Below are 60,948 nucleotides of genomic sequence, written 5' to 3'. Positions count from 1 at the left end.
TTGAGGTTTGATTGGTGGACGTGGTCACATCAGAGTCACGTTGATTTGACTTGAATAAGGGTGCTCCGATGGATCGGCCACCGATCGTTATCGGCCAATATTCGTTCTAAATAGTTTGATCGTGGTCTCTACAGATGCAGCCACCTAGAATTTCTCCTCCCAGCTGACTTCCAACCGACTGCCAGCCAGTTCCCAGCCAACCTCCAACTGCCGGGAGTCTCCCCCCTCCTCCTGTTTCCTGACAGGACTCGTCTAGATTCGACTGTAAACACCAAGCCCTCCAGGAAGAGCGCCGGTCATTGATTCCAACTTTTGTAGTAGCCAAACGGCGGTACTGCAACTTCCGTGTCTGTCACGTGATGCCATTGGGCCCAAAAATTACTTTTTCCCATAGACTTACATTGGGAAAGAGACGTCTGTAACTCAGCGGATAATTTTTTTTTTTAGGTAAATCAACTTCCCAGTAAGAACACTGTAATGGTCCTTATTTAAATCATTAGGTCCTAAAAGTTGTAAAATGCACTAATAGCTGAATCCAGAGTTATTTCCCTTCCTCCGTTCATGTGAATGAGACCCAGACCGTGACGACAGCACAAGCCAGCCGTGACAACGGCGTGACGTTGGGACCCCTTGACCGAGTCATGTGACCGAGCGGACGCTACTGCGCATGTTCCATGTGCCCAAGATCCGGGTACTTTTCCAGACGGAAGTCAAGCCATTTAGGCTTCATGCTCCACTGAGCGACTTTCATAGTAATGAACGGGGCCCCGCCTCCAACGCTGTATCCAGTTATTTTAATAGTGTACATCAATGGTAAACATGCCCATTCATTCAGGGTGCTTTCACACCAGGGACTTGGGCCCGGATCCGAGTCCACTTGTCCCCAAAGTCCATTTGATTAGGGTGAACGCTCCGTACCGTAATCGGTCGTCACATATTGTCGCTAAAGGGTGCCTCCGTATGTCGGTCTCCGATGCCGAGGGGCGCCGACCAAACGGCGGTATTTAATGAGTTGGGAGTGAGAACGGGTTGGCCAATTTCAACACGGGAGGTGCTACTGATTTACATTATGATGTGTTCAAGCTCTATTCAATAAAAATGAGTACTGGGTTTTTACATCAATATAAAATAGATATTAGAGAGGGATCATGACCTGTTTAACTTCCTAACAAAAACCAGAATGCAAACAATAATAAAGGAGTGGAAGTTGAAGTACATGATGGGATTTATTGTTTTACTTTTGTTGTTTTACCGTGGTATTGAATTGGTATCGAGAATCGTGGAATTTCACTGGTATTGGTATCGACTACGAAATTTCTGGTATCGTGCCATCACTAGTTGGATGTTCATTTTTGCACACACACACACACACACACACACACACACACACACACACACACAGTATCTAAATATACATACTGTACGCACACCCCAGCCAACCTAACCACATATAAAGTCTTAGCTTTTCTAAAGCAGCATTGTTGGTGTCCTGGTCTATGTGGTGTCCTGGCCTATGTGGTGTCCTGGTCTAGATGCATGAACTGAGGTAAGTACTGGCACTGTAGGAATGAATGGAGGTTTGATACCACATGAATTACGTGTTTATCAGTTCATTCATGTTCCTTTGAACTGTTCTGTACTTGGTACTGTGGTCTGACACTACTGACATATAAACTGTATATAACCATGTTGGTTGGTTGTGTATTGTCCCTGAGAGATTTACCAACGCAGGCCTGTTTGTGGTGAAGTTTACAGGTGTATTTCATGTTTAATTTGACGCTTTTTTTAATGTTACAGGACATTTTATACTTTGAATTCTCTCATCCCGATTGCCAGAACACAGATCTGAGTCTGCTGGATGAAGCAATAGATCAAATCAAATCAAATCAATTTATTTTTGTATAGCGTCAAATCACAACAGAAGTTATCTCAAGACGCTTTATATATAGAGCAGGTCTATGACCATACACCATAGTTTAGAGACCCAACAGGATCCACCAAGCGCACTGTGGCCAGGAAAAACTCCCCGATTACTGGGAAGAAACCTGGAGCAGAACCGGGCGCAGGGCGGGCGGCCATCTGCCGAGACCGGCTGGGGGGATAGATAGATAGAGAGAGAGAGAGAGAGAGAGAGAGGGAGATAGAGAGAGAGAGAGAGAGAGAGATAGAGAAGCAGCCACAATAGTAGCCTAGCAGCTGTAATAGCTAATACAAGTAGGACTGATAACACAAAACCAATAGTGGTGGATGGAAAGAGTGATAATACAACTATCGGAATTGATGTCATTGGGTCGTCCCCAGACGGGCTTTCAAGTGGAGCTTCCAGCTGTCTCAGTCCACCATACATCTGGCTAGCTCGCCAGCACTGTCCAGCATCTCTCCTCAGTACGTCCATGTGATAAGAAGATAAGACAAGTTTGGTTAAAAACTCTATACAGAATAGACTATTTGAGAAGACATGACAGACTAATTCTACAAAAATGATTGATAGCAAAACAATGAATGCATCTGCTGTTTAAAGGACATTGAATGTCACAACTATGACCAAATTTAAACATCTAATTAACTGATTAATTTCTTACCAAATATAGATATACAGTATATGCCATAATTTTTAAATTCTTAAAAATGATTAAATGAGTTCACCTCATGTTCTGTTGGATCCTACATATTAACTTCTACATTTCAAATTTATTCACTTCAATTTGAAATAACAACACATTGATTTTCATCTTTCAAGTTGACGCCCTGAACCTGAGATGAGCTTCTTTTTCTTACTATTGGACAAAAATTACTGTTCACAACAACAATGTCCAACTGTTGCTTCAGATATTTTGGTCGTAAAAATATAAAATTTGATTATCTATGATTAATACAGGTAGAATTACTGTAGATGAGTAAAAACTAGTACTGTGGAAATTGTCATGATCCAGTTTAAATAGTGTAAGTCTCGGAATCTCTACCGCATCATAATTTAATGTGAAGTGATGCTGTTATAGAATAGAATCATGATTTCAAACATAAGTGTGTATGTTGTACTTGCATTTTAGAACATATTCTAACAATGCTTCCCTATTTATCAGGAAGTCATTCAACTAAAACTTTTTCCTCAAACGTTATGTGTTGATTTTAATCATAATAATGTTTATAATAGTAAACAACACATAAAACTATCATATTAATAATTTAAAGAATAGTTAGTATATAATAATACGTTTTTTTGGGGGAATCTGTGGTTTTAAATCTGAGGACTGTGCATGTTGTTGTGATTGTCTCACATGTGGATTAATAATGCATTTCCTTTAAATCATTGTCCATATTTACTATCCTGTTTTCTCCTTTGTTAGAGATGGGCGAGTCATCTGTCAATATGACCGTGGTTATAGAGTATCGAGACTCTTTTACTAAAGCTGTGATCAAGAATGTGATTGTTGTGGTTCTCGGCATCTCCATCAACTACATCAATGCAAGCCTCATCCACACCTTTCGTAAACACCAGGTAGGACATTCCTTTCATTACATGAAAACACTGATGATAGATCAATACGTTCTCATCCCAACTCGTCACATACCGCCGCTTTTTCACGCCGCTTGGCGTTACGCCGCTTGGCGTCACTTTAGGATTAGGCAACAAAAGCACTATAGTTAGGTTTAGGAAAGAAATACATGGTTGTGCTTAAAACTACTACGTTTGTACGGTGAAAATATCACTGGGACACAACATGGGGCACGAACAGACGTCTTGTGTTTGTTGGACCCCCCACCTCGCTCTTTAAACTACTTCACCACACTCCTGGCATATTATCCCTGAGCGTTTACTGTTGCCGCGGATAGGTTTACATTATAGTTAATGGAAAGCCTGCTGCGTTTCATACCGACGCTGGAGGGTGCTGTGTGTGGCGGTACCGAACGCCGACGGCCATAACAGAACCTCAGTATTTAATGCGGGCTGGATAGATTTACTGAAGAAATATGCTAAGAAAACATATTTAAATTAATGAGTCAATGTCTGTTACTAACAGCAGAACATATTTAATGTCAATTAAATAAATACCTGACACATTTAAATAACATGTGTAGCCTTCTACATTTTTATTTTTACTATCTATTTAATCTTCATACAGGAGGTTCTGTTTCATAATTATTATATTGATCACAATATTGATAATTTTCTACCACAGTATATAATCATATCACACAATAGCACTATATAGTAGGACTGGGACAATTCATCTATCTCCTGATTCAATACTATCACCATGCTTGAGCGCTGATTCAATATGTGTTGCGTTTTTCAAGTATTCTGATTTATTGTGATTGTTGTTGACTTGTTTACCACTAGACCATGGGAAAAAGTTGAATCATACACTTCTAGGGACTTTTAGTTTGGAAAACCTCTAAATGAATCCAGTAAAAATGTTTGATTTTCAACATGTATGTAGTCAGAGATGTCCTGAAGTCAAATCTATCAGTCATTGTCAGGAATTAATTATTAAATCTTTTCTCACAAATTAGTGGTATTTTCTTAATAAGACATGTAATGTTTTATACTTCTGGTGAATATAATCCAATCAATCTTATTTCCATAGATGTATTTTGTATATACAGTTCCAACACCTTATTTTGAAAGTGGACGTAGTCCCACGTGTCTACTTCCTCTAACTTCTCAAAGATGGTCTCTAGCTCTCCCATCAGCTCCGTTCTCTTTATCCATCCATGGTCAGCTCCATCTGGGCCGTTTGAATGCAGAGAACATAAATGTCAGTATATGGGTGCTCTACAGTTGTAGCGTCGGCCCATTTGACCACAGAGATGAGAGCGACGGCCGGCTGGACCGCACGTTACCGCGATACGATAACGTTTCCTGTCCATGACAGAGTTTGTTTTCTTGGTAATGTGTGAAACCCAAAGTGTTTCCATCCTTTACTGCAGCCATTCTCAACCAGTGTGCCGCGGCCCACCGGTGTGCTGCAGAGCGCCATCTAGTGTGCCCGGAGACAGTGGTACTAGATTATTTTTTTATTATTATTTAGCAAAGTGAACAGGTAAAACCTAAAGGAGGTAAGATGCCAGCTGCTGTAAAACCAAAGCCTATTGAAGGAGGCTGAGACACGGGCGGACACGGGTCTTGTATTGGGTATAACACATGCGCAGTATAACTGGAGCTGCGGTCGTGCGTTGCGATCGGCTCAATTTCGGCGAGTGCAGAGCAGATATTACTGCGCATGTGCGGTACCCCGAAGGCGCGTTGATTAAGTGTGACCTAACCTCCTTTAATAGGCCTCGTGTAAAAACACCAAACATCATCAGGTAGAGACAAACGTGTTTGCCACTGTTAGCTAGCTAACGTTCTCGGATGCAGTGAGACAAAATGGATCGTTTTTTAAAGCGAAAAAGTGATGTGGGAGACAACCCTGCGCCAGTAAAAGCGCCGAAGCATGTGGTGAGGAAATATGACCCTGAATACATTAAATTAGGATTCGTGCTTTTTGAACTGAGAGAAGAAGTGCACATATTTCTGGAAGAGCAGCACTCCCCTCTTGCTGAGCATTACACTGATGGTAACTTTTGTGCAAAACTGGCCTACTTATCAGATATATTTGACCAGTTAAATCAGCTCAATATATCAATGCAAGGCAGAAACAGCAGTGTTTTTGGTTTCAGACAAAATTGAGGGCTTCAAGAAAAAACTTATTCTGTGGAACAGAAGAGTCAAGTAGGGACGATTTGACGTGTTTTCACTCCTAAGTGAAACTTTGGAAGCCACTCCTCATGTCAACATATCCAGTGTTATAACCCAGCATTTGACTCAGTTGTCAGGAAAGTTTACAGACTACTTCCCAGAAGATGCACGAGATGGAAACCTTTGGATTTTGGACCCTTTCGCTGTGGATCCTGCTTCAGAAGACATAGCTTTCTCCACTGTGTTGGAAAATGAACTGATGGAACTATCAGCAGACAGCAGCCTGAAGCTTCAGCTCACACAAGTAGACCTTGCTTCAATCTGGATACTGGCTGCCAGTCAATATCCCTCTCTGTCAAAACGGGCAATCAAATTTCTGTTGCCTTTCACCACCACCTATTTATGTGAGTCAGGGTTGTGACTATCACAAAATCAAAGGCAAGGAACAAACTGAAAGCAACCTTGAATGCTACTCTGCGTGTCAGCCTCTCACCCATCCCACCACGACTTGATCTCATTATTTCCCAGAGGCAAGCCTAAGTGTCTCACTGAGGGTAAGCAGAATATGTATTTTGGTCATTACAGCTGACAGTGGCATAACACATATCTACAGCCCAGTTTATTATTTGTTGTATAAACATGTTAAGTTTTTTACTCATTTATTTGGGAAGGTGGTCCTCGGAAATGTTTTGACAATCACAAGTGGGCCTTCAGTTGCAAAAGGTTGAGAACCCCTGCTTTACTGGATGTGTAGTGTTTACCATGCTGGATTTAACATGGGAGGAAATTTATAGATTTAAACAAAACAATGGTAATATGTGCTTTTGTTAATTAAATCCTGCCAAAGTACAGAGAAAAGTTTTTATTGTCTCTTGGTATATGTTGTCATGTCCAACCCTAATCTGTGCTGGATTTAAAAGTATTCATAGTTTAATGATTTCACAGCAGATTGTCAGAAATGGAACAAACATCAAGTTAATGTTAGTGTTGCTATTCGTTCTACTTGTACAGTTGAACAATGGGTTTCAAAGTGGGGACTGGGGACCCCCAGGGGTCTTGAGGGGTTCCAGGGGGGTTCACAGCAAAAAGGGGGATCATTTATTTTCACTATAATCCCATCCATAAGTAACACAATAAAAGAAAGTATGACTATTTTGGTCATAGGTTTCATACATTTTCTGTAAAGGCAAAAAGCATGTCAGATGGGAGACCCTCGGACTGAATCAAATGGTAGTCAGTGGTCTAATTTGTGTCAGTTTACAGGTCCTTGACCTGAAAGGTTTAAAAAACCACTGCTCTAAAACAAATCTTCACTCTTTTTTCCAACCGTCAGATCTTCTACATGAATCCACGCTACATCCTTTTTATTCACCTGGTGATCAACGACATGATCCAAGTGACGCTGACGGTCCTGCTGTTCATCATCAGCTACATCCTCTACAAAATAAATGTCTCCATCTGTTGCGCCTTCATCCTGCTTGTTGTTTTCACCTCTGAAAACACCCCTCTGAACCTGGCTTGCATGGCGGTGGAGTGCTACATCGCCATCTGCATCCCCCTTCGCCACATGCAGATCTGTACCATCAAGAGAACGTTAATGCTGATTGGTTTAATCTGGGCGATGAGCTTATTGTCTGGTCTTCCTGATCTGTTCTTCACTTTGGCCACGGAGCCGCTGGACTTCTTTCACTCCCGAGTCTTCTGTCTCAGAGAAACTGTCTTCCCAAATCCCCTCATCATCAAGAAGAGAGATATGACCTATATTGTGTATCTGGTTATAGTTTGGGTTGTTATCGTTTACACTTACTTCAGAATTCTGTTCACAGCACAAACAGCTAGCAAAGATGCTAAAAAGGCCAGAAACACAATCCTCCTCCATGGGTTTCAGGTGCTGCTTTGTATGGCAGGATACACAACACCCCTGTTAAAAGAGGCTCTGCTGCAATGGTTCCCAAAGAATTACCCAGACTCCCTGTTCGCTTGTTACATTATTGTACAGGTCCTTCCACGATCCATTAGTCCAATCATCTATGGCTTACGAGACAAGACTTTCAGGATGTACCTGAAAAGGTATCTGTTATGTAAAATGAGCCCGCAGTAAGAATCAGTTCATGGATTATAATACCGAGGGCATTCAGAAACGTCAGATCCTAAAACTTGACTTTAATGTGTTCAAGTTAGAAACTACGTGTTTGGTCAAAGTTGAGTTACTGAGACTTCATATGTTCATTATTGTGAAGTTTATTAAATTGTGGAAGAAATAGTTTAAGCAAAAGTGTGTTAAAATAAGGGCTGAGCATCAAACCTCAATACTTTTTTGGTACCGAGTATCATATCTACCGATACAGTAGGTGGCATTGAACACTTATTCATATTCTTAATCTTTTTTTTATTTAACTTAACAGCTTCTGGTTTAGCAGGCTGGTTTGTGATGCATTTTTCACTTACATTTTAAAGATTGTTCAATGATTTTCCTTCCAACCTTTTATATTTTTCTCTCCGACTCCTAGAAAAGTGTTTTAAATCCGAAAAAAGGTTCCTGTAGATAAATATGTTCTACTATATCTCAACGCAAAGTAACTCGGATATTGTATTGTCATTCGGCAGCAGTAAAAACACATTAAACTGTAAAGAGAGGAATCTCTGTCTGTATGTGGGTATGTCCCTCGTATATCTCGAGAACCGCTCATCTGCCTTAATGCTATTGCACCACATTGGGTAGATATGTGTAGATAGGATGTCGGAGTGACCATGGCAAATTTGGTGCCATTTGGCCAATATGGGGTGCTGTAGCAGTATCATGGAATTATGAATGAATGAATCTCTGTAATCCAATTCACACTTGGTGGGTACAAGCAGCCACACCGGGGTTCTCAACATCGTGCAAGCAGCACTACTGGGGGCCGATCAATCGGCCCGTTCTGGACGGGCATGCACTCCGAACAGGCACTGCACTAGTCTATCTAGAAAGAAAGGAATCTCTGTCTGTACGTGGGTATGTCCCTCGCATATCTCGAGAACCGCTCATCTGATCTACTTCACACTTGGCAGGTGTATTACTCTCTCACAAAAAGTGCAATAACAAGTGCAATACTTCAATCAATACAATATGTGCAATATTAAAAATAAATGCCTTTGCAATTTTTTATAGTATCCAACTCTGCTTCTATATTTATCTCACTGCCTCTTATACTGTATATATATATGTTCTAATATGTCTTTGTAAAAAGTATTTCCTTTTATTATTGTAGGTATTATCAGGACAATGTACTTAAATATACATAATGTCTGTTCAAGGTGGAACTTTCAATTCTAATATGATGCTGGATAGATGAATGAATAATAAGTAAAAGATAATGTACAGCATGCCGGTTGTTGTTGTGAAATAATCCCTGACAGGGCAATGCTGCATTCATCGCCCTGTCGGGGTTTATTTCACAACAATGACCTACTAGCTGTACATTATCCCGCTTAATACACAGCTATTTACTGAAGAAATCTATAATTTGACACAAAAACGGTCCACCAGAGTCGATCATCAGAACTGCGCCCGTAGCAACGGTCTGTTATACATAGCAACGGTCTGTTATACGTAGCAATAGTCTGTTATATGTAGCAACGGTCTGTTATACATAGCAATTGTGTGTTACAGTCTGCTATACACAGTAGCACAACTCTTTGATTATTTATTTGTGCAGGTTTAGCGGCCGAAACAGCGGCACAATCTTTTTCTGAATTTGCCACTCACACACACACACACACACACACACACACACACACACACACACACACTTCTCTTAGCTGTCCATTGTGTCCGATGATGACGGTTGCTCCGGGGGGGGGGATCAGCGCCGTTGGCACTGGTGCCACTTCATGTGGCTGTGGAGGCCGATGCGTGAGCCACACACTCGCCCGCAAATGGGGCAAAGGAGCCCAGATGTTGATGTAATGCCGGCTGCCCGCTGGAGTCGTTGGGCATGCCTTTCGGTCCTCCTCTGTTGGGTGGTGTGGTGTATTTGTTCGGTCGCTCTGGCACAGGTGACCTGCCAGGCTGACCTATCAAGTGCCAGATGTTCCAGATGGGTGGGGTTTATGTTGCAGAGCTTGAGGAGGTCTTTAGTGTAGTCCTTGTAGCGCCTCTTTTATCCGCCAGCAGCCCGTTTTGCGTTGCTGAGTTGCCCATAGAGGGCTTGGCGGGGCAAGCGGTGGTCGGGCATGCAGATAATATGCCCTATCCAGCGGAGATGTTTTTTTGCTAGTGATGCTTCCATGCAGATGGAGTTGGTCATGGAAAGGATCTCTGTTTGAGGCAACCGATCTTCCCAAGAGAGGCCAAGGTTTTTTTGGAGGCATCGAATGTGGAAGGCCTCCAAGCTTTTAATATGCCGTCTGTATGTGGTCCATGTTTCTGCTCCATAGAGCAGAGTGGAGGCACATACCGCGTTGTAAACAGCCACCTTGGTACTGATCCTTAGGTTTTTGTTTTCGAATACCCTTCTATGGAGTCGCCCAAAGGCTGATGAGGCTTTTGTTGATGCAACTGTTTATTTCAGTGTCAAGGGAGCAGTCTGAGGAGAGTGTGGAGCCAAGATAGATGAACTGGTGAACTACTGTGAGTGGAAGACCACCTATTTGAAAGCTAGGGGGCGAAGGAGGTTGGGTAGTGAGTTGTGCCATGACTTCGGTTATTTGAACATTGACCTGGAGACCAAAGGACTGGTATAGGCTGGAGATTGTGTTAAGGGCATGCTGCATGGACTCTGGGCTATGTGCAAAGACAGCGCAGTCATCTGCATAATGGAATTCACGGATTTGGCATGTCTTTGTCTTTGTGTAGGCCTGGAGCCGTCGGATGTTGAATAGACTTCCATCAAAGCGGTACTCCAGGTGAATTCCATCTCTGTATCCCAGGGTATGGTAGAAGAGGTGGGTAATGGCTGAGAGGAGGAGATTGAACAGGACCGGTGCCAAAACACAGCCCTGTTTCACCCCAGTGTTGACCTTGAAGGGCTCTGACTGGAGTTCTCCTGTGAGAACTCTGGCTTGCATCCCATCATGCAGTTGCTGCAGGATGAAAAGAAACTTGGGTGGTGCCCCAAGTTTGGAGAGCTGTTTCCAGAGCATCTCACGGTTTTCGGTCATAAGGCTTTGTTGAGGTCGATGAAGGCTATGTACAGGTCGTTGCGTTGATCTCTGCTCTTCTCTAGTAGCTGCTGTAAAACAAAGATCATGTCGGTAGTGGATCTGGACTTCCGAAAACCACATTGTGTTTCTGGGAGAGCACTTTCCGTAATGTACTCCACCAGCCTATTGAGCATGATTTTTGCCAGCACTTTCCCTGCGGTGGAGAAGAGAGAGATTCCGCGGCTGTTCCCACTGATGGCTCTGTCGCCCTTCTGTCTGTAAATGACCACAATGTCAGCGTCCTTCCAATCCTGAGGGACTATCTCGGACTTCCAGATGTCAATGATCAGGAGATGTAGGTGGCGTGTGAGGAGGAACCCCCCATGTTTGAGGATCTCTGCTGGGATGCCATCAGGTCCAGCACTTTTGCTGTTCTTTAGGCTTTCAATGGCTTTACGGGTTTCAGAAAACTGTGGTGGAGTGTCAAGAAGGAGGATTGGTGGAAGGTCTGGGAGTTTATTGAGGATATGGAGATCAACGGGGTTGGTGTGGTTGAGGAGGGTCTCAAAATGATCCGCCCAGTGGCCAAGAATATCATGGCGGTCCTTGAGGAGAGTGTTCCCGTTTGCTGATCAGACAGGTTTGCTTCCTGGGGCCATATATGGCTTTGCTGGCATCTTCGAACTTTTGGATTCTTGTGCCCTCTGCATCCACCATGCGCCTTCCATGGTCCGGAGCGCATGCTGGGTTGTAGCTCTTGCTTTGGCAAAAGTGGCTTTCAGAGTGGAGGATCCAGGGTTGGCCAGGAGAGCTTGCAGGGGTGATTTGATTTCTGTAGAGTTGTTGTCGAACCAGTCCTGATGACGTTTCCTTGACAGGCCAAGTGCTTCCGAGGCTGCAGCGTGATCAGTGGGTTCCTCTAGAACTTGGTTGAGGTTTCTTGCAAGGACTGGTCGGTAGTTGCCTATGGTGGCGGGGTTGTTGAGTGCTGTGCAGTTTAGTTTTCTGATTGGGCGACGTGGTTGAATATCCATACGGAGTTTGGATCTGACCATAAGGTGGTCAGTCCAGCATTCAGCCCCGCGCTTGACGCGGGTATTGAGAACGTCCTGTCTGTCCTTTTGGCGGACGATGATGTAATCCAGGAGGTGCCAGTGTTTTGAGCAGGGGTGTTGCCAGGTGGTTTTAAGCCTGCTCTTCATCTGGAAGGTGGTGTTGGTAATGACCAGGGGTCTCATTTATAACCGTTGCGTACGCACAAAACGGGGCCTGAAATGTGCGTACGCCACTTCCCACGTAATAGTTGTGATCTATAAAAACAAACTTGACGGGAGAATAAGTAGAGGAAGAGGAAGGTAGAGGAAACTGGAGACGCAGATGGTGAGGTGGTGAATTGAAGCCAGGCTGTAGACATTAAATGTCATTATACGTATAATGATGCCTCTCACACATTTAACTTCACTTCATACTTATAGGCCCTATCCACTTTATCATAAACATTTAAAAGCAGTGTTATTTGTGCTATTGAGCCATAACTATTCTACAAGCACCTTACAAATGTAAAATATATCAGCCAACTCAAATCAAATTCTGCTCAATATCTCATCAGCGCTGTCTCACCATCACTGTCCCTCCACCTCCAGAGCGCAGAGGAGAGGATCGGACTACCGACACTCGCAGTCAGCTGTGGAGCAGCTGATGAAATCATCATCATCGGTTGTAGAAATCCAAGATTATATCAAATAGCATTAAAGAATGGCAGAACAGAGCGCCAATAGTTTTAATAATATCTTCTAATAGTGTGCAGATATCACCAAGTACCATATTCGTTTTCATAAAGTTGTTGTGTAAAATCGCTGCAGTGAACATGACGTGACTTATTAATTTATTTATGGTTTATTAGATAAGGACAGATACAGTATACATATAGACAAAATGAAAACGGCTATCCGATGCAACTATCAGACTGTCTCCAGTGTGCCACCGCGGTGCGCCACTCTGTCTCCTCCAGTCACCTCCACCCGGCACATCTCCACCAGTCACCTCCACCCGGCACATCTTCACCAGTATGGATTGTGTAAATTAATAAAGTGTGGAAATAAAGCCAGTGACAGCTCTCACACAATCGTTACTCTCCATATCCTCATTATCATTATCAGTCCTAATCATAATACAGGACAAGTTCACTATAAAAACTTAAATAATAAATAAATTGTGTTCACCTGTTAAACTTCTTTTTTCTAATGATATCCAGCGTGGTGGATTTTACTGATTGTCTTGATCATTTTGGCAAGTTGTGAATCGATGAAATCGATTGCTGTAAAGATATAAACACTGCAGTGACACTGGTAACATGCTGCATGGTGCTGGTGGATATACCGGCACTGAGGACTAAATGACGTGTATAACAGAATTAAGAGGGAACGAGTGTTCAGAGACCTCCTCAACTACAAGCACCTTGATCTCTTTGTCAGAAAAAGTCCTTTTCTCTGTCTTCCTCTCGGTAGTTGCCGTGATTTACCGTAAAGATCAAACAGGCTCATTCACATGCAGAAACATTAATTAGGTGTTTTGCATGGACCATTTATGGTTGAATGTGGGCGTGTAGAGGGCGGAATATGAGGCGGATCCACGTGCGCACATTTCCAGGTGGAGTGTGATTTATAAAGGGAACATTGCGTGCAGATGTGCGTACGCACGGTTTATAAATCTGATTTTTTTTTGGCGTACGCCATTTTCGGCTTTTGTGCGCACGTACATTTTTAGTATGGATCCTACGCACTGTTTTATAAATGAGACCCCAGGCGATGTTCCGCGCAGAGGGAGAGGAGCTGTAGCCCGTTGGTATTAATTTTCCCCACTCCATGCTGGCCTAGGATCCTACTCCATACGTAGCCACTCTGGCTTTAAAGTCTCCCATAAGTATGAGCTTATCTGTAGCTGGGGTTTTCTGGATGATGGAGTTGAGGCTTCTGTAAAAGTCCTCTTTGACATTGTGTTCTGCATCCAAGGTCAGTGCGTAGGCACTGATGAGGGTGGCAGAGCGTCCCTTTGTAAGGGGAATGCGCCACGTCATCAGTCTTTCATTGATGCCGATGGGGGAGTCAGGGATCCATTGCAGCAGTTGGGTCTTCACTGCAAAACCCACACCATGGAGGCGATGTGTGCCTTCGGGGACCCCTTTCCAGAAGAAAGTGTAGCCTGCACCGACTTCTGTCAGGGAGTCCTCTCCATGTAGCCTGGTCTCGCTGAGTGCTGCAATGTCAATTTTATACTTCGCAAGCTCAATAGCCACAAGTGCTGTTCTGCGGTGGGGTCTGTCAGGTGTTACAGCCATATCCAGGAGCGTGCGAATGTTCCACTAAGCGACATGCAAGTTAATTTTCTTTCTTTCTTCAACGGTTGCGGTCTACCGTCCGGAGTTGAAGGAGCAGACAATTTTTAGACCACCTTTTCTAGGCCCTTCCCCATCAGGGGTGAGCAGTGTGGGGCTGCTCAGACGCAATGGAAGCTGCCGAGGAGACACGCTGCTCCATCCCGCATCTCGGCGACCATCACTCCATTGCCGCCTGCGTGCATGGTTTGGCTAGGCACTCCCAGCCACATCCTTGGCCTCTGCCTACCGCCATTCCATATTGCCACAGGGATTTAGGGGGGTTGGAGCAAGGGGCTTGCGCAGGGATAGGATTAGGCTGAGGGTGTGGGTGCGCGGTTCTCACTCCCACCATCTTGACGCCACCAGACAGACTTCCAGTGGCATGAGAAACTCATGACGACCTTCATCTGGATGGAGCCCCAGGGGACTGCCGATTGTCCTGACTACTGGACTTCGCCTGTGCCTGTCCCCAACTGCAGATTTGTGCTTAGGGTTTACTCCCCTAGCCATCGTACCTTCCAAGGTTTACCCACGTGTCAGTGGGGCAGTGGTTGGTGGAACACCTCTAGGGGCCACTGCAGCTCAGATCTCCTACTAATTCAGCCAGGGGTCGCAAAACCCCAGTTACCGTGGGCTGCCACGAGGAGGCATAGTAGGAGTCTTGGTGAGGGAGAGGCTATGTACTGACCACAGAAAGACTAACACATTACTTTCTGGAACCCAGAAACAGGGGTGGCCATCGGCAGAAACTTAAAGGAGGGTGATTTCAGGCATCCCTACATGCAATGGCTCGCTTAGTAGACTGCACTATACGCATCACAACACCCTGCTGACAGTACAGTCAACCAACCCACACACACACAAACATACACACACACACACAGCGACACACACACACACACACACACACACACACACACACATGCAGTCTATCTATGTAGTATCTAAATATACATACGTACACCCCAGCCAACCAAACCACATATAAAGTCTTAGCTTTTCTAAAGCAGCATTGTTGGTGTCCTGGTCTATGTGGTGTCCTGGTCTATCTGGTGTCCTGGTCTATATGCATGAACTGAGGTAAGTACTGTCACTGTAGAAATAAATGGAGTATTGAAACCACAGTGAATAAACTGTTTATCAGTTAATTCATGTTGCTAAGAACTGTTCTGTACTTGGTACTGTGTTCTGACACTACTGACATATAAACTGTATATAATCGTGTTGGTTGGTTGTGTATTGTCCATGAGAGATTAACCCACACAGGCCTGTTTGTGGTTACGTTTACAGGTGTATTTTATGTTTAATGTCACTTTTTTTTTATGTTACAGGACATTTTATACTTTAAATTCTCTCATCCTGATTGCCAGAACACATATCTGAGTCTGCTGGATGAAGCAATAAGAAGATACAAGTACAGAAATTAGAGTTCACAACTATTAGCTCACAACAACAATGTCCAACTGTTGCTTCAGATATTTTGGTTGTAAAAATATTAAATTTGAATATCTATATTATATTATATTATATTATATTATATTATATGAATACAGGTAGAAATATTGTAGATGAGTAAAAACTAGAACTGTGGAAATTGTCATGATCCAGTTTAAATAGTGTAAGTCTCAGACTCTCTACCGCATCATAATTTAATGTGAAGTGATGCTGTTATAGAATATAACTATGATTTCACACATAAGTGTGTATGTTATCCTTGCATTTTAGAACATATTCTAACAATACTTCCCTATTTATCAGGAAGTCATTCAACTTAAACTTTTTCCTCAGTTTAACAAACGTTATGTGTTGATTTTAATTATAATAATGTTTATAATAGTAAACAACACATAAAACTATCATATTAATAGTTTAAAGAATAGTTAGTATATAATAATACATTTTCTTCTAGGAATCTGTGGTCTTAAATCTAAGAACTGTGCATGTTGTTGTGATTATCTCACACGTGGATTAATAATGCATTTCCTTTAAATTATTGTCCATATTTACTATCCTGTTTTCTCCTTTGTTAGAGATGAGCGAGTCATCTGTCAATATGACCGTGGTTATAGAGTATCGAGACTCTTTTACTAAAGCTGTGGCCAAGAATGTGATTGTTGTGGTTCTCGGCATCTCCATCAACTACATCAATGCAAGCCTCATCCAAACCTTTCGTAAACACCAGGTAGGACATTCCTTTCATTACATTGATCACCTTAAATTATTGATATAAGTGAAAGTTTAACTGTCAGAATGACACTTCTGAAACTGTTGTTACTTGATCAGCAATAGTGATTTACTCGAGAAGACGTATTACTCCGTATAAAAACATTCCACTTGCAGTTGTTCGGTGGTGTTACAGAGTGGGACTTCTTCAGTCAGCGTATCTTTTGGTCATTTGATTTTTCCTTTCACAAAAGGATATTTCAATCAGGAAAGACTCGTATGAATTGAATGATGATTTATTACAAAGTGCACAAATTATGAATAGTAACAATCTTTGGCGATTTAGACCCGATGTGAAATAATACAGGGGAAGTGAAGCTGTAGTAGGATGTAGAAATATTCCCCCCGGGTCAAGACACTGGTGGTGGTGGTGGTGAAGACTGATGCAGATCCGATGAATGAAGTGGAGCAGGATTACTCTGATGTGATGAATCTGGAGGTGATGGGGTGGTGGAGGGTCGCGTCCGTTAGTGCTGAATGCTGACTCTGAAAACTCATGGAGGAGAATGGTTTTTAAACTTTTGACAGCAGCATGTTATTGGTTAAGGGAGATATGGCAAGCTATGATTGGTCACTGAAAAGAGAGACGCCCATAATCAGCTGACATATTAATAGCCCATGAGAGAGAGAGAACCAGAATGAATGAGAATGAATGAGCTTGCACCCCTAGTCTTCCTGTCTGAATTTACGCATAAGCTTCATTAAAATACAAAAAATGAGTGGTTATTTCATTTTCATTTTAAAAAACAAAAGTTAAAATTGAAATACAAGGCATTTTTCTTTATCAGGGTCAAAAAGGGATGAACTAAACTTAAAAAACTGGTTGATTTTAATTTTTTTTATTTCTAAAAACAAAAAATAATATCACTAAAAGACAGAAACAAAAAAATGCCTGTTTTTTGATATTCTACGACCGGAATTTGCATAAGAACGCGTATGAGGACGCTGCTGAGAGAAAATAGTACGGTGCTGCTGTGTAACTGAAGGTGATGGACATGGATCAGTATGTAGTTTTTAGAAATAATAAAAGAGTTTGTCTCAGGGAAAAAGACATGACTGAAGAAAAACTAACTTCGGTAAAGTGTAGAAGATATTGACAGATTTGAACTTCCCGGATCAATAACTCATAACTTAAACGTTGTTAAAACACCAACTAGGGCTCTTTGTAACCATAGTAAGGTAGACAACAAGCTACAAGCTAATTTATATCACAACGAGCCGTCCTCCGAGCTGGACACATCACATTGGTCTCTATGAAGCCGGCTGTGAGACGAGTAGTTAGGGACCGTCTACAAAGTGCAACGCCGAAAAAAGATGCTGTACATATTCAATAACTTCAGTATTATACAGTGTAGTACCACCAAAACTACTTTGCACATCAATGGTCTCCTCCTGGTTGTACTTTAATTTTTGTATTTGAAAATAAAAATGAAATAACCACAAATTTTTTGTATTTTAATATCCTTTTGTGAAAGGAAAATGGAATGATCAAAAGATACACTGACCTTCTTCCCTCATAAACAATCTGTGAGGAGTACAGAATCCTGCTTGCACATTAAACGGGAACAACGGCCAATTTTAAAATACAATATATAACATATAACATGATGGAAAAAATACTGCATACTGCTCATGCACACTCATATTGCAAGTGCGCGCCAGGAAACCCCGAGGTGGCTGCGTCATCACAGTAACCAGTAACTGCCTGCCAGTAGTGATATGAATGTATAGAATTTCAACAACATTTGCAATATAAATAAACATGCCGTCACTTTCTGAATCTATTTTATGTTCACAATAAACCCTTATAAGACAGGGAGATTGGTTCATATCTTTCTGACTAGTTTAAACAAGTGCTGTCCACTGGAACGGAGGAGTCCATGACAGGATATCAGCGCATGTTATGACGCCATCCCGCTCACAGGAGAATTGCGACTAGCAACAGGCACGGCATATCATTTTTTGGTAACTAGATAGTTAGATAGTAAAACAACTTGTAACTGCTACAAGCTAGCTGCTGCCCAAATCCTGTCATGGATCTCTCCGTTCCAGTGGACAGCACTTGAATAAACTCCAACTCCTGGAAGACGAAAGAAGTCAGAAAGGTGCGACAAAGTTTCCCTGTCTTATAAGAGTTTATTATTAACATAACATAAAATAGATTCAGAAGGTCGCAGTATGTATATTTATTAGGGCTGTCAATCAATTAAAATATTTAATCACGATAAATCGCATGCTTGTCCATAGTTAATCGCGATTAATCACAAATTAATCGTTATCTGTTCAAAATGTACCTTAAAGGGAGATTTGTCAAGTATTTAATACTCTTATCAACATGGACAAATATGCTGCTTTATGCAAATGTATGAATATATTTATTATTGTAAATCAATTAACAACATAAAACAATGACATATATTGTCCAGAAACCCTCACAGGTACTGCATTTAGCATAAAACAATATGCTCAAATCATAACATGGCAAACTCAAACTCAACAGGCAATAACACCAAGTAAAGGGGAGACTCGTGGGTACCCATAGAATCCATTTTCCTCGCCAAAATGTAGCGTAAGTACCAATGGATTCATTAGGTTTTCCAGTTTCCAGTTTACCAGTATCTTCACTCTAGCTTTAAAATTGAGCCCGTTGCAACCTAAAAATCACAAGTTGCGTTAATGCGTTAAAGAAATTAGTGACGTTAACATTTTTTTGCGTTAATCCGTTATCGCGTTAACTTTGACAGCCCTATTTAAAATATATGTGCAATCCTTGCTCTGTGTTATGGTTCAAGCCAGACTAACTAACAGCTCATCACAGATATATCTGTAACAGCTGCTACAAAACATTATATAGTCTGGAACTATAAAATGACCCACGAAGTACCGGTCATAACTCTTTAAACTCTCAAATATCAATACCAGTATGTTCTTCAAAAATCTAGTATCTGTCAGGCTCTAGTTTTAGTTGAGCAATATTGATTCTTTTCTACCACATTATATAATCCTGTCACACAATAGCACTATACTATATAGTACCATATAGTGAATTATATGGAAATTTATAGATTTACACAAAACAATAGAAATATGTGTTTTTGTTAAGCCACTCCATTAAATCCAGCCAAAGTAGAGATATTTTCATGTCCAACCCTAATCTGTGCTGGATTTAAAAGTATTCATAGTTGTATGATTTGACAGCAGATACTCTACTACTAAAACAGAGAAATTCCCCACTTTTATGAGGGTGTCCAATCAGTGTTGATGGTAAATGTAGGCAATAAATTCCTCAGTGCTGCTATATTGACCGACAAAGCTGCAGGTCTCCAACTGCCAAATCTATTGTATATGTATTGTATGTTCTTACGTATACCAGTGACGTGAAAGTGACATACTTGGTCAACGTATACTCAAACAACGGTTCATATAATATCTTACAAAAAATGTATTCCTCCCTTTCCGTTTGTTTTTCTACGAATGTCCTGCAACATGTGTCTGCTCGTTACATGCAAACAGTCTTCAAAATAAACTACTGTCTTCACAAGAAACTACTTCCTTAGGATTAGGCAAGAAACCTACTTAGTTAGGTTTAGGAAAACATCAACTTGGTTAAGATTAGGCAACAAAACTACACTGCTCAAAAAAATGAAGGGAACACTTAATCATCACAGTATAACACCAAGTCAGTTTAAACTTCAGGGATATCAATCTGTCCATTTAGAAAGCACAAGTGACTGTGAATCACTTTCAGCATCTTTGGTTCAAATGAAAATGACAACAGGTGCAATGAGGAGGCAACAGCAAGACACTTCCCAAAAAAGGAATGGTTCTGCATGTGGTGGCCACAGAGATCTGCTCTCTCCTTATCCTTACTGACTGATTCTTCTCTAGTTTTGTGTTCTGCTTGTGTCCTTGTCACTACTTGTAGCATGAGGCGGTACCTGCAGCCCAATCAGGTTGCACAGGTAGTCCAGCTCCTCCATGATGACACATCCATACTGAAGGAACTGGCCTTCTACCTCCGAGAGGTCAAGGCCCAGTTACGTGCTGGTTAATCTTGTGTGACAAAGAGATTTTCCAAACAGACGGGTTAAAGCATAATAATACAATTTATTCCGAACAATCAATGTTGCATAAGTAAAATAAAAGAGTTTACAGATATCTGGATCCAATCAACGTGTCCCTGACAACATACAGTGCATGGGTCAGTTCGCGAAGTCTGAACCCCGAGCTATCCCTGATCCAGCCTATTCATGGTTTACACAATATTAATATTCATGAGCTTATGGCACATGATGTTTCTGCTGCATGTCTTCTTCTTTGTTATCTCCTTCTGGCTCCTTCCTCTCTTTGACCTTGCAAAAGAAAAACAGCACCTGCCTCCTCCCTTTCCTCGCAATCACTCCATTCATAACAAATCCAACAGTCAGGTTATTGTAAGCACTTTTGTACATAATAAATCCAACAATACGTGCGGTCGCAAGAAGGTTTGTTGTGTCTCCCAGCACAGTCTCAAGAGCACAGAGGAGATACCAGGAGACCGGCCGTTACACCAGGAGGGCTGGGCGGGGCCGTAGAAGGGCATCGACCCAGCAGCAGGACTGGTATCTGCTCCTTTGTGCGAGGAGGAACAGGAGGAGCACTGCCAGAGCCCTCCAAAATGACCTCCAGCAGGCTACTGGTGTGCATGTTTCTGACCAAACTGTCGGAAACAGACTCCATGAGGGTGGCAAGAGGGCCCGACGTCCTCTAGTGGGACCTGTACTCACAGCCCAGCACAGTGCAGCTCCATTGGCATTCGCCAGAGAACACCAGAAATGGAAGATCCGCGATTGCCGCCCCGTTCTCTTCAAAGATGAGAGCAGGTTCACACTGAGCACATGTGACAGGCGTGAAAGAGTCTGGAGGCGCCGTGGTGAACGTTGTGCTGCCTGTAACATCATCCAGCATGACTGGTTTGGCAGTGGGTCAGTGATGGTCTGGGGAGGCACATCCTTGGAGGGTCGCACAGACCTCCATGTCATAGCCAACGGTATCCTGACTGCTGTTAGGTACTGGGATGAAATCCTCAGTGCGATTGTCAGACCTTACACTGGTGCAGTGGGCCCCGGGTTCCTCCTGGTGCAGTGGGCCCTGGGTTCCTCCTGTTGCAGGACAATGCCCGGCCTCATGTGGCCAGAGTGTGTAGGCGGTTCCTGGATGACGAAGGCATTGATGCCATTGACTGGCCCTCACGTTCCCCTGACCTAAATCCAATTGAAAACTTATGGGACGTTATGTATCGGTGCATCCGACGCCACCAAGTACCGCCACAGACTGTCCATGAGGTCACTGATGCCCTGATCCAGGTCTGGGAGGAGATCCCCTGGGACACCATCCGCTGACTCATCAGGAGCATGCCCAGATGCTGTCGGGCGTGCATACAGGCATATGGGGGCCGTACACACTACTTAGTCACATTATGAGATGCTGTGATGAAATTCTCGCAAGTTGGATCAGCCTGTGATTTCAATTTTTTACTTTGATTTTCGGTGTGATTTTGAATCCAGCCCTCAATGGGTTGATGATTTTGGTTTCCATTGACCATTGTTACGTCATTTTGTTCTCAACAAATTATACAATGTCAGTGAAGATTTCCAACTTGAATATCGTTCATCAAGATCTGATGTGTGATTTAAGTGTTCCCTTAATTTTTTTGAGCAGTGTATATTTACCATCAGCACTGATTGGACATCCAAATAAAAGGTGGCAGAATGTCCCTTTAAGGTAAGTGGTGCTATTCATGTTTAATAGTTTTACGTGTACTTTTGAACAAACCGTCACTCTTTTTTTCCAACCGTCAGATCTTCTACATGAATCCACGCTACATCCTTTTTATTCACCTGGTGATCAACGACATGATCCAAGTGACGCTGACGGTCCTGCTGTTCATCATCAGCTACATCCTCTACAAAATAAATGTCTCCATCTGTTGCACCTTCATCCTGCTTGCTCTATTCACCACTGAAAACACCCCTCTGAACCTGGCTTGCATGGCGGTGGAGTGCTACATCGCCATCTGCATCCCCCTTCGCCACATGCAGATCTGTACCATGAAGAGAACGTTAATGCTGATTGGTTTAATCTGGGCGACGAGCATGTTGTCTGTTCTTCCTGATCTGTTCTTCACTTTGGCCACAGAGCCGTTGGACTTCTTTCATTCCCGAGTCTTCTGTCTCAGAGAAACTGTCTTCCCAAATCCCCTCATCATCAAGAAGAGAGATATGACCTATATTGTGTATCTGGTTATAGTTTGGTTTGTTATCGTTTACACTTACTTCAGAATTCTGTTCACAGCACAAGCAGCTAGCAAAGATGCTAAAAAGGCCAGAAACACAATCCTCCTCCATGGGTTTCAGGTGCTGCTTTGTATGGCAGGATACGCAACACCCCTGTTAAAAGAGGCTCTGCTGCAATGGTTCCCAAAGAATTACCCAGACTCCCTGTTCGCTTGTTACATTATTGTACAGGTCCTTCCACGATCCATTAGTCCAATCATCTATGGCATACGAGACAAGACTTTCAGGACGTACCTGAAAAGGTATCTGTTGTGTAAAATGAGCCCGCAGTAAGAATCAGTTCATGGATTATAATACCGAGGGCTTACAGAAACATCAGAATCCTAAAACTTACCCAATGATGTCCTTGACTTTGTTGATTTCAAGTTAGAAACTACGTGTTTGGTAAATTGAGTTACTGAGACTGAATTTGTTAATTTTTGTTAAGTTAATAGTTTAGTTAATTCACACCACCCTATGAATAAGCACCGAAAGAGATGTGCAACCTCACCCAGAATAGGGAAATCGGGGCCCCCTCCTGGTGCCAGACCTGGGAGGGGAGCTCGCCGGTGAGCGTCTGGTGGCCACGCCTTGGCCCATGGGGCCCGGCCGGGCAGAGCCCGAAACAACTACATAGAGCCGCCACCCTGTGGGCCCCCCACCTGTAGGGCTAGGCATTTAGTCAGGTGCAGTTTGAGCAAGGCCGCAGGCTAAGGCGGGGATCTAGGCGTGCTGATCCCAAGCATCGCAGACTGGCTCCTGGCACGTGGAATGTCACCCCTCTTGCGGGGAAGGAACCGGAGCTGGGGTGGGAGGTGGAGCAGTATCAAGTAGATATAGTTGGGCTCACCAACACGCATAGCTCTGGTTCTGGAACCAAACTCCTGGAGAAAGGCTGGAGTCTCGCCTTTTCAGGAGTAGCCCAGGGTGAGAGGCACCGGGCAGATGTGGGCATACTGATGTGGGGGGCCCGGCTGAGTGTCGCTGTGTTGGAGTTCTCACTGGAGAACGAGAGGGTTGCCTCTCTGCGGCTGCAGGTCGCTAAGAGCAAGTCTCTGTCGTTTGCGCTTATGCACCAAACGGCAGCTCGGAGTACCCGACCTTCTTGGAATCTCTGGCTGGCGTCCTGGAAAGGGCGCCGACTGGGGACTCTATAGGACTTCAACGCCCTTGTGTAATGCCAGATGGGCTTGACACTAGACACAACTTTGTTTTTTGTTGTGCTTTTGTGGAGTTTGTGTTGGAGTCTGAGTTGTGGTGGCGGCCAGTTGTTTGTTGGCGTTAGCGGACTTCATAAACGTTAGCTATGGTTGCACACTGGTCGCCCTGTAACGGAGCTTAAAAAAAATAAAGGCCCTTGCGAGCGCAGATGACGTCACATCTAGGGTCTGAAATTAGCACCCGCCAAATGTGGGTAAATTGTTGGCAGTGGCGGGTGAAATCATCAGGACATCTGCCACTTTGGCAGGCAGGGAAAATGCTAGTGATAGGAATAGAGAACTGTACTTGTCCGCTTTCTTGGCATCTCATGTCTCCGTGACTATCGATTCCTCTTATTGATGCTTTCCCACAGTTACGCTGCACAATGACGCAAAAGCACGCCGTATCATGTTTCAGTTTGTTTGATCGGAGACACGGCAGAGAGAAAAAAAAAAGCACTCAACAGCGTGGTGCTACTAAACCTGAGGGGATGCACCCTATTTTTACCTGATAAAGCGACACTGTGAACAGCAAACCTGTGTTGAAATCAGCTGGAGTAGAGTTAGTAACGTTAGCTGTTGCCAGCCGTTAGCAGCACAGTTCTGACTGGTAAAATAGCGGAGCTACTAACGTTAACGGAGGTTCCACTGAGTTATTATTATGACACGTTCATGGTCTGCTCAGCAAAATGCTCATTGGGTGAAGGTCAATTACAACGTTATCGCGATCCTTCAAATGCAATCTCGTAAAATTACGTTTTTGGTGAGAAACTTGAATAAATCCAGTTGTTTGAAGGAGATGTTTTCACATCAATAAAAAATAGATATTAGATTAATTTTGACCTATTTAACTTCATAACAACTTGCCAAGATTTTTTTTGATCAAAACAAATATTAATAATCATAATCATTAAATTGTGTGTTTTTATGCAAATAACCATTATAAATGACAATAACAAAGTACAGTACTGTGTACATTACCCTCCTTCCACGGGGTAATTCGAACACTGTAATTTACAATGCATATAATGCTTTTTTGTGTAAAATATATCGAACATTTAATGACATCAGATCTAGAATGTTATTCCTTCATTTAGCGCAGAGATTTCAAATGTGGCAGATAAAATTTCTGAGTGGCAGACAAAAATAAATACTTGTCTGCCACAGAGGCAGGAAGTGAAACAAGTTAATTTCAGACCCTGGTCACATCTGTTGGATTTTCCCGGAAAAAACGGCCCGCATTCTTCATATTAAAAGCAGTTTACACGCTGAGAGAGGAAACATAGTCGTAGAAGGTCTCATTTTTTAGGTTAGGTTACAACCTGTTCACACATTGGCAATAAAAAACAATTCAAAAACATTTATATGTGTAAAAACGTACGTACAGTCCCTTTAAGTGTATCCGTGTATGTGAAGTCAAAGACAAATTGGACAATAAAGATGTCTATTATAACTTTTTTTTATGTGTGTTATTGCTTTTAAAATCACTAATAGACCACGAAGGGAAGAGAAGGAGGATGTTAATAACAGGATGGTGACAGCGTTTCGAGGTGTTTCAAAACAGTGAATTGTTTTCCAAAGCATGTAGGAGTTTTTTAATTTCTTCCTTCAGAGTTCATTCAGCTGTAGAACCATCCCATGTTGTCCACTGTGGTAAACTGTGTACACATAGTTAATACCAGGCTACATCTAAAAATACACATCTACTACGTCACACATGGTGGGGGTTTGTTTCATGTCAGAAGTGTGCACACGCACTTGCTGTTTAAAAAAACTCCACCAAGTACCATGATGTTAAATCCGATTCATCTCCGGATCAGACTCTGCTATCTGAGGTCAGTATGTATTTGTTTGCTCCACTTGACTTCTAATAATTTCATTAAAAATGAAAAAAGTCTGAATATATAAGCATGGAAAATGATACATGTGGTATCTTACCATCATATATGTTGTCTTCTGCTTTAACAAGTTGATCAGATGCTGCCATGAATGTGACACCAGGGGAGAGCAACGTGACAGGAGCGGCGAACTACAGGAGCACGTTCGTTATGGCTGTCAGCAAGAATGTGATCGTTGTCGTCCTCGGCATCACCATAAACTACATCAACGCCACTATGATCCACACATTCAACAAGCATCACGTGTGTGGAATTATATTTCTACTAAAGAGAAAGTTTTATTAGTTAAGCAAGGAAAGAAAGTTGGAAATATCTCTCCTCCCTTTAATTTTCTCTCTTTTCTTTTGTAGCTGCTTTTCTCCCAAACAGCTGGTTTTAAAAATATAGTGTTCTCCTTCTGGTTAATATAACAATTGTCAGATTATTTTTGCATCAACACTTCATTTTCTATCTCCTGTAACCTGCCTTATGTCAATTTTATCCTACTACAGGTTCACATGTGTAAATTGCATGTTTACTTGGTTTAATTATTTCATACTTTAATACCAAAGGCACTAAACATCAATTTAGTGGACAGGTAGCTATGTTGGAACAAAAAAAATTATAATTATTCAACTTGAAGCTTCACTACCATGTTTTATTCTATAATAGAGAGCAACATTACAAAAGTACAGTCATCTTCCAGTGACTGCACGAAGAGAGTCTTAATGCAAGAATGACAAAGGAGCACCAATATCACACAACTTGTGTTTTGGCATTTCTATGATATGTCATATTTATTTGAGTCATTTTGACAAATAATTTAAGTTTGTGCTCAAAGTTAAAAAAAAAAGAAGCTTGTTATTAAAATGTGAAAGGATGTCTGACTATAGTAGAAGCTGCAGGTCAAAGGTCATCCTCCAAGCTGCAGGCTCACTCATGCTGGTTTGAGTCTGAGCAACTTGTTCCATCAGCTAACTGAGGGTTTTCCTTTTATTTTTAGTTTAGTGTGTTTATTTTCACAGCAGTGTTTGTATGTGCGGTGAACAGGTGAAATCAGCACAGTGAAATTACACAAATCCCACCGTCAGAATGAACACAACACACTGACTGTTTATCTCACTCTCTCTCTTCTTTACCGTCTCCTCCTGCTGGAGATAAATTAACGGAAAGCAGGCGATACCGGAGGTTTGTGGGTCTCTAACAGGTCTGAACGTCGGGGAGCACAACTTTCATCCCAATAGAAAAACCAGAGCAAAGTCCCGTTGTGGGTGGCGTGCGGCGGTGCGGCTCCTCGGTGCAGCAGCCGGCCGCCTTGCCATGGGTAGACAGTGAAGAAGAGAGCCAGACAGAGAGAGAGTCGGTGTTGTTGAGATAATTCTGGTCTCATTAGTGGTCTGATGAACAGAAAATTCATCTAAACTGGGTTGAAAAATGATGCAATGATGCTATACAGTACAAATCGCATATTGTTTTTCTTCATAATTTTATAATATGTCTGAGAAAAATGTTGATATTCCCAACGCCCTCATCTTCTTCCTCTGTCATCATACCTTTACTGCATTGTTACCTACTTGCTAGCTTGCTAAATCATTAGCCTCTTTGACCGACAGCATGGTTAATATTGTCGTTGCTTAGAAGCGGTGTTCTTCACAACTTAACCACTTGAATGCAAAGAATGTCGTGTACACGACTTCCCATGTTGTAAACACGAGCTCACCAGTTTCATCTGAAGGCACCATATTAACCACACCACCATTCTCCGTTTGCAAGAATGCATTTTTTTTTTCTAAATAATTGCAATTCCTCTACTCACATAGAATTGTGCTGTAAGCAACACTTCCACATAAACTTTAACTTGACTTTGACAATATGTGAACATCATGTTATAGCCAGTTGATCCAATCTGAATAATTCTGTCACTAAATGTAATGTCACTATCACAGGGGTTTAAGATAAATGCGACTGACGCATATCAAGTGGTACAAAACGAGTGCTGATGGTAGAACAAACATTGAGGAGACAACTAGTCATTACTGTTAGAAATATTGGTGTAGGTGTAATAACGTACATTTTAACAATGTGTCTGTATAGCATGAGATGTGTAATATACGACAATCTAACCCCCAATTTTGCTGCTCAATTCAGATCTTCAAGATGAACCCTCGATTTATCCTTTTCATCCACCTGGTGGTCAACGACATGATCCAGCTGACGACCAGCATCTCCCTCTTCATCTTCACCTATACCTTCCACACCATCTACGTCCACCTCTGCTGCCTCCTCATCTTGCCAGCCATCTTCACCACACAGAACACCCCCCTCAACTTAGCTTTTATGGCAGCAGAGTGCTATATCGCAGTCTGCATTCCTCTCCGCTACAACACCATATGTACGGTCAAAAGAACATATATTGTAATTGGCGTAATCTGGACGATGAGTTCGCTGTCCGTGCTGCCGGATGTCTTCATCCTTTTGGCCACTGAACCTCTGGAGTTCTTGAATAGCAGAGTGTTCTGCCACAGGGAAACTGTATTTAGGACCACCTACAGTCAAAAGAAGAGGGGAGTATCCAACATATTGTTTCTGGTCATGGTTTGGCTCACTCTGTTCTACACGTACTTCAGGATTATGTTTGTAGCCAAAGCTGCTAATGCAGATGCTAAAAAGGCCAGAAACACTATCCTCCTTCATGGCTTCCAGGTGTTGTTGTGTATGATGGTTTATGTGCAGCCACTGTTAAATCAAGTGCTCACATACCATTTCCCAAGTTTTGTTGTCTTAATTCGCTTCGTTTCCTTTATCATATACCAAATCCTCCCTCGCTTTATTAGTCCTATTGTGTACGGGTTACGAGACACAACGTTCAGGAAGTACATCAGAAGGTATCTGTGTGTAGTAAACTGCCATCCAAAGATGGCACATCTTAGGAAATAACGTTTATCCTCATGCTGTCGGTAAATGAAGGTCATCGTTGTATCCAGATTAATTATAAGGCCGGGCTCTGAATACAGGAGTTTAAACCAAATGTGGTTGCATCACACAAACGAGGAGAGTGGTTGCAGATTATCAGATCTAGAATTGATTATAGCAAGCTGATCAGTTTACCAGTAAGATACATGACAAACTAACCTAAACAGTTGGACTACACAGCCTACTGCCAGCTTTAGTTTCAGTCTTGTGTAGCCGAGGGTTACGCTGCTCCTATACTTTATGAAGATAATAAATTAATAACACAGAGGCTCTGTAGTCTGCAGCCTCGTCAATAACAGCGCATCACAGCTTCACGTCTTCCGTTCCTTCACAATAAACTCCCGGGACACATACACTGAAACACGGCTTACTAGAGGAACTAAAGTCAGTCACAACTTAACTATATAACTTACACGTGTTTACGGTTAGCTGTTAGCCACCGAGCTAACGCGCTCTGCTTGTGTAAACAGCAGCAGAGGATGAGAGACAGCGGACAGCGCAGATTGAAACGTTGCTTTCCTCCATGTTTAACCGTTTCATCATGTTTATGCTTGTTGAACAGGTGTAATAACGTATCTTGGCTTTACACTTGCAAAGTTTTATTGCACTTACATAGTTGTCAACTCGTATCTACTATATCACTATCATCCAGCGGTCTAGCAGCGGTCTGTTATACGTAGCAACGGTCTGTTATATGTAGCAACGGTCTGTTATACGTAGCAACGGTCTGTTATACGCAAAAGCGGTCTGTTAAACGTAGCAACGGTCTGTTATACGAAGCAACGGTCTGTTATACGTAGCAACGGTCTGTTATACATAGCAGCGGTCTGTTATACGTAAAAGCGGTCTGTTAAACGTAGCAACGGTCAGTTATACGTAGCAGCGGTCTGTTATACGTAGCAACGGTCTGTTATACGTAGCAACGGTCTGTTATACATCCCAACGGTCTGTTATACATAGCAATGGTCTGTTATACATGGCAACGGTCTGTTATACGTAGCAACGGTCTGTTATACGTAGCAGCGGTCCGTTATACATCCCAACGGTCTGTTATACGTAGCAACGGTCTGTTATACAGAGCAACGGTCTGCTGTAAAGAAATAACAGACCTTAGAACCCTGTGATTGACCAATCAGAATCGAGTATTCAACACAGCGGTGTAATAATAATAATAGTTTGAATGTCAACGTTATGAATGACCTAGTTTATGACTTGTTTATTGTGACATTAATGATAACAATGATAAACAGAACATGATTATGTGATATAGTCGCACCAAGCACAGACACAGATTTTTAAAAGTAATGTTTAAATATTTTAAATAAAATGTTCACTCTTTTATGAATTGCAGCTTAAAGGTACAGTGTGTAGGATTTGGTGACATCTAGTGGTGTGTTTGCAGATTGCAACCAACTGAGTCCCCCTCCTCTCACTTCTCCCTTTACAACACTATGGTAACGTGAGCCGATGAGTGTTAAACCGTGGTAACGGTGTTGGCCATAATAACACAACTTTATGGAGCAACAGGAAGTCAGACGGCGGCGGGCGGCACCACGGTTTAAGACTTTGCGGCTCACGTTACCGCAGTTTCACCAGAGTGTCGGAGAACTACGGTGGCCTTCAGGTAAAAACGTGAAAGTCTCTCTCTAGAGCCAGGGTTTGGTTTGTCCCCTCTGGGCTAATGTAGAAACATGAAGGAGCAACATGGAGGAGCATCATGGAGGAGAGACATGGAGGAGAAACATGGAGGAGCAACATGGAGGAGAAACATGGAGGAGCAACATGGAGGAGAAACATGGTGGAGCAACATGGAGGAGAAACATGGAGGACTCTATGAAGAGGACCCGCTCCCTATGTAGATATGAAGGACTCATTAGCTAATGAAAACACAACCATTCTTAGTTTCAGCTGATTATACACTAATGAAAACATGGTTATTAATATTATATTACATTTCTGTTAATAGATCCACAGAAATGTTACACACTGGTCCTTTAAAGGTTGTATTATTTTAAAGCTCCGCCAGACGCTGAGCCACGGAGATGCTCCCTGTAGATCGGATCGCCCATCGAAATCTGGAGTAGCCACGATTGGACAATATGAAACAGTCGGCCAACCCTACTGACAGGTCCTGGTCCAATGACCTACCATTCTCTGACATGCTGCAGGTCGTCCTGCATCATCCTGCTTCATATAAAACCATGAACCTGATTTCAGACCCATTTCATAAAGTGGAGTGTACTATCTGAGGTAAGAGAGTCACACTGTATTAGTGCCGTACTTTATTACGCTGTTGTTTATAGTACTGAAACCCTTTTGAACTGTATGAAAATATTATGCTCAGACACGGCACACTTTTCTAACATACAATTTAACAACTAGATGGTAAACGTGTGTTTAAAGAAGCTGTTCATTTAAAAAAATGACAGCCTGTTTTTGTTGTTTTGAGATGATCATTCAACAACAACTTTATATTCACAATTTGTTGATCTCATTTCAAACTTGTTAGACGATTTTTACAGAAGCAAATACGATTTCCACTTTTCACTTTCACATAAATGATCTTCAGCTTGTTGGAAAAGTGTGACGGTGTCCTTCTGAAATAATACTGAACATGTGACTCTTGGTACTGAAGAAAAGACTAACATTGTGGAACATTTACGATCCATGCAAATATAAGCGTGATGTTTCTGGATGGATAATATTTAAGGATGAATGCTTTTACTATAAAAAGTAAAGATGAGCTACTTGGTTTTACATTTACTTTACTGTCCTTTGAATTATTAACTGAGGTATTCCTGCCATGGAGGGAAAATGTGAAAATAGGACATTATTGATATAAAGATGAACACATTCGGTTTAAATTTGCACTGAATTAACATTCAAATATTTTTGCTTGCAGGATCCTCAAATCAGCTCAATGAATTCCTCTTCTTATGGTTCTAATGTGACGACCGGTCCGACCTATCGAGACTCCTACACCACAGCTGTGGCCAAAAATGTGATTGTTCTGTGTCTTGGCCTTACCATCAACTACATCAATGGTACCCTGATTCACACCTTCAGAAAACACCAGGTCACAATCCTTTATCATTGTTTTTGTATTACACTGTAGTGCATTAATATGTTATACTGTTTTATTACATTTTATACAGCATTATATTTCTATTATATTTATATACCCTCTAGAGTTGTTTTAGTCTTTTTTAGGGGGTATAAGGCGTCTTAAGGGGGTCTTTAGGGGGAGATAGCAGGTCAACTGTAGATGTCACATAGAAGTGGTGTACATCATCTGAAAGCTCAAGATTCATTTGAGATGCTGCTCAGCCCTGTGTGTCAAGTTATTCTAGTCATAAATCAGAAAAAACATGAATCCATCCCCATGCTCTATTATGTCTCATAAGTTGTTCCATTAAGACACCAAGACCTTGAGGAACACCATAGAAAAAGCCATGCTGTGATTCAAAAACTTTTGAATTTTGGAGATTTCTGCAAGAATTGCATTTTTCAGTGATTGGATGGCGAGCACTTGTGTTGTGTAAACTGTTCAGAAACCCCTTTATTGTTAATGTAGCTAGGAAAGCCATCCATCCTCTGAATGCTCTAGGTCTCTGGTCTGATCCATCCATCCTCTGAATGCTCTAGGTCTCTGGTCTGATCCATCCATCCTCTGAATGCTCTAGTGCAGTGGTTCTCAAACTTTTTTCACCAAGTACCACCTAAGAAAATATTTGGCCCTCCAAGTACCACCATTATGACCGATGTTAAAATACAGTAACGTAGCTAGGCCTTCCCTATTCAGCAATGCACAGTTCACGCAGGAGGCAAATTTATTCCTAATAAGAATATTACTTATTGTTGACTTTTGTAAGCCACAGCCACACTGTACAAAAAGGTAGCACTAGAACTGGCACTTAAACTCTTCCACACAACTCTCATACTACGCAAGGGGCATCCTCTCACACTAGGCCTGCACCATATGAGGAACATCTGCCGTGTGCGATAACACTGTTCAATATTGCGATGATGATATGACTTGCGATAAATAAACAAATATTGAAGTGTGCATATTAGCTATACATATACATATACTGTATTTTATGTATAGCTAGGCTAAATGTTGTTTCTAGAGCAGCAACAGTAAAGTTTACAGCAGCAAAGCCACCATATAAACTCCTTAATATCTCACTGGAAACAATCTAGAATGTTAATAAATAAAATCATATTCCTGACACGAAAATACTAAGTGAAGTCTATAAAGACTGAAGAAAACAGACATCAGTCAGTATCAGTCCTTCCTCCTGTCCCCTGTCCTCTGTCCTCCTGTCCTCCTGTCCTCCTCCCTCTGCTGATGTGAACTGCTGCAGGTAACATTAGGGCTGATAGAGGAGAGGGGCTGTTTTGTTGGAAGGTCAGAGGTCAAGGGACCCCTTTGAGAATGGCCATGCCAAATTTTCCTTGATAAAATTCAGCCCAACTTTGGAGCGTTATTAAACCTCCTTCCCAACATATGGATTCATTAGGTTTTGTAGTTTCATATGATATTAGTAGCTTCACTCGAGTACTAAAAATGAACCTACTTGAGCCTCTGAAAGACAGTAAAGTCAGCGCGTCTCAGTACAGATAAACACCAGGTATCATTACTTAATCATATATATTAGTCTGTGTATGTAACATATACCTTGCTGACAAACCACAACACCAATGTAACCTAGTAATTTTCCTCTTGTGTAGTTTCTATTTTTACTTCTATTCCAATTTGCGTTTTATATTCCTCTTATTATTTAATTTCTCTATTTATCTGTACTTAATTCTCTCCTCTAGGGCTCAATAAAGGTCAATTTGATTCATTTATAATAACTGATAAATGAATGATATTGATCTTAATAATCTAAGAAAGAAATAGATGGATTAAAGTTATAAAAAAGTTGAGATGATTTAACTGACTGGTTCCGTTCTCCCCCTCCCTCCCCCAGGTGTTTTATGTGAATCCCCGTTACATCCTCTTCATCCACCTGGTGGTGAACGACATGATCCAGCTCACTACAACCATCAGCCTCTTTGTCTTCAGTTACGTCTTCTACAAAATCAATGTCTCCTTGTGTTGCCTCATTATTACCTTTAGCGTCTTCACCACCCTCAACACCCCGTTAAATTTAGCCGTCATGGCGGTGGAGTGCTACATCGCTATCTGTTTACCGCTGCATAGAACACATAGAACTTAAAGCTGGGACTAAAAGCTGGGACTAAGATGGGTCTTGGGTATGTTGCCCAGGTATAACACCCATTGTAATCCTTCATGGAATCCATGTGGGCAATTGAAATTGGGCCATTATGGAAACCATAGCAATCCCATATAGGGCCCATTTTTCAGCCCATTTACTACCCACATGGGCCATACATACAAATGTTGGCTGGGAGATAGATGGATAGATGGATAGATGGATAGATGGATAGATGGATAGATGGATAGATGGATAGATAGATAGATAGATAGATAGATGGATGCATCTTAAACGCCACTGAGAACAAAGAGGGTTAGACTTTACGGTGTGAAAGTACACTCAGTGTTTCCCCAATATGAATGCAGCGGCAAAAATTATGACCGCTGCTGATTTTGCAGAATTTTTATCATTTTCACGAGCGGAGAAGAAAAGGGAAAGAAAGGAGAGGAGAGGAGAGGGCTTCGTCTTATGTCTTTAGAACTAACAGGGGTGTAACGAGTCATCTACTACATCGATGTATCGATTTATATTCCTACGATCCAACTACATCAATAGGTACTCTGCAAGTTGTCCTTCACTGGAGACGTATATCGATATAAAATCCATTTGCATGGTAAATAATCGATTGTATCGATACTAAGAATTTGCACCTTGTATTCATTAGTTTATTAGCACTTTTATTGGTAAAGAAATGTTAAACGTTACTGCAGGTCACTCTCCCTGTGTATGACTTCATCAACATGCGCCATCTTGCTGCTATCGGCCAGTTTATAGTCTCCAGCTGCTGTTATCTGGATCAAACGGTCATTATGTGCAAATACACATCAATGTATGTCCATGGTAATAGCAAAGGTAAAAAAGTACTGTGCTGGTTTATAATCTAGGGCACAGAGCACGTCAAATAATCCATAGCCATAATGCAAAGGAGATCATTTCTATAACCCATCCCCATAACCCATCCATTATTATTACAGTCTAATTCCAAATATAAACCTGGAAATTTGACATTCCAAACACATAATCGGAAACAATTGTAGCCTATTATTGCCTATATCATGCAAATGACATGCTGCATGCGCTCCCACGAGTGGATATCAATTTTTGACAGATGATCACTTTGTGGCACAACACCGGGACTCCTCGCTCTCTCGCCCGGTAGCGGCGTGGTGGGAGACGGGCGCCGGTCTGCATGAGCTGCCGGCGCTGCGGTGCAGAGGAGCCGGTCGGCAGAGTTTCACTTTGGGGGTGTTAAGTGACGAGGTGTTATCAATCCACAGGTGCTTTCCCTGTCTACATTTGTTGTTTATTAAGAGAAAATTACCTTTTCCCCGTTATGATATAAATGTGCACGCAGCATCACCCTCACGTATCTAGCTGGAAAGTCTGTTGGTTCATTTTAATTTGAGTTAAATATTCTACTGCCTTGTATCTTGAGAACTGAAGCAGCGGCTCCTGAAGTTGCACTTTTTATTATTTTCAAATAAAAGTTGTATGTATTTGCCATTAATCGTTGTCTTTATTTATCCAGAATTCATTTATCCCTGATTCCCTAACAAGAAAAAGGTGTTTTTTGTAAAGTTTTTTTGTTTTTATTAAGTGCCTACATATTGAAATGATTGTGGTTATATTGTTGCCTGAAGGGCAGGTGTACATGAGGAGATTATTTAAAGTTCTACAGTAAGTCACTTTGTACAGAAGCATCAAATCAATGTACAGTAATGTCATTTTATTGTAAATTTATCTAAAGTGTACAGCTGGGAAGCAAAACTAAACAAAAAAGGCAAACAGCACACTGTGTGTAAATTGTCTCAGGCCTTTGTTAAAGGTCCCATATTGTAAAAAGTGCGATTTTCAGGTCTTGCACATTATAAAGCAGGTTTAAGTGCTTTATAAATACTGTTAAACTATCAAAACGCTCAATAAACAGAGAAATACACACAGCCCGTATTCAGAAATTGTGCGTTTGAAACAAGCTGTTAGGATTTCTGTCCATTTGCGATGTCACAAATATACAATACCCAAACTGTTGCCTAGCAACGCAATTCCATTGCAATTCCATTGCAATTCCATTGAAATGCACTAAAACGGAGTGTTTCAGACAGAGGGTAAATACAGGTATATTCAGGCTGACAGGATGACGAAAATAAAGCTTTTTTTTAACATTAACGTATGTAAACATGTTCTAGTAGAAACACAAAATACAAGTATGAACCTGAAAATGAGCACGATATGTCCCCTTTAAGTTCTACAGTAAGTCACTTTGTACAGAAGCATCAAATCAATGCACAGTAATGTCATTTTATTGTAATTTGATCTAAAGTGTACAGCTGGGAAGCAAAACTAAACAAAAAAGGTGAACAGCACACTGTGTGTAAATAGTCTCAGGCCTTCGTTAATGTCTACCTGCTAATGAAAGCCCAAACACACACATTGAACCAACCGATGCTCCTGATCCCAGGACATCTACATTTAATTACTACTGTATAAAAGACATCTGACCCACTGTGTGGAGGATTAACATACATGACTATTACCAAGGTGGGTACATATTCCTTCTGCGTTATTCTGTGTTCATTAAGAGGCCATATCTTCATTTTTACTAAGATTTTGTGCGTGTGGCTCATTCTCATTCTTGAAAATAACAATAATGTTTTTTTTTTCTCATTAACATGGATGGAATCTCCCTTCGTGCCTATCAAGATGTTCATTATTTGTGTGCTCAGAATATATTTTTTATAACTTTAAAACTTTTTGTGTTTTGGTGCACCACCAGTTATAGCAAATGTACTGAGCGTTCTTACATGTAACAGCAGGAAAACCAACAGGTGTGATTAATAACTGTATTCCAGTTAGCTGTCTGGTTTCAGGGTGCTGATGTTATACTGGGACACTGAATGCAACATGTCTTTTCCTGCTATGACAAGACAAAATCTTTAAGTTGATAAACATCTATTTCATACAATCATGTCTGATTATGTCTAATGTCTGATTGAAAAAAAAATAATAAAAAAAATAAATATATATATATATATATATATACATATATATATATATATATATATATATATATATATACAGTATGAGCAGACTTATTGGTGTAACTAATAATATAAATGATGTTTGATAGTGAGGCAGTATGCACGATACCAGGACCAGTCATTATTAACTGTATTATTTACACTTGTTGCAGTTCAGATTTTATTGTATTGATAAAAACTAGCAGGCTATTTTATTGATGTTATTTCATTTCAGCTTATTCTTTATTCAGGGCAATAAGTGGAATCTTTAAAGAGCACAATAATAATAATCTAAAAAAAACACTCTGATCTGTAACAGGAAGGTGATGAATACAGAAATGATCACATTATTCATTTATGGTGCAAATATCAGTGAGAAATTAACTCAAAATAAAACTGTTACCGTTTATGGCCTGTATGAGTCCAAATCTAATTTTCATTTAATATTGTAAAGTTTTGTATTTATGAGAGATGCTTTCAAGCTTTTCAAAGAACTTGACCTGCTGATCAAATATAATATTAATCTATTATTATGTTCTGTAACGTACCCGACGGTTCTCTCCAGTAAAACAGGTCTGGAGAACCTCGTCGGTTGACTCATGAGTCTTTCAAACACCAGCAGGAATTTCACGACCGCCGTCTACCGGGACACTTTAAACACCGCCATAATCAAGAATGTGATCACTGTGGTTCTCTGCATCGCCATCAACTACGTCAACGGTACCCTGGTACACACATTCACTAAATATCAGGTCTCAGTAATGTCTATTTCTAAAAAAAGTGTACATTTGATTTCTTTAGGAGTAAGCCGTGTGCTTTGATAAATATTATAATCACGGCTGTCAATCCATTCATTTCTGTTCAAAATGAACCTTAAAGGGAGATTTGTCAGGTAGTTAATCCTTTTATCAACGTGGGAGTGGACAAATATGCTGTTTTATGCAAATGTATGTACTGTATATGTTTATTATTGGAAATCAATTAACAACAGACAACACACAAAATCATATTTTTCCGGCTTTTTAAGGTGATGACAAACCTACAAGAAGAAAACTCTCTCTACTTACATCAGTGTTTGTACATACATTAGCATTTACATCCCCCCTCCTGCTATTTACTGTTTTTTTCTGTTATAAAATTGTGGATTAAAACTATGGAGGACCACAAGAGTCACGTAAATAGTAATAGAGCATTTAATTGATTAATAGCTAATTGTACAATAAAAATAGGTATTAATAAATGTGTTTACAAATTAATGTATTACTCTATGGACAAAATTACAAAGTATTTCATTGTTTGATATTTTAATGGGCAATAAAAATATTAATTATGAAAATAATTTACAAATGAAATATTAATCCATCAATCATTATCAATCAATAATAATTTATTAATACCTATTTTTATTGTACAACACAAATTGTAAAACACATTTATTAAAGGTCTCATATTGTAAGAAGTGACATTTTTATATCTTTTATATTATAAAGCAAACAAGTAAACATGTTCTAGTAGAAACATAAAATACAAATATGAACCTGAAAATTAGCACGATATGGGACCTTTAATGCCTATTTTTATTGTATAATTAGTTATTAACCAATTAAATGCTCTATAACTATTTACGTGGCTCTTGTGGTCCTCCATACAAAAAAACAGGCAGCCGAGGAAATATACAACTGAATTTAAAGGCTGAGGGATGATTTGACATTTCAATACATTGTCTCTCTTGCGAACAAGTGAAGATACTAAAATATGAAATATCTAGATTTTGAAGTCTAATTTTATAAAATATATATATATATAAATGTAATTAATATGATAATATAATTAATATAAATTAACAACACAAAAAACAATGACAGATATTGTCCAGAAACCCTCACAGGTACTGCATTTAGCATAAAACAATATGCTCATCAGGCAACAACAGCTGTCAGTGTGTCAGTGTGCTCACTTGACTATGACTTGCCCCAAACTGCATGTGATTATCATAAAGTGGGCATGTCTGTAAAGGGGAGACTCGTGGGTACCCATAGAACCCATTTACATTCACATATCTGGAGGTCAGAGGTCAAGGGACCCCTTTGGAAATGCCCATGACAGTTTTTCCTTGCCAAACTTTAGCGTGAGTTTGGAGCCTCCTTCATGACAAGCTAGTATTACATGGCTTGTCCCGATGGATTCATCAGGTGTTTTAGTTTCATATGATACCAGTATCTTCACTCTACATTGTGTTAATAGGTTAAAGAAATTAGCGGCGTTAAATTAACTTTGACAGCCCTGATTTTAATACAGTCAGTAACGTGGTTTTTACTCTTGTCCTCTTATTTCCTAACCACTTGTGTCCGTCCCTGCAGGTCTTCAACATGAACCCTCGCTACATCCTGTACATCCACCTGGTGATCAATGACATCATCCTGCTCACCCTGTTCACCCTCATTCAGGTCCTGAGTTACATCGTCTTCACTCTCAACGTCTCCTTGTGTATCGTTCTGTTGATGACAGCCGTATTCGCCAACCTAAACAATCCCCTCACGCTGGCTGTCATGGCCGTCGATTGTTACATCGCCATATGCTTCCCTCTCCACCGCACCAACATCTGTACGGTCAGGAAGACGTACGTTGTGATCGGTCTGATCTGGGTGATAAGTACGCTCTCCATCCTACCAGATTTATTCGTCGCTTTGGCGACAGAATCGCAGGAATTCTTTCGCTCTAGAGTTTTTTGTCTTCGAGAGAATATCTTCAGAAAGCCCTATCTGACAGAGAAGAGAGACGTGTCCAACACCGTGTTATTGGTCATTGTCTGGCTCACTCTTTTCTACACATACTTCAGGATCCTGTTCACCGCACAGGCAGCTTCTACAGACGCCAAGAAAGCCAGGAACACGGTCCTCCTCCACGGCTTCCAGCTGCTGTTGTGCATGCTCACCTACGTTTTCCATCTCATCATCGACGGTCTGACTTATTTGTTCCCAAAAGGGGTGCTGGATATTCGCTTCACTATCTCAGTGTTTGTTCAGGTTGTGCCTCGCCTCATCAGTCCCGTCGTTTACGGGCTACGAGACAAGACGTTCAGGAAGTACCTCAAGAGATATCTGTTCTGTACAACTTGTGCCGACACGCATCCACAAAAAACTCTAAAGAAGCCCTGAAGTCCTGTTTCGGAGTTGTTCGTACACTATTTCATACTAACGGGGAAAATATCAAATACATTTAATGCTGGAAAAGACATCAGTGATTTTGTCTGTGTGTGGTCTTCACTTGTAATAAAATAATGGATTTAGCTAAAAAAAAAAGAAAAAAGAAAAATGTTTAGCTCTCTCACCCTGCAAGCTCCGCTCAGGAAACACGGTCGCTATCAGGAGTAATAGTGAGGTAGTTGATATAAACCAGTAAAGGACTCCAAGAAGAATCTATATTTTATTAGCCTGAATATATGCGGACATAATCTGAAACAGTCCAAAGGAAAAAGCTACCTAACATCCGTACTCCATACAATAAAAACAAAATGAAAAAATAAAAAGGACCCTATCTTAAATCAACCCGACTTTATGATGTATACCTTCACTTTCTCCTGTTCTGATTCCACCAGAGCTGATACAGATTACTATATAAACATCTCAATACTTGGAGAAATCATTTGAATAGAGTGAAATGGACAACAGGGTGGACATAACAATACAATAAAGTGTGTACTTGTAAAAGCTTTGATTAATTCATTATGAAGACATTTGATTCAACTCAAATCTATGTTTTGAAGCTGTTGGTGTTGTTGTATTGGATTGCATCATACTGAAGATAGACTGTAAACCTCCGGACGCCAGTCTAACGGTGTGCAGTGTTGGAGCTAATGAGTCCCTAATGCTCTGGACAGGTGTTGACATTTTCCTTCAGAGTGGTGAAAACTTTCCATCTCTGGTGTCCTTACAGTAGATCATACACACAACCTCCCCCTGCTGCCGTCAGGCAAGTGATACAGGGTTAGGGTTCTGTGTATATTATACAGTCTATGTATATTTAAGGTTAGGTATCCGCTGCCGTACCACCAGATTATAGAGCTACTGCTGGCTACTTCTTTCCTCCCCATAAATAAATGACATGGTCCCGCTCGATGGAGTAGGTACTAGAAGAGACAAAATAATCTTCTAACATCGACATTTGAACCTTCAGTAACTGATAGAAGGGGGCACAACCTGAATAGAAGTCACCTAAAAGTGAAACTTACAACTACGACCATGGGGGCGGATGGCCTGGCCATTTTATCCGCCACTGCCAATAAGTTACGGACATTTGGCAGGTGGCGGGTGCTAATTTCAGACCCTGGAGAGGACTGACCTGGACTTCTGCAGAAGGCTTGACATCTGGACCGAAGAGAACACACAGAATATGCTAAATAAAGTCCCCAAAAATAGTGACGTTTATAAAGTCAGTGGAGATAAACTGGAGGAGGAGAGCTCAACAGAGAGCTACAAAAAATTCTACTCATCACTATACACTTCTACAGTTCCATAATTTGACTCCCAAAACTGAGACACATCTATATTTTACATTGGTTCTCACTTTACCTGTTTCAAAAACACACAACCCTCTTAAATTATAACGTCCTTCTCTTAATTTAAATGTTTTTTCAATACTAACAGGAAGGCTTTTATTCCTAACTCAGAAAATTATTTCTAATGTCTTTACATGCACAATATCCAAACATTTTAAGATACCTGACTTTATGAATAATGGATTTGTAGTTTCACAGTGAGAAGTTTTATGTATTAATCTAGAAGCTCTTTTCTGGAATTTAAAGGTCCCATATCGTGCTCATTTTCAGGTTCTTACTTGTATTTTGTGTTTCTACTAGAAACACGTTTACATGCTGTAAGGCAAAAAAAAACTTTATTTTCCTCGTACTGTCTGCTTGAATATACCTATATTCACCCTCTGTCTGAAACGCTCCGTTTTAGTGCATTTAACGGAAGTGCAACGGAATTGCGTTGCTAGGCAACAGTTTGGGTCCATGTTTACTTCCTGTCAGCTGATGTTATTAAAATACAAGGCAACAGGAAATAAACTGGGACACATTTAGAATGTTTACATTTAAAACCGTGTAATGGTCCAAATATTGTATATTTGTGACATCACAAATGGACAGAAATCGTGACGGCTTGTTTCAAACGCACAATTTCTGAATACGAGCTGTGTGTATTTCTCCGTATATTGAGCGTTTTGATAGTTTAACAGTATTTATAAAGCACTTAAACCTACTTTATAATATAAAAGATATGAAAATCTCACTTTTTACAATATGGGACCTTTCAAGAAAGAAAGAGGAGAAAAAAAAGCAAACAAGCATATTTCACAAAATGTGAAACTATTTCTTTAAACACACACACGTGCCAACATGAACAAACACACACACACACACACACACACACACACACACACACAAACGCACACACACACTATGGGTCAACATAATCCCAACTGTGTTCCATCTACTTATATAAAGTGTTCATCGACACCAACAGCAGTCTGGTGTTGTGTGGTGTCCTGCTCGGTAGGTGCAGTCTAGTCATGCTTACTGCTGTTACTGCGACTGTATTATCATGGATATCATTGTGTTAGAGTACTGTACGTAATGAATATTTTGTATCAAATATTATTTTCTATGATTTAGAAGGGTATTACTATTTCCTGTAATATTCAGTAGTTTACAGGACAGGATCCTCTTCATCGGAGTTATTTTCAGCTTTTAACTGAGACAAATCAAACACTGAGTCCAGCTGTACCACCTACTCTGAAACGGGTTCAGTGTAAGTTGAATAGTTTGGGACGGAGCCAGAAGACACTCCACACAGAGGCAGGAAATTAAGAATTATAAAGATTTAGAAGAGAAGGATTTATTCTGTGGATCAGTGCTGTTATTGTCAGATTGATTTCAGGGCACACTGTAAGAAACTTACTGTGAAATTCACAGTAATTAACTGGCAGCAATTGACAAGTGGCTTACTGTAAAATAAATTGACTTGATCCTATACAGTAACAACTTCATTACTGTAATTTCCACAGTAACTCTTGGATTACTGTAATTTCCGATAGAATATGCAGTATTCTACTGTGAAAGAGTATACAGTACTTTACTGTGCACAAACACAGTACAGCACTGTGGATTTCACAGGCATTTTTCACAATGCAGTTTCCCTTAAATTGTGATCTTTTATAGTCCTATAAACTCTTTGGAGGCTCCTCTGTAATCTAGAAAATAATCTGTGTTTATTTCAGGTGGGAAGGATTTTTTGCCATTTCAGACATGAATTTTTCAAACGGCACTTCGACTGTAACGGTGAATCAGCGGGACAACTTCCTCACAGCTGTGATCAATAATGTGATCGTCGTAGCCCTCTGCATCTCCATCAACTACATCAACAGTACTCTGGTCCACACCTTCAGGAAGCACAAGGTCTGTGTGTCTGTGTGTGTGTGTGCTGAATGATATATCATATTTTCATGATCATTGCGATATGAACATGCACGATAAACACACTGCAAAAGATAAAATCATTTTGTTTAGGGATGGTTACCAAAACCTGGTATTAAACGAGCCGCGAGGCTAAAGACTGCAACGTTAGTATTTATATTCACGCTGGTTCCAGTGAGACATTAATGAGTTTACATGGTGACTTTGCTGTTGTAAATATTACTGTTGCTGCTCTAGAAACAAAATGTTCTATTTAAAGTATTCAGTCTAATCCGGTTCTGAATATAAAGACAACCAGGCTGACATAAGTATGACTAATATGCACAGTTCAATATTTGATCAATAGCAATATTTTTCTTCATATTGTGCAGGCCTAATATACTATATATATGTGTGTGTGTGTGTAAGCTGAAAATGAGAATTAGGAGTCAGCAGAAGAGAGGAATTCATCTCCCTTTCTCTCTCTCTGTCTTCGTTCCCACTCAGCTTTAAGCAAATGGCTGATATTTTAGGACCCGAGCACCGACAACGTCGGGCCAACGAAGGCCCTATTGAAACTGTAGTGTTTCTTCTTTTTCTTTTTCTCCCAAATGAATCGCCTTTCTGACGACCTTAACATGCTCAAAAAGTAGTTAAACTTGGCACACTTATCAGACGTGGTGATTTTTAGTGTTTTATAGGCCGTGTACTTTAACGAACTCCTACAGATTTAATCAGAACAACTTGAAATTTGGTCAGGACCATCTTAAGACCTTAAGGATGAAAAGTTATCAAAATGGTGAGTTTTCACTGAACGACCTGACCGTGGCGTGGCGGCCATTTTGAGGTCCCGTTCATCGCTGCTTGCATCTTTAATTTGAAATTCTATTTGATCTTTTTTGGCTCATCTAGAGCGATACGATACGATACGATACGATACGATACGATACGATACGATACGATACGATACGATACGATACGATACCAAACGATACGATACGATACCAAACGATTCAATGATTTGAAATCGATACAGTAACTTTTTTTTGCCAAACATTCAGTCAGTGTGACTGTGAAATAAATATGTGATACTGGACAGAGCAGGTTAGGATTCCTCAAAGTTTTTCTTGAAAGGGAATCAGGGATAAATTAATTATGGATCAGTGGCGTAGGCAGAAATCACAGTGTGGGGGGGCACAGAGAACATCAGGTGGGCCTGTCCCGTCCAGGTCCGAACATCTGATAAGACTCTGAAAGGCAGACGTTAACCAAAATAGGCCATGCACCACAGTTTAATCCTACAAGCCTTGTACATCATCATCATCATCATCATCATCATCATCATCATCATCATCATCATCATCATCATCATCAGATGGAATGTTGCAGGCACCTGACATGTATATTTATCTTCTCTCTTCACTCTTGTTCAGATTTATTGACCTTGTTTTTAGCTGCATTTCTATTTCCGTCATACAATGAGAGCAAAATAACCAGAGTCAGATTCCTGGTAGCCTCTGTGTGTAGGTCTACTCATACCTGAGGCCTGTACTACAAAGCAGGATTTGGCGTTAGCGAGGTAACTTCAGGGTTAACCCTTCAGGGTTTTCCGTCCTACGAAGGTGGTTCACTTCGTACCGGGGTAGATCACCATGGTAACGGATGCTGAACAGCTAACCTGCTCCGTAGCTCGTATAAAAGCACCTCCTACTGACCAATCAGAGCTCAGTGCGCGAATCGTATGATAATATTACACACATATGAAGAAGTTTAAGTCATAATCCAGACTAAAGACAACACAGTTTAAACTGACAGATGCAGGAAGGACAGTTGGATTTATGCTGTGGGTGTTTACCGCTTTTAATTATGTTTTTTAATTTGCTCTTCAGCCCGTTTCACACCGCCGGAGAGGGGAGGCACAGCTGAAAGAAGGTTGAAATAATCATACATGCTGAATCTTAGTCTCAGGGTATAAAGAAGTGTAATCCCTTAATCCGTTACATTCTTTAAAGCTATTTATATCTAGTCGACTAAATCTGACTTTTGAGTCTCCGTTAAATTAATAAATCTGTTAATTTACGCATTCACACATGATCGGGAGTTTTTTCTTTTGCCAGCTGTTCTTCCTACATCTGGCAGCTTCAACTGTGTTAATTTTAGTCTGGATTAAGTGTTTAATTCCTTCGTATTTGTCTAATATCGTTTACTCTTCCTTTGTTAAATATACCGCTCTGCCTGTCTGTCTGCTGACAGTAGACTTGTTCATGTCTGTGATTGGTCAGATACTGCAAACACCTCCCCGTTCATGTGAACGCGCTCACAGCCAGACTGAGAAACCCTGGGTTGATTTACCGAGTTGATAACCAGCTTCGTAGTAGAGTTTAGCGTGATCTGGTTTGTTAGGGTTAGTGAAGCCAGATAACGAGAAGATACCCTGGAGATGTTGAACTCACTTCGTAGTACAGACCTCTGGACAATCAAGCTGATTCTGATCCAACGAGACAAACATAAACAGTGTAGCAAAGCATAGCATAGCACAGCATAGCATAGCATAGCATAGCATAGCATAGCATAGCATAGCATAGCATAGCATAGCATAGCATAGCACAGCAGCCACATATTCACACACACAGTTTAATCAAGCGTCTGGATAGATCACCTGCATTATCGTTAAAAAATACACTTTAACATATAGCCTGGCACAGCGGCCACATATTCACACACACAGCTGGCAGCATCATCAGCATAAAATCCAACTTGTACACCGAACATAAACTATACCCAACAAACAATAATAATGAAATAGGCCATTAGTCCATAGCTGTAAACGATCTTACTGTTGATGATTTCAACAGGAGACGACGGGGCTTCTTGTGGTGTTGAACACTGAAATGACTTCATAGTCCCTTTCAGAAGTGAGCAGGGACAAAGAGTTCAGTCTGATGTGATGCCCTGATGTCGGAGTCTTCCACCAGTAGGCCTTGTTCTGGGTACAGTAGGGTGACGAGGGGCCTGTTACGCCCCCGTCTAGGAGGGTAGGAACTCAAAATAAAAGTATAAAGGACGTTCCCTCCCCGGTCCCCAGACTACAGTCACAGGACTACATTTTAAGTTTAGTAAAAAAGATTTATTACTAAAAATCAAGTTAACAAACAATAAAATGAAACAATATAACTCAGGGTGAACAAAGGCCAAATTATCTGACTAACCCTGAACAAAATAAACAAGCAAACACAATGACAGTTCCTGACTCTGGCTCCCTAGGATACAGCAGATAAACAGGAGAAAAGATGGCGGTTCACCCCGACCACTGAAGTCTATCTTTGGCAACAAAGAAAACCTACAACAAGTTACACAATTAGGAAGCCAACGAGGGCGCTAAGGCTACTGATTCAACTGTAGATCACAGCTTTAACACAAAGGTTAGAGGTGACTGCTGACTGCTATTCACTGGATGATCCAGCAAAAATAAGGAAGCCTTCTGATTTGGTGGGCCTGAGTGCCAAGTGGGTGGACCCAGGCCCACCTCGGCCCACCCACAGCTACGCAGCTGTTATGGATATAAACAAGTAAACAACGATTAATGGCAAATACATACAGCTTTTATTAGAAAATAATAAAATGTGCAACTGCAGAACCTGCTGATTCAGTTCTCCAGATACAAGGCAGAGCAATATTTAACACTAAATATAATAAACCAACTTCTATTCAAGTTAAATAAACAGTGGTTTAACCTGCTACTTCTGTCCTCATTTTCAATATAAACAGTAGATTAATAATACAGAGATCAACCGCTGATACTGATCAAACAGCTGATAGTGATCAAACAGCTGATAGTGATCACAAACAGCTGATAGTGATCAAACAGCTGATAGCGATCAAACAGCTGATACTGATCAAACAGCTGATAGTGATCAGACAGCTGATAGTGATCACAAACAGCTGATAGTGATCAAACAGCTGATACTGATCACAAACAGCTGATAGTGATCAAACAGCTGATAGTGATCAAACAGTTTGGGACAGAATCATTCTGCTTGCATCCAAGATGGCGCTAACTACGGCTGCCTCGGCGATTTGGTGCGCTCTGTTTTTCTTGTTTTTTTGTGTTTCTTTAGTTTTTGGTAGAAGTTCACGGATTGTCTTCTCTAGAGAAGACATCCTTAACCTCAGGGAATCTACCCCAGCAGATCTTTTCCCCAACTTTCTGGCACCTTCAGCAGTTTTAATGCACGTTTTGCTGGGAGCTGTGGCCCTCGGCCGAGCGGAGAGGAAAGCGCTCCGGAGCGCTGAATCGCTTCAGACAGAGAGGACTAAAAACTCCTCTGCCTGCGATATTCCTCTCCAACGTGCGCTCACTGTGCAACAAAGTGGACGAGTTGCTGCTGATGGTCAGTACCAACAGAGACTTTTCCCTCTCTTCTGTCTTGTGTTTTACTGAGTCGTGGTTGTGTGGAACTATACCGGACTCTGCGCTGCAGCTGCCCGGCTTCCAGCTGTTCCGAGCCGACCGCGACCCGGAGCTATCACACAAGACAAAAGGAGGGGGAATATGTTTCTATATTAACGACGGCTGGTGCAAGGACGTGACAGTGCTTCAGCGGACATGTTCTCCGGATCTGGAATCATTTATTATCAACTCTAAACCATTTTATTCCCCCCGTGAATTCTCCTCCTTCATTCTGGTCGGTGTTTACATCCCGCCTCAGGCTCACGTGGAGCTCGCGCAGCGGCTGCTTGCCGACCAGATACGGGAGGTGGAGAGGAAAAACCCGGACTCTCTTGTTATCGTTCTTGGGGACTTTAACAAGGGAAACTTATCACAGGAACTCCCAAAATATAAACAGTTTGTTAAATGTCCGACCAGAGAGGAGAACACGCTGGACAAGTGCTACTGCAACATCAGAGACGCATATCACGCCGTTCCCCGCGCTGCGCTGGGAAACTCTGACCACGTCTTGGTCCACCTCATCCCCTCGTACAGGCAGAGGGTCAAACTGGCTAGACCGGTTGTGAGGACGACCAAGAAGTGGAGCAGCGAGGCGGTGGAGGATCTGCGTGAGTGCCTGGACTGCACGGACTGGGAGATGTTTAGGACCGCCACTGACAGTCTGGACGAATATGCAGAGGCTGTGACGTCGTATATCAGCTTCTGTGAGGACAGCTGTATACCGACGCGTACCAGGGTTCACTATAACAACGAGAAGCCCTGGTTCACAGCCAAACTCAAACAGCTTCGTTTGGTTAAGGAAGAGGCATTTAGGAGTGGTGACAGTGAGGGCTTTAAAGAGGCTAAATACGCGTTTGGCAAGGCGGTGAGGGAGGCCAAACGGCAGTATTCAGAGAAACTACAAGAACAGTTCTCAGCCAGTGATTCTGCCTCAGTCTGGAAAGGGCTGAGACAGATCACAAACTATAAGCCCAAACCGTCCCACTCCACGAATGACCTCCGACTGGCAAATGAGCTGAATGAGTTTTACTGCAGATTTGACAGACGTAGTGACGGTCCTGGCTGCATCTCCTCTCCCCCCCGCCATCAGCCATCAGCAATCAACACAAGCACCCCCCAGCTTTCTCCACAAGCACCCAGCCTGTGCACACCCCTCCCCCCCTTCACACCTCTGTCCATCCAAGAGGGGGAAGTCAACAGGCTCTTCAAAGGACAAAACCCCCGCAAAGCAGCCGGCCCAGACTCTGTCTCACCTGCAACCCTGAAACACTGTGCAGACCAGTTGTCTCCAGTGTTTACAGGGATTTTCAACACCTCCCTGGAAAACTGCAGGGTGCCGTCCTGCTTCAAAGCCTCCACCATCATCCCGGTCCCCAAGAAGCCAAGGATCACAGGTCTTCAGGACTACAGACCCGTCGCTCTGACCTCTGTGATAATGAAGACCTTTGAACGACTTGTGCTCCAACACCTAAAGACAATAACCAACCCCCTGCTGGACCCACTGCAGTTCGCCTACAGACCTAACAGATCTGTAGACGACGCAGTAAATTTAGCCCTTCATTACATTCTCCAGCATCTGGACTCCCCTGGCTCCTATGCCAGGATCCTGTTTGTGGACTTCAGTTCCGCATTCAACACCATCAGCCCAGCTCTGCTACAGGACAAGCTTTCCCTGCTGAGCGTGCCTGACTCCACCTGCAGGTGGATCACTGACTTTCTAACTGACAGGAGTCAGCACGTAAGGCTGGGGAAGCAAGTCTCCGACACCCAGACCATCAGCACCGGTGCCCCCCAAGGCTGCATTCTCTCCCCACTGCTCTTCTCCCTGTACACCAACGGCTGCACCTCCAGACACCAATCTGTCAAGCTCCTTAAGTTTGCAGACGACACCACCCTCATCGGCCTCATCTCCGAGGGTGACGAGTCTGCCTACAGATGGGAGGTTGACCATCTGGCATCCTGGTGCAGCCAGAACCACATGGAGCTGAACGCCCTGAAGACAGTGGAGATGGCAGTGGACTTCAGGAGGAACTCAGCCCCGCTCCCCCCCCTCATCCTGCGCGGCTCCCCAGTCAACACGGCGGAGTCGTTCCGTTTCCTGGGCACGACCATCGCCCAGGACCTCAAGTGGGAGCTAAACATCAGCTCCCTCACCAGTAAGGCCCAGCAGAGGATGTACTTCCTGAGGCAGTTGAAGAAATTCAACCTGCCACAGACCACAATGGTGCACTTTTACTCGGCCATCATCGAGTCCATCCTCACCTCCTCCATCACCGTCTGGTTCGCCGCTGCCACCGCCAGGGACAAGGCCAGGCTGCAGCGGGTCATCCGTGCTGCAGAGAAGGCGATTGGCTGCAACCTTCCCTCCCTCCAGGAGCTGTACACCTCCAGGACCTTAAGGAGGGTAGGGAAGATTGTGGCCGACCCCTCCCATCCTGGACACCATCTTTTTCAGACTCTGCCATCTGGCAGGAGGTTAAGGTCCATCAGGACCAAAACCTCACGTCACAAAAACAGTTTCTTCCCCATGGCAGTGGGGCTCTCCAACAGCCCATCCGCCCCCCTGTGACTGTCTCTCCCTCACACACACACTACTGCCCCCCCCTGCCGACACTGACTCTCCCCCCTCTCTCAATATTTGCACTATCTTTATATCATGTTTATAGCTTATTTGTAATTTGTAAATTGTACATTTTTATTATTTTATTCTAACGTTTTTATCTATTCTTCTGTTTTTATCTATTCTTTTGTTATTATACAGTTTGTCTCGCACCAATAATGCCAAAGAAAATTCCTAGTGTATACCTCTTACACCTGGCAATAAACACCATTCTGATTCTGATTCTGATTCTGATTCTGATTCTGATTCCTATAGAAACGCTGTTTAAATAATCTGCTGATAGTAATCCAGTAGTCCACCTACAGTGTTCATTTAGGCTCTTTTCATACATGAACACCTCGAACAACATGTTAAAACTACGTTAGACTGACGTTAGTTGAGTTTCTGTTTTGTTTTTTACTTTACTCCCGTGATAATTCACCTCGCAGACCGTCTGCTCTCCGACTGGATACATGAGGCTGATGCTGCGTGCACGTAGATATCCTGACAGGGAAAGGAAAGTCATTTTCTCTGAATGAAAAACCGAAAGCGCACGGGGAAAGCTCCTGTAGGGTGAAGCCGCCCTCGTCAAGTGGATTGATAGCGCCTGAAATTCTCCTCTACACCGAGAATTTATGACTCTCAATCGTCTAATCTGACAAAGTGACCATCGTGTAGTCCGATCTCGGCATTAGACTGTGTTGTATTCGACCAGATTTCACATTGTTATTTACAGAAAACATCCTCCTCTGAGAGGCGAGGTAGCTATCATATATTGGTCATGTATTGGTGGTAAATTTGCTCTAATTATTAGCAGGTAATTCAACTGTTTTGTGAGTCAGTTACAACCGATTGCATAGTCTGCTTTTAATGTAGTGCAATGTTTCCTTTTTTACTCTCTCTCTGAAAAACAAGTTTGAAAAGAAAATGAAAGGAGAAAAATAGGAGTTTGAGAAAACAGTGATGTAATGATCTGAAATACTAACAGTGCTCTATCGATACTACTGCAGATCTTCAACTCAAACCCTCGCTACATCCTGTTCATCCACCTGGTGATAAACGACATGATGCAGCTGATCCTGTCCACTCTCCTCCACATCGTCAGCTACGCCCTTCACACCATCAGAGTAGGTTTCTGCCTCATCCTGCTCATCATCACCATCCTCACCACCCTCAACACCCCTCTAAACCTGGCCGGCATGGCGGTTGAGTGCTACGTCGCCATCTGCATCCCCCTCCGTCACGGGCAGATCTGCACCGTCAACAAAACCTACATCCTGATCGGTCTGATCTGGGTTGCGAGTGCGTTCTCCATCATACCAGATCTGTTCATTCTGCTGGCTACGGAGCCGATGCACTTCTTTCAATCCAAGGTTTTGTGTGACAGAGATTACGTGTTCAGGAGCTCGTACAGCCTGAAGAAGAGGGACGCTTCACACATTGTGTTTCTGGTTCTGGTTTGGCTCACAATCCTCTACACCTACTTCAGGATTCTGTTTGCTGCCAAGGAAGCAACTGTAGACAATACAAAGGCCAGAAACACTATTGTCCTGCATGGTTTCCAGTTGCTCTTATGTATGCTCACGTACGTGAAAACCATGTTTGAACAAGGTCTGCTCTACTTGTTGCCCAGACAGAACCAGGCCATACGCTTTGTCTCCTACGTCATTATCCAGATCCTGCCACGGTTCGTTAGTCCCATTGTCTACGGACTGCGAGACCACACCTTCAGGATACATATGACAAGGTACCTGCTTTGTAAAGTGAGCATGAGGAACCACCCACAAAGGTCCTCGTGTCAAACATGAGGCCGAAGAGTGTGAATGTGTAAATTTCCGCTTCAGTTTTTTCATAATAAAACTACTCATTTATGTTTAGGAATAGATCGACTTGGTTCAGCTTAGGCAACAAACTACTTAGTTAGGTTTGGGGAAAAAAATCCAGATTTGGGTTAAAATAACTCCGGAAGTACCGTAACTTAAGTACATAAGTTGCTTGACAAAAACTACTTCATTAGCTTTAGGAAAAGATCGCAATTTAGGTTAAAATAACTTTAACTATTTCAACTGTCTGAATTGCTTACATGTCAGAATTTCATCCGACTGTCCGACGGCCGGTCGGGAGGAGTTAATCGGTCTCGGTCCCCCCCTCGTACACTGCACAGCAAACGACGCCCTACGAAGTTGAAATTCGGTCCGACTCTAAAATGAGTCGTGCAGCTCAAAATTCGGGCCGCAAATGGGCTAAAATCGTACAGTGTATAATCAGCTTTAAAAATATATATAAAAAAAATGTTGTGACCCAAAACTGTGGTGGAGAGGCCAAAACGTATAGGAAAATATCAGTTTTTTAAAAATATCTGTAAATTACCAAGCACTGTAGCCAGGGTCTGAGATTAACTTGTTTCACTTCCTGCCACTGTGAAAGACAAGCGTTGTTTTTGGTCTGCCACAATTGTATCTACCACTTTTGAAATCTCTGCGCTAAATGAAGGAATAACATTTTAGATCTGATGTCATTCAATGTTCCATATATTTTACATAAAAAAAATTATATATATACATAGTAAATTACGAGTTTGAATTACACCGTAGCTTCTAGGAGAGGGAGGGTAATGTAGCCTATTCATCTATAGTGGTTATTTGCATAAAAACACACAATTCAAATGATTATGATTATTTAAATATTTGATCAAAAGAAATCTTGGTTAAGTTGTTATGAAGTTAAACAGGTCATAATTCTCTCTCTCAAATCTATTTTATATTGATGTGAAAACATCTCCTTCAAACTACTGGATTTATTCAGGTTTCTCACCAAAAACAACATTTCACGAGATTACATATGAACGCATCATGATAACGTTGTAATTTACCTTTGCCCAATAGTCATTTCACTGAACAGAGTTTGAACGTCTCATAATTATAACTCCATGGCACCTCCGTTAACGTTCATATCTCTGCTATTTATCCAATCAGGACTGTGCTGCTAACGGCTGCTAACAGCTAACGTTACTAACTCTCTTCCTGCTGATTTCAACACAGGTTTGTTATTCACAGTGTCGCTTTATCAGGGAAACAACAGGGTGCACCCCCTCAGGTTTAGTAGTTCCATGCTTTTGAGCGCCTTTTTTTCTCTCTGCCGCGTCTCCGGTCCAAAACAAACTGAAACATGATACGGCATGCTTTTGCGTCATTGTGCAGCGTCAATAAGAGGAACCGATAGTCACAGAGACATGAGATGCCAAAAGAGCGGACAACTACTGTTCTCTATTCCCATCACTAGCGTTTTCCCTGCCTGCCAAAGTGGTGTTTGTCCTGATGATTTCACCCGCCACTAACAATTTACCCGCATTTGGCGGGTGCTAATTTCAGATCCTGACTGTAGCATTTAAAAAGCTATTTTTCTAAACCGAGTCTGGAGCAGTTCGGAGGACAGAACACCCGACACTGGACTTCAGTCAAATGACAGGAATTCAAATCAGTGGCATGAAAGTGTGACTACAGTAAAAGAACAGGATGAAAAACGATGCTTTGACCACACTGTCATCCACAACTTTGCCATTAACTATCACCATGTTTCTGCCAATGTGTACATTTGTTTTTTTGCACCTTATTAATGATCTTTATTGTTTTTATTTACACTCTTTCCTACTTTGTGGTGCAACTGCTGCACAATAGTTTCCCTCAAGATGAATAAATGTACATCTTATCATCATCTTCATGTTTTTCTCTTCCCTCACAAACACTGATGATGATGACGAGAAAATCAATTAAGTCCTGTTTCAAAGTTTTTATAGAGACTCTTGTGTCACGCTGGGTGTCTTCTGTGTCTGACCTGGACTCAGGTAGGTGGAGGGATGAACAGGGATGGTGGGTGGGGGAGGGGCTCCTGATGAAAGGCTTTCAATATTACAATGTGTGTTTGCATGTTGGCTGTTATTCCATCCAAATATTTACATTTTAAATAATCAAAACTTGAACTGTATTAATAGATGCTCTTACATTTGGAGGAATATACATCTAATGTAATATTTTGTCTGATATTGATGTGAGTGAGACTGTTCTTGTGTTTACAGCACATTTAACGTACTGCTCAGTTTCTGATGTCACGTTTCTGCTGCCAGTTTCTTGTCACGTGAGGGAGAAAAGAAAAGTCAGGCTGAAGGTGAGAAGAGAATAAAGGCAGAACGCTGCGTCTGGAAATTAAATTTAAGCAGGAAATTCCATTTTTGTGGTTTATGACATCTGAGCAAGTATTTAGAAAATATCTTGATGTTTTTTTAACACACAAGAATCAGAACCAGAATCCGGTTTATTGCCAAGAAGGTTTTCACATACAAGGAATTTGCTTTGGTGTATTGGTGGATAGACAAGAAACATAAATAAAATAATAACAATTTTAATAATTATTTTAAATAATAATTAACAAAAGAAAACAAAAATATAAAAAAATGCTAATGAAAAAATTTAAATTTTATAAATACGAAAAAGAGTTGAATTTTTGTATGACATTTTTATATTAGTGTCTGCAGCTTCAGGTCTCTGCCCTATGTAAAGAATAAAATAAAATCTCAGAATAAAATCTCCGATATACAACAATGAGGCAGTACAACTGGATTAATGCTATTTAGGGTAAAATCCTGTAAATGTATGTACAGTCCAGTCGTGACTGAAAGTATTGGCTTCTTTTTTTACAAATACACAATTTCTTCCAGAAAATAGTGGAATTAAAACATGTTTTGGTATCAATATGTATTTCTTTGGTTTGCAGAGGAACAAAACAAAACAAAAATTCTGAATTCTAACTTACTCAACACAGAAATCCTAAAATGTTCACAATGTTATTAGTTGCAAGAAATAATTGGATTTCAAGCAGATGATTGTGTAATCTAATAATCCTTTCAGTGCTCATTCTGCTGTTTTGTGTCATTGTGTGTCACACTGAGTATGGAGTAGGGATGCACCGATCCCACTTTTTCAGATACCGATAGAGATACCTGGGCTTTGGGTATCAACCGATACCGAGTACCGATCCAATACCAGTGTTTGATTAATAATCTGTATGCCTCACTGTGTGGAAGTGACTGGATCATTCTGTTATGTGTAAGACAACATCAGGCTGGACTTAAACATTGATTTATTAACTTTGCAAAACTAAATGTGATGTGAATGTGATTTAAAATGCTCCGCTCATAGAAAACTCTGCTGCATAAATCAAGAGCTTACTGAACTAAGAGCTAGAGATGAACCGTCAACCAGCAGCCGGTTGAAACCGCCCCGTTTTCAGCAGTGTCATATATCCCAGTTTTACCAGTCAGACACAAGTGCAGCCACCACATGATGGTTTTACGTCGGCACACAGCGGCAGTCAGTAACGTCACGCACACGCACACGCACACGCACACGCACACGCACGCGCACGCACACGCACACACACACACACACACACACACACACACACACACACACACATCATGTCGTCGGTGTGGGAGTTCTTCAGTGAGTGAAGAGGACAGAAAGCTGCAATTTGTCACAACTGCAAATTCCAAATAAGCCGCGGAGGAACAACCTTAAAGCCATTTGGAACAACTAACTTAATCAGATACTTTGATTATATTGCCATATTATTATCCACGCATGCTGCTCAGAGTAATCACAGCAGGTTTTGGTGAGAAACTTGAATACATACCGTTGTTTGAAGGAGATAATGCCAAGACTTTTTTAATCAAAGCAAATTGTTAAATAAAAATAGTCATTTATTTCCTAATCATTTGAATTTTGTCTTTTTATGCAAATAACCACAAAAGATGACAGTAACACAGTCAAATAACAACATTTATCATTTTTGACATGCCAAAACAGCCATCAAAAAGCACCCAGGAATGAGTGAAGAGAAAACACTGGTCCACGGGTCCATATGTGACTCCTACTGAACACCTGTAGGTCGAGCTGCCAGCAGAGAGGTGTACAAAGCTAATTATACAACATATTAAATCTAGGGTGACAATAAATTTGTAATTTCAGTTTATTTTATGATATAAAGGGGAACTGTTAAGTTCTGAATAAAAAACAGTTATTGTACTATTAACAGTGAAATAAAGAATACTTTAGTCAGTTTCAGCTGATTGTAGAGACAGTTGGGACTTGTTTTTAAATGTTTTCAGCCACGACTGTCAGTATGTGATGTGAACAAAAAAGGCCAAAATAAAAACAGGTTATTTTACATGCTTTTGAGTTCTCAAATATGTGGTCAAAGCAGTGTGCATTCATCATACAAATGCTGTTTTAATACATTGAATTAACCAATACTTGATTATATTATATAGTTTTAGGGTATGCATTTGTTAATTTGTATTTTCTGTATTGTATTCTCTCTCTCTCTCTCTCTCTCTCAGGTCTTATTGAAGGATGAGTTCATCAGTGGGTCCTGAAGGCAACATGACTTATCAGGTTTGATGAACTTCATCATTACATCAAAGAAAAACTTATTCTTGATTTACTTGTACGGTTGTATTGTTAACTTTGATGTTACAATTTAAAGTTTCTAGGTCTCTATTTCAATGTAAATTTCATCTTGTAACTATAGAAAGTTTTTCTAATCAAAAGCAAAACATTTTTAGTAGGGCTGTCAAAGTTAACGTGATAATAACACCTTAACGCAATTGTGATTTTTAGGTTGTAGCGGGCTCAGTTTTAAAGCTAGAGTGAAGATACTGGTATCATATGAAACTACAAAACCTGAAAAATCCATCGGTACCAACCATGTCACACTAGCTGGTCATGAAGGAGGTTAAATAACGCTCCAAACTTACACTACATTTTGGCGAGGAAAAACTGTCATGTCCATTTTCAAAGGGGTCCCTTGACCTCTGACCTCCAGATCAGTGAATGTAAATGGGTTCTATGGGTACCCACGAGTCTCCCCTTTACAGACATGCCCACTTTATGATAATCACATGCAGTTTGAGGCAAGTCATAGTCAAGTCAGCACACTGACACACTGACAGCTGTTGTTGCCTGTTGGGCTGCAGTTTGCCATGTTATGATTGGAGCATATTGTTTTATGCTAAATGCAGTACCTGTGAGGGTTTCTGGACAATATCTGTCATTGTTTTGTGTTGTTCATTGATTTACAATAATAAAGATATACATACATTTGCATAAAGCAGCATATTTGTCCACTCCCATGTTGATAAGAGTATTAAATACTTGACAAATCTCCCTATAAGGTACATTTAGAACAGATAAAACATGTGAGATTAATTTGAGATTAATCGTGATTAAATGTTTTAATCAATTGAGAGCCCTAATTATTAGATATCCGTCCAAAATACAAATATTTTCAATTTACTATCACATATGCAGCAAATCTTCACGTTCGAGAAGCTTAAATTGAGAGAATTCGAAAATTTGAAATGATGAAAATAGTTGTTAATAGTAGATAATTCCCTTTTTAATTTTCCGATTGATTAATTGACTTAATTGTTTCATCCCATCCCTCTATTGGATGTCCTCTATTTGTCCTGTTTACATAAATAAAGTTGATCACCTGTCCACTAGTGTGGACTCCATTATTATAATCTAATCTAAACTAGAAACAGAGACGTCCTGTTTAAATGGTTTGATAAGAGTATTAAATACTTGACAAATCTCCCTTTAAGGGACATTTTGAACAGATAAAAAATGTGTGATTAATTTGCGATTAAATATTTGAATCCCTAATTTTTAGCCAAGTTAAATTTGTCACCATGATTTTCTTAATTGTGTTCACATCAAAATCTTTAAAAGTACTTTTTTCTGATAAACCTTGAACATTATCATCAGTTCCTGCTGTTGTCAAACTTTACAGCCCTAACACTGAATCAATGTCTAGTCACTGCCGCTTCACATGACCTATTGACCTCATAATGTGACTAAATTAAAGCCTGGTCTGGTAACCAAATAGTACGCCTCAAAGAGAGATGTCACTTTGTGTCATGGACATGTTTCTATCTCCTCATTCACAGATGTGATAACAGATAAAAGATTATAATCGTCTTTGTCAGCTCAGCTCATATTCACAGAAACATATGAATATTAACTGATGTGTAAGAATTTCAACAACATTTGTCAAATGCTTTCTAAGTGTGGTGAGAGTGAGGCGGGGGAGGGTTTACATGCCTGTTCGTGGACATAACATCTACCGAATATGAATATTATCTGAACCATCATTTATTGTGTTTCTATCAGCTGATCTTTGTGTTTAAGAGTTCTATTTCTGTCTCTTTGGCTCCCTCTACGGTCGGATCAGTTCACACTCGTCAGAGACACCTTCACCACAGCGTTTGTGAAGAACCTGATCGTGGTTCTGGTCTGGCTCATCCTCAGTTACATCAACGGCAGCTTGGTTGCCACCTTTTTCAGACACCAGGTAGGTACACATTAACTCACACACACTCGATCAATCATTCCAGTAGTTTATAAAAATCCTTCCAGCTTTTTAAATGGGAGGATTTTCTCTTTTATATCATAGTCAGTTTTATATTTATCTTAAATTTATATATCCAAAGCGATTTGAAGATGTCACCATGGGCTCTGGGAAAATGTGAGAATGTGAACTATTTTCTCAATACGGCAAAGACTAAGACATTAAATTTAATGCCAAAAAGAGCAATGTGATGATAGTCAGAAGTAGAGAAGATAAATAAATAGTTCTTCCTGTGTTTGACTTGTGCGATATTCCTCTCATGACATGCAAGGAAATAAAATACCTTGGCCATTTTCTCACTGATGATTGGAATGATGACAGAGATACTGTATCTATCAACAGTGCTGTAAACTACATGCTCAGGCAAATAAATGTTGCTTCGTAAGTTCAGTATGTGTTCTGTAAATGTAAAATGTTCATTATTTAGAGCTTTCTGCATGCCTTTGTACACAGCTCATCTTTGGTTTAGCTACAAGAAAAGTAGTATGCGAAGGCTCATATAGTGGCTTACAATGATGCAATGAGGTTTTTGCCTCGGGTTCCCAGATGGCAGTAGTGCCAGTCAATTGTTTGTGTCCTCTGGTATTCCTACATGTGAGGCACTTTTAAGACATGTACATATACATGTATAATTAGGGCCCGAGCACCGACAACGTCGGGCCAGCGAAGACCCTATTGAAACTGTAAGGTTTCTTCTTTTTCTCCTCCCAAATTAATCGCCTTCTTGAGGCTTTAACATGCTCAAAATGTTGTTAAACTTGGCAAACTTAGCAGACGCGGTGAAAAAATGTATATTTTAAGGGTTTCGGGCTTTGCTATTGCAAAATGGCTCACTAGCGCCCCTTGGAAAGTTGGAAAAATTGAGCCCCTCACTCCGATTTCACCTACATGTATGAAATTTGGCAGACAGATTAAACATGTGGAGACACACAAAAAAGCCTCTTGGAGGAATGCCCAAAACTCAACAGGAAATCAGACATTTTTAATTTAATGTGCGATTTTTGCCCATTTTTAGCATTTTATAGGCCCGGTAATTTAACAAACTCCTCTTACAGATGTATTCAGATTGACTTGGTCAGGACCATCTTCAGCCCTTGAGGATGAAAAGTTATTCAAATGGTGAGTTTTCACTGAACGACCTGATGGTGGCGTGGCGGCCATTTTGAGCCATTCGCCATGAAACAGGAAGTTGTTGTAACTCAACTGTACATAGTCCGATCTGCCCCAAATTTCTCAGGCATGATAAGGGTCCAGTCCTGAGGACATTTACATGTCAATATATATTCATAGCCCCGCCCCAAGATGTTAGCCACAACCCCTTTCATAACTCGTGAACCGTTTGTCGTAGAGTCTTTTGTCAGGCGTCATTGCGCTCATCAGAGTTCCGGGTTCATTGTGCCTGGCAGCGACAGTCGGCATCCCACCAGTACCCCCGACGCGCGAGGCCCCGTCCATTGCTACTCACAGCTTTAACTTTATTTGTTGCTTGGATGAGTCAGAGAACAGCATCACAGAGGCTTTAACCAGCCCGAGCAAGAGCAGCACTCAGTACTCATCCAGGCTCAGAAAATACTGGCGAGATAGCCTACATATGAATTGAATGATGAATTGCTGTGGTCTTATCTTGTATGTTTTTGTTTCTCTTTTCTTTTATTGCTATGGGTGTCTGAAATAAAGTTTGAATTGAAACTCATGTTTACAATGTTTACTGAGGTAATAAATCAAGAGAGAAGTAGGCTCATTTTTCTCATAGACTTCTATACAACCAGAGGAGTCACCCCCTGCTGGCTGATAGACAGAATGCAGGTTTAAGGTTCTCACATATAGAATATTGATAAGTTACTGCTTCATGGAGGCATTTATTAAATGCACGTTTCCAGTAAATATGGCTTCTTGTGCTGTACTTTCAGGTAGAAAATGCCACAGAGCTGCTGGCTGTGCTACAGATCAGAAAAAAACATTTATTCG

At 41.2% G+C, this 60,948-nt stretch overlaps 6 protein-coding genes across 6 annotated transcripts in view; all 6 read left to right on the top strand.

Moving 5' to 3' along the window:
* Window positions 1–3,155: 3,155 nt before the first annotated feature.
* Window positions 3,156–7,784, top strand: LOC141778312 (odorant receptor 131-2-like). The gene is made up of 2 exons (XM_074652497.1): window positions 3,156–3,499; window positions 7,017–7,784. Exons 1-2 carry the CDS (start codon window positions 3,350–3,352, stop codon window positions 7,782–7,784), a joined length of 918 nt encoding a protein of 305 aa, XP_074508598.1. The 5' UTR covers window positions 3,156–3,349.
* Window positions 7,785–16,215: 8,431 nt separating this feature from the next.
* LOC141778301 (odorant receptor 131-2-like) lies at window positions 16,216–23,014 on the top strand. The gene is made up of 2 exons (XM_074652486.1): window positions 16,216–16,365; window positions 22,247–23,014. The coding sequence occupies exons 1-2, from the start codon at window positions 16,216–16,218 to the stop codon at window positions 23,012–23,014; spliced, it is 918 nt and encodes a 305-aa protein (XP_074508587.1).
* Window positions 23,015–25,687: 2,673 nt separating this feature from the next.
* On the top strand, window positions 25,688–29,962 carry LOC141778291 (odorant receptor 131-2-like). Its single transcript, XM_074652476.1, has 3 exons — window positions 25,688–25,754; window positions 25,889–26,060; window positions 27,945–29,962. Exons 2-3 carry the CDS (start codon window positions 25,905–25,907, stop codon window positions 28,731–28,733), a joined length of 945 nt encoding a protein of 314 aa, XP_074508577.1. The 5' UTR covers window positions 25,688–25,754; window positions 25,889–25,904; the 3' UTR covers window positions 28,734–29,962.
* A 7,648-nt stretch (window positions 29,963–37,610) lies between these two features.
* Window positions 37,611–40,286, top strand: LOC141778285 (odorant receptor 131-2-like). The gene is made up of 2 exons (XM_074652465.1): window positions 37,611–37,763; window positions 39,372–40,286. Exons 1-2 carry the CDS (start codon window positions 37,611–37,613, stop codon window positions 40,167–40,169), a joined length of 951 nt encoding a protein of 316 aa, XP_074508566.1. The 3' UTR covers window positions 40,170–40,286.
* A 3,032-nt stretch (window positions 40,287–43,318) lies between these two features.
* On the top strand, window positions 43,319–52,322 carry LOC141776680 (odorant receptor 131-2-like). Its single transcript, XM_074650431.1, has 2 exons — window positions 43,319–43,468; window positions 51,525–52,322. The coding sequence occupies exons 1-2, from the start codon at window positions 43,319–43,321 to the stop codon at window positions 52,320–52,322; spliced, it is 948 nt and encodes a 315-aa protein (XP_074506532.1).
* Window positions 52,323–58,815: 6,493 nt separating this feature from the next.
* The window catches only part of LOC141776673 (odorant receptor 131-2-like), a 3,260-nt gene continuing 1,127 nt past the window's right edge, over window positions 58,816–60,948 (top strand). Inside the window, exon 1 of the mRNA XM_074650419.1 lies at window positions 58,816–58,923. The gene's annotated coding sequence lies outside the window, so the exon portion shown is untranslated. The remainder of the gene's footprint in view (window positions 58,924–60,948) is intronic.

Source organism: Sebastes fasciatus, chromosome 1 (assembly GCF_043250625.1).
Source record: "Sebastes fasciatus isolate fSebFas1 chromosome 1, fSebFas1.pri, whole genome shotgun sequence".
Taxonomy (NCBI): domain Eukaryota; kingdom Metazoa; phylum Chordata; class Actinopteri; order Perciformes; family Sebastidae; genus Sebastes; species Sebastes fasciatus.
The sequence above is the reverse complement of the archived record's forward strand: the minus strand, read 5'-3'. Positions and strand labels throughout refer to the sequence as shown.

Excerpts from the sequence above, each read along its gene's own strand:
- LOC141778301 (XM_074652486.1), top strand. The coding sequence starts at position 16,216 with ATGAGCGAGTCATCTGTCAATATGACCGTGGTTATAGAGTATCGAGAC. Across the intron at positions 16,366-22,246 it reads AAACCTTTCGTAAACACCAG|ATCTTCTACATGAATCCACG; the intron begins GTAGGACATTCC and ends TCCAACCGTCAG.
- LOC141776680 (XM_074650431.1), top strand. The coding sequence starts at position 43,319 with ATGAATTTTTCAAACGGCACTTCGACTGTAACGGTGAATCAGCGGGAC. Across the intron at positions 43,469-51,524 it reads ACACCTTCAGGAAGCACAAG|ATCTTCAACTCAAACCCTCG; the intron begins GTCTGTGTGTCT and ends ATACTACTGCAG.
- LOC141778285 (XM_074652465.1), top strand. The coding sequence starts at position 37,611 with ATGAGTCTTTCAAACACCAGCAGGAATTTCACGACCGCCGTCTACCGG. Across the intron at positions 37,764-39,371 it reads ACACATTCACTAAATATCAG|GTCTTCAACATGAACCCTCG; the intron begins GTCTCAGTAATG and ends CCGTCCCTGCAG.
- LOC141778312 (XM_074652497.1), top strand. The coding sequence starts at position 3,350 with ATGGGCGAGTCATCTGTCAATATGACCGTGGTTATAGAGTATCGAGAC. Across the intron at positions 3,500-7,016 it reads ACACCTTTCGTAAACACCAG|ATCTTCTACATGAATCCACG; the intron begins GTAGGACATTCC and ends TCCAACCGTCAG.
- LOC141778291 (XM_074652476.1), top strand. The coding sequence starts at position 25,905 with ATGAATGTGACACCAGGGGAGAGCAACGTGACAGGAGCGGCGAACTAC. Across the intron at positions 26,061-27,944 it reads ACACATTCAACAAGCATCAC|ATCTTCAAGATGAACCCTCG; the intron begins GTGTGTGGAATT and ends TGCTCAATTCAG.